Below are 68,334 nucleotides of genomic sequence, written 5' to 3' on the forward strand. Positions count from 1 at the left end.
GCTACTTCCGTCGTGTATTCACGGTTGCCTCCGTACAACGACCAATGCACACTCTCCGACAAATGTTCACTTAGATCAAGCCCCTCTTGTACTAACTCCCTTTTCATCTCCCTCGCTGCATCCACATCATCACTACCGCAATGTCTCTTTGATGGGCCTACCTCCCCTAAATCATTTCCAAGCAAAGGTCTCTTCTTATTTTCTTCCCCCTCCAAGTCTTCTCGTACCAACTCAGTCTTACTTGCACCCCCTCCACGACGAGAAGAATATGTCACAAAATTCTTCTCAATGTAATGATAAGAAGGAGATTTGTTTAGATCCAAATTTTCTACGGTACGTACCAACTTTGATGCAAACACCTCTAGAGATCTAAACTGAGACTCTTTTACCAAATCAAAATAAACTTCCCATTCCAACTGACCTATTACATTTAATATATACTTATGCCCTTGACCAACATCGTATCTCCCATAAAAACAAATCTCCACATTATCCTCGGTCCATCCAAGAACTTCTTTCACTCGTGACCTTAGTTCATCTAGAGTTGGGTGGGTGGGAAATAAAATGGTCTTCAATGACATATCCTCAAACTCAACATGTGCACCAACATAAGGTTCCACCATTCTACCACCGTAGTAAACACGAACAATTCTATCCATCTACACCAAAAAATCAAATGTAAATTTGCAACATAAATTAAATCTTCATTCCTAAACGTAGTCCAAACCGACGTATTATAACCAATGCATAACTTAATTTATCCCAAAGCTACTACTCCAAAAAAAAATATTTAATCTACCGACAACTATCAACAAGTTTACTAGTGCATTACACATCTAAATATTACAAATACTCCGTCATACAACCCAACCTAGTTCTAATTAACTATAATCAATTTCTATAATGCAACTAAAATTTTCTCCCCTTCATATAATTAATGGTTAAAAGTTTAACCTATAGGCTCTAGCATCAAGTCCATCAAATTAAAATTACTTTCATGCCTCAACCATAATTTTTCATCCATCCATCCAACCAAACAATCCAAATATTAACATTACCACATATATGGTTAAAAAAATCATGACACCAATGAGTACATTGCAAACATGTAGCATTACAACAAGTAAATCCTAAGAACAAATGCTAAAAATCACAAATTTGGGCAAAAAAGGGATTCTAGGGTTACCCTTCGATCTACAAATTCAACCAATAAAAACGAAAAAAAAGAGGGGGGAATGGAGGAGTCTACCTTTCTCTTCGATTTCCACAAAAAATCCCGCGAAAAACAAGTTCAAATGGAGTGGATTTGAGGTGGGGAGGTGAGGGGGAGAGAGTGGGGAAGAACTGCTGCTGCTCAGCTCGGGCTGATGCTTGGGCGAAAATGGGAGTGGGGAGAAGAAAGGTGGTGGGGCCCACGGGGTTTAGGGGGGCGGCCCACAGAGAAGGGGCGCGCCAGCCATGCTGGCGCCGTGGTATGAGGGGCGGCGCCAGTGTGGCTGGCGCCCCACTTCTGCCCAGTCAGCTCCTCCACGCCAGCCCTAGGGCCACGGTGGCACGGGCACGGCGCCAGTATGGCTGGCGCTGCCATGTTGGGGTACGGCGCCAGTAACTCTGGCGCCCCAAAAAGGACCATTTTAGGTTTAAGTTTTTCCAGGGGTCTATTTGTAAAATAAGTTTTCAAAAAGGACCAAAATGTAAAAAATTCAGGTTTGAAAAAGAGGTTGTGAACTAAATAAGAGCAAACTTTTAATTTTTGCATGAAACTCAACAGAGCCTAGATCTTGAGGTGATTTTTGGATGCCGCGTCATGGGTGAAACGCGGGATAGATTGATGATGACGCGGGAGATGCCAAGGCTGCGATGATGGTCGCTTCTGTTCTGGTAGCAATAACTTGGCTGCTAGTGCTACACTGTTACTACTATCCTCGGCTCGAAAGTGTCGCCTCCCTAAGTTCATTCTTGATCCGGTAGCATAAACGACTGTTTGTCCCCTTGCTTTTTACCATCTCCGTTTTGTAATCTATAACGTCGTCAATTTTTTACATTATTTATCATTAGTCTTATTTAAAAAAAATTAAGTAAATATGTTTTCTTTTATCGTGGTCTGAGTTATCACTAAATAAACTTTAAGCATTACTTATATTTTTAAGATTTGCACAAAATCATTGAATGAAAACAAAAATCAAATATTATAACAAAAGTCAATGACACAATATATTAAAAAACAGTGAGAGTACTACTCAAGGGCTCCTTTTGCATGAAACAAAGATATATGGATAGAAAAAAAAAACAAAGGATTAAAATGTTGAATCTTTTAAGAAATAAAACCACAAAAAATAATCAAAACATGTGTTTGGATGGCTCATAAGAAAAAAAAACAAAATTTTTTAGGTTATATATCAGTTAGATTGAGTGAGCAAAGAGAGTTGCATTGGAATTCTCTAAGGAAATAAAACCATGATATTAGAGCTCATGTTCAAATTCATATTAAAATGAGGTGCGGGACGGGAATGCATTCAAAGGAAATCTGCAACTCAAAATCCTACAAACCAAACAACCTCAATAGAAAAACCTAGGATAAATCCTTCATTTTGACGCCCCAAATAGCTTATGAAATGTTATGAATATAAAGTGGAAATCAGGCTGAACAACCTCTTTTTAGAGTTTTCAATACTGTTGAGGTATGGTAATGAAACCGCTCGTTATTTTGACTAAGTTTGAAAAAAATAAACAAAAGTTGAACTTTGTTGGGGTTTGTTGAAATGGGCATCTTATTTAATGTTGCTTGAAAAATATGAGTCATTTTTTTCTTAAAATATTTGTATTCCATTATCAACCTTTTTCCCAATAAATCATTTGTTACTATTTTGAATGTTGGTTATGATTTTCTTCTAATTACCCTCGCAACATATAAATTCTAAACTAAAATTACTTAAAACCGTGAAATCTTGAATTATAGGAAAATATTGTGCCACAATAATAGAGTTGACTCCTATGAACTAATATTTTTACTATATGTGTTTTTATTGGAATACTTAGCAAATCTTCGTTTTGGACATCTATACTTTAAGAAATCCACATAGTTTTTTGAGAAGAGTTGTTGAAATTTAACCAAAAAAATTTGAAATATAATATTTTGTATGATTTCTTTATAAAAATCACATATTCCAATTACATTGTTCCTGCAGAAGTGTTTTTTTATTTCTGCAATTTATATCGGCCTTTGGATTCAACAAAATTTGTTTTAAGTTTGGCCCAATTTTTATTCAAATTCCAGTTTTCCTTTCCATTTCGTATGGAATATTGGAGATTTATGTTATATCAATCATCCTTGAAATGCTTTTGATCTCTAAAATTTTGGAAGAAAACAAAATTGTGTTGAATGTACAACTCAGTATAGGCTAAAGACGTCCTAACCCTACCACCAAAATTGAGCCAAAAATATTATATGGATTGTGTTTTACTTCCTCTGTTCTCTGTTTTGCACATCAACACAGTCTCCAATATACGTGTTCCATCATTATTTTTTTAGCTATATATTTTTTAAAAAATAAAAATATAACTGTATAAAAGCATTTTTCATAAAAAAATTTATCAATATTATTTTTCCACAAGCATAATATTTTTTTATTAATTAAGATTTTGATATTTGACTGCACGCTTTCTAGGATGACACATATATGAGAACGGAGGTAGTAACATTCTGTTAATACTATTTTTTCCATATCAAACCCTATTTTTTATTTGCTAATGATTTAATATTCCGAGGTTTAGCTGCATCTATTTGAGAACTGAGGTAGTAATAAATTAAAACCAAACCGGAATCTCCTATCACATATTCATATTTCTGAAGTGGCGTATGGTATATACCACAAATTTAAGTGATCGCTAATGGCACCACATAGCTGTTTCACTACCATAATCCCTTCTTGAAACACACGTGGTTCCTACGACCCATCATGATGCCGAATGTCCATAATTGTATTTTAAATTTGTTGGCTATGAAAATTAGACTCCTGATAAGGAACACGCTACGATGTAAAAAAATGAGATCATTCTAAGATTTTTTTCCCCTCTAATTATTAGAGACTTCACGTATTGTATTAGATGCTATGATCATTTTACGATTGCTTATTTATAAAAGCATGATGATCCATGCATATAGGTTATAGTTTCTCCCACACATTTAGAGGTAAAATAATTATGTTCATAAAAAACTTATTAGATGTCTAACCGCAAGTGACAAAAATAAGGTTTGGCATTTGATTTCAATGAGATTTTTTAGATTTCCTTTTAAGTCGGTTGAGGCCTCAAGATGATAGGTGGGTCCAACATGTAATAACTTTTTTAGCATTGAAAATAGTCAATATGAATGAATCATAAATTATTAATTTGCTTAAAATATACAATGGTTTAAGCCGATCATATATTGGGTATATAATTTATAATCATTTAAACTTGTTTATAAAACCCATGAAGAACAATTTGTGTGTGAGACATCAATATGGAACATGCAGAAATTCTTTTACCATAAATGAAAGTGCAGTAAATACCTTTTAACTGCAGTAGAAAAAAAAAAGCAGGGAAGAAAAGGAGCATGCGTGCGTACATGCGGGAGCCCATGGAAAGGATTTCGGATTTTTTTGTTAGATCAATCCATCTATTAGAAACTTTGTTACCAAATACTCCCTCCATCTACTTTTGATAGTCATATTTCTAAATCTGAAAAATTTATAGGCATATTTCAATTCAACAATCTATCATCTTAATGACTTTCTCGGATTTAATGCATGATTCTTTATTCTTCCACACAAGATTGGCTACATAGGTATTGAGAAATGTAAATATTAATGAATCGCTTGTTTACGAGGAATGACTAGTAGCATGTTTAGATAGATGATAAGTAGAATTACTTATCCTTGGTCTATGTGCTAAGATGAAAAATGACAATCAAAAGTAGATGGAGGGAGTATCTTTTAATTACCGCAGGAAAAAAAAAGCTGGAGAATAAAAGCGGCGTCGTATGTCGAATGTGTATGTGTGGGGTCTCGGAGGGGATTTCGGCATTTCTTTTGTTTAGGGAATTTTTTTAGATCTAATGGTAGAGATCAATCTGTTTTGTCCACAGATATATGCGCTGCAGATGTGGGTCATCGCCTACTTTTGTTGCGCCACGTGGCAGCTTAGGAGCAATTATAGGAATCTCACGTGGCGGCTTGAGAGCGTTTATAGGAAGCTTATTAGACTTTTAGTATATAATAGATAGATTATTCACCCTACTTATTGTTGATATCAACTAGTAGTGGTAACTAACTATATTCTGTATCGAAAACCCACGCTCTCATGTGCTGTTTGACTTCCATTTATGAACGTGGCTACATCGTGTGTGGTAGCGCGTTAGTCCAAACGCGCGACTCCACCTCTTTCTATAAATAGAACTGTACTCCTTACGTGCGTGTCAATACGAAAACATCACACGTAGCCTCCTGTGAGTCTTTCAAAAAGGACACCACGCATGCATTTTAACCTTTTTAATAACTTATATATTTTAAATCACATATTGTTTTTATCTATTTGCATTATTATACTCCACTTAAAATATGTGACAAAACGAGATCCATATTAAATATATTCAAACATTTTATCAATTTAAAAGTATATTATTTCATGTTAGGAAGTAACTTCCATCTTATACATAATTAATTCTCATTAGTTACTCTATCAATGTTATTTACAATCTATCAAAGGTTTTATCTTATTTTCTCATACTACATGAAAAACAAAAGTGAAAGTGAAAAAGCAATCAGTGCTTAAAACAGATGCATAGAAAGTTACTTCTGAACCATGTAAAAGTTATTTCCAATCAACATTGAAGTTACTTTTAAAAATTGTTAAACTTACTTGTGCTGATCTGTGCTGATTAAATTTAATTTCTGGATAGAGTCATATTTTTATCCCTATCACAAATTTACTTCTAATGTTGTGACAAAGTTATTTTATTTTTATTTTAAGTTACTTTTATAATATATGTAAATTACTTTTAGACTTTATTGAATTTACTTTTACATGTCTAAGAAGTAATTTAGGGAAATCTAAAAGTAATATAGATATATTATAAAAGTAATTTGTAATTTTTCATCAAAATTTAATCATGTGAGATCTTGTTATAAATATTTAATTGTTACGAATACAATGGTGTAATTGGATCGTAGATCGGATAAGTAGTTTAAGAGAAAATTTTATTTGAAGTATAGGTGGTTCTTATTTACTTGATGGTCTGATAGTATATTTTTAGTAGAGTAATGGCTCAGTAGGCCTCGCTGATTAGTTAACGTGGAGCGGCGCCGGATAGACGCCACGTCGCCACGTGTGCGGGATGGACGGATGCCTCAGCGTCGCATGATAGCGCTATCGCGAGAGGCATCTCTAATTAGATTTTACGTCTATTTACAATAAATTAAAAGCGGCCAAGATCTATATATACTCGCTCTTTGCATGTGTAAATCATAGCATATCGGATTCGCCCTAGCTAGTGGAACAGTGTACATGTACAGCGTCATGCAAAAGAGATGATATGTAGGGGCACTTTAGCATCGATCTACTACGTGCTACTACTCCTACTACAACTTTGAATCGGGTTCTTGGGCGTCTCTCTCCAGGAAAAACCACAGCTTAAAAAACGAGCAACGTAGGAATGAAGAAGCATATGCATCCGGCCTCCTGTTAATTAACAAGTTAATCAAGAAGGGGCGAAGAGAGTCTAAAGAAATCATGTGTTTAATTAATTAAGAACTCATATGTTTGATTAATCTCACTAGGCGAATTGCTTTCCATAAAGGCCATACGGAACAACGTCCCCTGTTTTCGCAAGGCAATGTTAATCTCATATCGAGTCTTCCTTATTACGACGTCGACGGGATTAAAAGAAACAACTGTCCCGTTTGGTAGGATTCCAAACTAAAACTTCTAACTACAAACTCTAACTCCAGTAAGAGTTAGCTGCTGTTGGAGTTAGAAACTCGTTAAAAGTGTTTGACTAACTTTCAGCTCTAGATCCGAAAGAAAATGAAAAAAAAAAAGAAACCAAGCCACCGTTGGCCCCAGCCGCGCGTCATCTCCGTGGCGCCGCGCGCTGCTGGCCACGCGTGCCGCCCGTCGCCGCCCGTCGCCATCCATCTTTGTCCCGGCCGCGCCGGCCGTCGTTGTCCTGGCCGTCGTTGTCCCGGCCATCCGCCACCCATTATCGTCCGTCATCGCCCGTCGTCGTCCCGCCGCGGCCGCCCGCCGTCGTCCCGTCCCGCCACGCGCCGCACATCGTCATCCCGGCCGTGGCCGCCCGTCATCGTCATCGTCATCGTCCCGCCGCCGCCGCCGCTGCCACTGTAAATCGGGATTGGGAGGAAGATGGGGGAGGAGAGAGAACGGGAGGAAAGGAAGATGGGGGTAGTTGAGTGGCATTTTCATGTAAATACACTAAAAAATTAGAGAGTAGTGGGTCTTTTGAGGTGGAGTGGAGCTGTGGAGTAGCGAAAACCCAGCTCCACTCCCGTAGTTCTTTTTCTAGGAGTAGCTCCGTCAACTCCACTTCAAAAAATGGAGAATCTAGACCGTTTGGCACAGCTCTGGCTCTAGATAAGTTGGAGTTAAGAGCTAGAGCTGCATTAAACGGGGAACATATATATGAAGTCAAACTGTCAAAGGCTAAATTAATGTTCTTTCTCGAAACACGATAGTTTGTGTTGATTTGCGGAATAAACGAACTTCCCGCAAAATTATTGAGTTGCCAGAAAAGAGCCAAAACCATCCTACCTGGCGGAATTATGCCCAGGGTTCAACTTACCGTCGGTAACTGCGCGGTTACCGCGGTTACCGGGCTTACCGCGGGGGTACGGTAATATAAATACCGCGGTAACCTCCTTAAATTCAAATAAATTTAAAAAATAATTTGAATTTTTGAAAAATTTTACACGGTTTTGTACGGTTTTTCTCGATTACCGCGGTTACCGCGCGGTAACCATGCTTACCGCCGGGGCGCGGTAACCCCGGCCCCGACGGTTTGGGAAACCCTGATTCTGCCACTAAGGTGGCCACGTAGTTTCGTTTATTTGGTACGGCTTGTAACAACAAAAATATATGAGGATTTTATCCATGTATGTGTTCTTATCGATGAAGAAGCAAATACTGCGATATAAAATAAGATAAAGAAATTACAAAATCAATTTTAAATTTTAATTTTAGCTTATACTACCTCCGTCCCATTATAAGTGCAGCCATGGTTTTCCGTGTCTAACTTTGACCGTCCGTCTTATTTAAAAAAATTTAAAAACATAAGTCACGAGTAAAGTACTATTCATGTTTTATCATCTCATAACAACGAAAATACTAACTATAAATTAATTTCAAATAAGACGAATGATTAAAGTTGGATGCGGAAACTTATGGTTGCATTTATAATGGGACGGAGGGAGTACTAAGCCTAACGATGAGACTAAAGATGTCGTCCTTGGAAACCCAGCCTGAGGGCCTGACATGCAAGAGCTGGATGATGGGCTGGGCCGGCTCGTCTAACTGGCAACACTTGTCGCACAAAAAGCCCATGGAATAATTGCCAGTTTGCCACCCATGTCCCTACAAATTTTGACAATTTAACTCTTTGCGAGAACTAATTTTACAAATAAACCGTGGTAAAAAATTATTTAAAAAATAACTCTTTTGTTCAGCGCCAAATCATATGGCATTGAACTTAGACACCTCAGCGTCAAATAGCACGGCGATGAATACACGTTGGCACGCCGACTCAGCCTCCCATCCGCGGTGGCACGGCATTCAGCACCAATTGACGTGACATCGATGTGTCTAAATTCAGCGTCATATGATTTGGCACTAAACAAAAGGATCATTTTTAAAATAATTTTTGATCACGGTTTATTTGTAAAATTAATTTTTACAAAAGGTCAAATTGTCCAAATTTGTGCCCATATCCCGCTGAGGAGGTCTTGAGGCGGAAACCGTCCGATACCGATCCGAACGTTCAGAGCAGCTCGGAACTCTTCTCAACTCCGAGAGGAGCGCACAAGTTTTCCATTCCGAGGGCAAAATACCGTGAGCTAATCACCATTCTCTAGTTAGGTTGCAGGCGTGTCCCGCGCGCCGCACCGCGCCGCACCTCGCAACGTAAACACAAGAGCTACATCTTCGCGGCAAGAATCGCCACGTACTTGGACGACTCGCGCGCGCCATGGCGGATCGCTGCCACCGCCACCACTTCGGCCTGGTCGCTCTCCTCCTCGTCGCCGCGGGCGTCGCCGAGGCGCAGGCCCCGCAGCCGCCGTGGGAGGAGAACGCGGTGGAGGCGCGGTGCGAGCTCGACACGGTCGCCACCCAGCTGGCGCTCCACTGCCTGCCCGCCGCCGACGCGGACGACGGCGGCGGCGGCGGCGGCGGCGGCGCGCCACCCAACGAGCAGTGCTGCAAGACGGTGGGCTACGCGGTCCACCTCGACGCGGGCTTCCGCTGCCTCTGCGCCGCCGCGGCCGAGCCGCAGCTCGTCATCGGCGGTGGGCTCAACTCCACCCGCCTCCTCGCGCTCTACGCCTCCTGCGGCGGCCGCCGCCCCGTCGACTCCCGCCTCGCCACCGCCTGCGGAGGTTTGCGCCTTCCACCTCGATCCATTGGTCCTCTCTCTCTCTCTCTCTCTCCTGATTCTTCTCGTGTTGCTTGGCCAGTGATGGCGGAGACGGGGGACATGTCGGAGGCGGCGTGCGACCCGGTGAACCTCGCCGACCAGGTGACGCGGTACTGCCGGACCGACGCCCCCACCGCGGAGTGCTGCGAGCCGGTGGTGGCATCCGTCGACCTCGCCGGCGGCGATCCCAGCTGCCTCTGCCGCGTGCTGGCCGACCCGCAGCTCGCCGCCGCGGGGGCTAACAACGCCACCGCGCTCCTCGCCATGTACACCGCCTGCGGGGGCCTCCGCGCCGTGGGCCCCGACATCGCCGACGGCTGCATCCACCCTCGGACACCGTCCACGCCACCGGCTCCGGTGATCATCTCCGCCGGTAGGTCGTCGCCGTGAGCGAGCCCATGCGAGCGGCGGCAGACATGATCGGTACTAGTAGTATTAGTAGCTAGGTGTGGTGTGCTTCCATGATCGAAGTGCATGCAATTCGTTGCTTAATTGATTAATTTGTCGAGTGCTATAGGAAATGATGTTGGATGGATTGAACTCTGGTTTTTAATATATGGCACCATTATTTTTTTTATAAACATTTAACTATTTATGTTATTTAAAATTTTAAAATACTTAAGTCGTGCTTAAGAAACATTTAATTATAAATTAAGTAACAATGAAATAAATGATAATTTTATATATATATATATATATATATATATATATATATATTTAAATAATACAAATAGTTAAACGTATTTTAAAAACTCAACAGCATCGTATGCTCATATATTAAAAAACAGATGTAGTAGTTTAAAAAAGAGTAGTTCTAAAAAAGAAAATTGGGAATGATGGCAAGACGGTGACGATCAACATGCTCATCTCTAAAATTCAAATAAACAATTTATATTGTGTATTGAAATTAATGGTTTTTTTCCCAGTGCATACGAAAATTAAACATATGGCATATCACACTTTAATAACACTCTAAAACGTGGAAATGTTTTCAGTAATATCAAGTCTCAATGGCATTTGGCGGTCAGGATGCTGTGTCTCTGTATCTTGAGGCAATCCTTGGTCATCCCCTCTTCTCACCCTTATATCACATGAGATTGAAGTCTAGCATGCGAAAAATGAGGGAGGCGAGTTGGGAACTCGCTGAAAAGAACACAACCTTATTGAGGGAGGTTAGTTGCTTACTGAATATTGATGGTTGTTACTTACCCAGGAAGGAGGATTTGTTGGCGTTCCTCTATCTTACCGCATGTCAACACTAGCGAGTGGGCTAGTTTAACATCAAGAGAACGTGAAATCCTTTGCAAATTGATCCAACAACATGGCTTAAGTTATTAAACAATGTGGACAAGGAGAAACTTGGTTATTAAATAATTTAAAAAAATATGAGCATGTCAAGAATTAAATAGAGAACCTTGAGATTGAAATCTTGCCACTGCACTATCAAATACTACATCTCAACTCAAGTTATTGAATAATGGTGAAATATCAATCATAAAAAACAGCAACACTATTAAGTACATGCCCATTAAGAAAAGTCAAACATAGATAATCATAGATAAGAATGTGTAAGCACATTATCACACGCAAAACAGTGAATGGATTTGCTAGAAAACTTTCACAAGTTTTTTTTTTCCTCCAAAACTTTCAGATTTTTATCATCGGATTACCTTGAGATTTCTACACGAAGGAAAAAAATTGCTAAGAAAGAAATTTTCACACATTCACGCGTAAGATCCCAATGCTAACTAATCAAACCATAGTTGAATGCAAATTCTGTATAGGTTATACCGTAGTTATAATGTACTTTTAATGTAGTTATAATGCAATTACAATGTAGTTATAATATAATTATATTTCAGTTGTACTATAGTTTGAGACAACAAACTTGTGGCAATTTTTTAGATACACACAACAGTGAGTTTTGATATATGAAGCCATCTCTTCACCGAGATGGTGGATTTGTAGTTGTATTTCAGATCTTTATGTCTATGTTTATAAACACACATGATTTGTGGATTTTCTAAAACTAGGCTCATGCTCTAGGGTGGTCGTTCTATAGAGATACAATATGTTTGTATGTTTATAGACACATGTATATAAAACACTACGGAGTACCTATCAAACATAATAGTACTCGTGGTCAAAGTATATTTGACTTCGAAAGTATTAGTCTGTCCAACGACAAAATATATTTGGTCAAAGAAAATACCAATATTTATAGGACGAGTAGATAATTTCTTTTACATACTGACTAGTAGTACCTCCGTCCCAAAAATAAATACAGCCGTGGTTATCCGTGTCCAACGTTTAACTGTCCGTCTTATTTGAAAAATTTATAAATAAATTTAAAAACTAGTCACACATAAAATACTATTTTAGAACAATAAAAATACTAATCGTAAAAAATTTTTAAATAAGACGAACGGTCAAACGTTTAACATAAACAGTGCAAAACTACACTTATTTTGGGACGGAGGGAGTAATATACTGCGACTAATATGCTTATAAGGGTACAACGTTAAAAAAAGTTTTTGGAAATTGATTGTGGTACAAGCACTGCATTATACTACTCCCTTCGTCCCAAAATAAGCACAGTCATAAGTTTCCATTGTCCGTCTTATTTAAAATTATTTTATGATTAGTATTTTTTATTGCTATTAGATTATAAAATATGAATAGTACTTTATGCGTGACTTATGTTTTCTTTAGGTTTTTCAAAGAAAAAATTAAATAAGACGAATGATTAAAGTTGGACACGAAAACTCATAGGCTCATGGCTGCATTTATTTTTGAATAGAGGGAGTAATAAGTAAGGGCACATTTCGATCTGTTGTTTTATCTTTCTTTTTTGTTTTTTCTTTTTTTTTGCAATCTCCCTCGTGGTCGTCTGCGGACGGCCTGAACGACTTTTCCCCCCGTCTACCCTCCGACCCACCGCGCGGCGTGGCAGGCAGATTCCAAATTCCAACCCCAAATCGACCCAATCTCCGGCGCCCCGATCACCGGGAGATCCGGGAAAGCACCCAGAACAACCGGAGTTGCCGCCGGCGCAAAGAGGAGGAGGAGGCGGCGGCGTCGGCGGCCGTGGCGAAGTCGTCGGCGTCGGCGGCGGCCGCGGCGGCTGGGGTATCTGCGATGATAACCCGGTCGAAGCTGGTTGAGCAGCTGCGCGACTACCAGATCCGATCCCAACACAAGTAAAAAATCCCCCCTCGCCTCACTCTCCATTCTCTGCAAACTCAACCGTAATTAGGACTCCCAGTTTTATTCTGTGGCAATTGGCATAATCAGATCTCGGGCTCCCCCGGTAGGCTTTGTCTCTAAGCTAGGGTTTGGTTCGAAGTCGCACTGGGCTAAGTTAGTGTTCTTGATTGGTAGTAATGCGATTTGCTCCCTAGTTGTAACCTGGTGGACGATATGGCTGCTTGTTTTTTTATGCGAGCAAGCATTGCTGTTTTATAAATTTGGATTCAATAACATTAGTAGTACAGAAGGAAGTTTGCAGCAGTTGCTAAATCATCAAGTCTACTCTAGTGGATCTTCCTTAAGACATTGATGTGCTCTTTTCCTCTGGATTTGGTTTGTGGTTGTGGGAGTGAAAATAATTTGTTAGTGAAGTTCTAGTTCTTTACCATCCTTGTTCAAGGTACCAGGGGTATTGATAATTCTAACTTGCGAAGTTGTGAGGCGCCATTGTTTGGCATCTCAGATACCAAATTTTGGTACCTTTCGAAGGACCACGTGCTAATGTGTTTTCACCGAGCGTGTTTCCAAGTTTCTTTACTTGGTTCTGATGAGTGATGGTCAGTGTTCCGCAGTGATAAGGTTCTGAGAATGTGCCGTGTGCTCTGCTAAATTTGCTTGCTGTTTCTTGAATACGAACCCCAAAATTTGCTAGCAGACCACTTTATCTTGTTATAAATGGATTCAAGCCCCAAAATTTGCTAGCAGACCACTTTATCTTGTTATAAATGGTTTCAAGTCAGAAGCTAATAGTTCTCTCGATGTATCATGAAATCGTGCAAAACAAAATATTATCTTGTATTCATCCAAAATGATTTCCTCCGTGTGAGTCGCTCCTCGGTCAAACACAACTGCACTACCACCTCAATGAACTGAAAATGGCTCTGCTTCTCTGTTCTGCAGGCGTGACATAATTGGAGCAGTCTCATGGGGCTTGCTGTGTTGCTTTCTGATAATATCATCGTACATGACGTTGTACTTCAGGCACTTCTGGCTGTCCGCTGTTATTATCTCACTCGGTATTCTTCTTCCTGCTGGCCTTTACATTTTGAGGCAGAGAAAGCTTGCTAAGAAAAGAGAGAGAAGATTATTGCTGCCCCTCTCCATGTAAGAGTGTTGGTTGGTTCCCTGATTTTCTGGTTAATTCTAGCCATGTAGAATCCACATTCTTGGCTTGCTACACACTCTTCATTCATGTTACTCTGCCTCAATATACATCTCATTCTTTAGTCTCTACTGAAGTGCTAGAAGATATATCATCATTTTTTTCTGAGCTCAATGTTGTGCGAGTATATAATCTCCAATGCTTGGTGGGTATAGTACCATCCGTCTCTGCTACAGTCTTTTTTTTCTTCTTCTTGGGGTTTTATATGCTTGCAGGGTGAGACGTGTTTGCCTTGGGCATCACACTTTTGTAACTGATACTGATTGTTTTGATACTGAATTTGTAAGCCATATCCACCCTAGTTACTTGTACTCCAATCTGTTTCTGGACTAGAATGTGTGCATGGAATGATCAGTCCCTCTTTTTCATCCAGCTGATATTGTTTTGACAATTTTGCTGAACGCCATGCTTTCTTCTTATTCTTGAAATACAAGTGTAGCTGCAGTTCTTGAACATATTATTGCTGCGTGATGCTAATCCAGGCATCTACTGGCCTTCTTAAGAACGGCTACCTTTTGCCAGTACAGAGACTTATTCATGGAAACCTAAGAAATTCAGATTGTCAGAAGAGGCAGTTTATTTTGGACGTGCCTACATTGCTATCATGCCATCATGGACGTGCCGATCATGGAAACCTACAAAATGGTTTTACTGTTAGTGCTGTGAATGAATGTAGGCACGTCCATGATCGGAACATTGCAAGTCCCATTGAGTATTCAGCAGTAGTCTGGTTAAATCGTTTTATTTATTAAATAAAATCATTTTTCGTTGTCAGAAAATCAGAAATCTACGCTACTTAAAATATTAGTAGTGGTGGTGTTTATTTTGCCACACCACCCCTACCACTGATGTTATGTTTGGGCCTCACAATCTATACTATTACATCACCCTCTAATGAGTACTCTTCCATTTCACTGTTGGCTCTTCATAAATTTTGCGAGAGATAATCCATGAAATGCCATTGATAAGCGTTTAAGTACTAGAAATGCTATCGACAAGTGTGAGTTCCAAGAAATGTCATCGTACAAACGATTTTGTCCCAAAAATGCCATCGCCGTTAGGGTTCCGTTCATTTCGTGCCGTTAAGTTCTATAGGATGAACAGTGTATTTAACGGCACGGAATAGATGGAACCCTAACGGCGATGGTATTTTTGGGACAAAATCATTTGTACGATGGCATTTCTTGGAACTCACACTTGCCGATGGCAATTCTGGAACTTAGATGCTTGTCAATGGCATTTCATGGATTAATTATAGCAATACTACTTCTTTACCACTTAAAATGTTAGTAGTGGTGGTGTCCGTTCTGCCACATCACCTCTACCATTGATGTTTGGGCCTAAAAATCTGTACTATTACACTATCCTCCAACGAGTGTTCTCCCGTTTCACTACTGGCAATCCGCAATCTTCGAAACCACCTACTTATTTAATAACAGGAATCATAAGAGTACTACTAGCACTAAATATATGTTTAATTGAATTAATAAGCTAGAAACTCAATTTGTTTTTCGTTGCAACGCACAGGCTCTTGGCTAGTATCTAGAAATGTAGGGAAGAAACTAAGTTTACAGTGGGCTGTGATGAAAGTGCTTTTAGGCCATTCACAGTACAAGATATTACTACGAGTAATCTCATAGTGCTATTAGGATAAATACACGGGTTCTCAAATTATTTTTCCCCACAGTGCAAAGTAGCTCTAGACGTGTTTCAGTTTTGCATATCAAGCCTTGCTATTTCCTATTTTAGCTCATATTTTGTAATTTGCAGGCAATCCAATATTTTACACCAAACACCCTAAAAATTAGAAAAAAAAACATTCACCCATCCATCCTCCTAGTCATCCCCGTCACGCTCTCCCCCACCGCTCGTCGCGCAACTCTTCCTCCAGCGTTGGCGCTAGTCTCCCTCTACCTTCCGCAGGGCGCCAGTCTCCCTCTACCTTCCGCCGGCGCCACACCTATCCAACTCCTTGATGTGGCGCTGTTGTCTACCCCCTCTCCTCCCACCTCGTGCAAATTTGGCACGTAGTTTGCCGGATCGGGCCTCGGACAGTAGTGGTGTTAGCTCAATGATGGCGGCAAGGGCAGCTCGATGATGGCGGCAGCAACATCTCGAAGTTGACGGCGGTGGCCACTCCGTGCCACTGAGCTAACCGGATTTGGCCTCCAGAGGAGGCGACGACAACTCGACGACGATGGCAGCGGGATCTCCCTTCACTCGCTTCGTCTACTTTGTTAGATTTGGTTGAAGCTTTGACGACATCGGCAAAGGAAGTTCAAGAGGGGACCTTCCTATTGAAAAAAATCTGATAATTTCTGACATGGTTCGCATGTCCAAGTGAAGGCTCGCGCTCCTCACTAGGGCATAACCCATGCCAACGTGGCTTAGAATCTCCAAGGTGGCGAGATAAGGCCAAACGCCACCTCACTGCACTGTGACCGCTTCATATTCCCTTATATGCTTGGACTTTTTTTAATTATTAAATCACCAAATTGAATCATTATTTACTATAAATTATGATAGTAAACAAAATTAAACCGATGGAAGGAAATGAGTCGACTAGCCAGGAAAAAACATGTCTACATCATAATTATTATCTCCATTTCTACTGATTGCATTGTCACCATGGCAAAATACATACCCTCTTTAATTTGTTCCAAATATAGCAAACTAGTACAAGATGTGATACATGCTAATACTACGAATCATGATAAGAGCTTTATATTGCTAACTTGCTATATTTTAGAATGGATGGAGTAACCATTTCTTGTCTCTCATCGCATCAGTGCCAAATCCTTATGGCATTGTGTAAAACAATGAATTGGTCTTGTGAAATCAACGTTTCCAGAACATATTATAAGCAAAACAAGATATACATTACTTAGAAAAAGAAATAATAATTTATATATATAAACAAAACATGGCGCTCCTAAAAATTACCCATTAGAAAGGGGGAAAACAAGATTTATCGTCGCAAATCAGATTATACTCCTAAAATGCTGATAGTATTAAAAGAAATAAACGGAACTAAATTAAGATAGCTTACAAGAAACATAAAGAAGAAACGGAACTAGATTAAGACAGCTTGAACGGTTATTTGATAGTAGCAAACAATTTTTATATTAAAAAAAGAGAACGGCTTGATCAGAACTCCAAAGTGAGCAGGCATTTTTGTTTCGCAGCTCAATCATCTTGCAAACACAAATGCTATCTTCGCCAGATCACCATGAATCCATCATCCATTTGACATATTATCCTGTATATATATTGCAGCAGAGTGATCAATGTGTCTTCCAGAATAATTTGTTCTTCTCAAGCACCATCACATCCAGCACGGTGTATATGGAAGAGACACACCGGTGAAACTTTTGTTGGATAAAATTTCCTCGCAGCTGCTGACCAGAGGTAACTTGCCCAAGATCTCCATCTTTGAGGTCTTCAAATGGTAGGCTAGTCCAGTCTGCAGCGCTTCACATAAGAAAACAATCTCCTTGTACGGATGGAATCCGAGAACATCGATGTTCCCATGGTATCCATGATAGAACATTGGGATCGGCGGTTGTGGAAAATTACCAAATCCGAGGGCATTATTATCAACGTTTCCATGGTATCCCTGGAAGATCGTTGCTGGGAGCCTGTACTCAGGAACATTACCGCGATGATCGCTGTCATCGTCGCCGTCGGAGCTCCATTCGAAATCGATCTCTTCGTCATGTTCCTTGCGAAATGTAGTACTGTCCTTCTTGTCAAGATCTTGCAAGAGCATCCATCGGCGGCGAGTTTGCCGGGGAAACACGGAATCGAGGTTGTTTTCGTGCTTCGGCACCCACTCCATTTCGTCGCACGATTCGTTGAGAACCCAAACCTGAAGCGAGCGTGGCTTTGTTATCAATGCAAGGTACACGCCCTTCTCTGACCTCCCTAGACAGAAATGCGAGTGGCCATTCGACCTAACCGTTGGCATTTTAATCACTTGGTACTTATCATCTGACAAGGAAAACCTGCAGAATCAAATAATCGAAAGAAAATATGATATCAACAAATCACCCATAACTTGAGTAATAACATTTTTGTTTCACTAATATAGTAGAGGATGTAATATACTGCTCTCTCCATCCCAAAATATAACAACTTTTAGCCATCACGATTTATTCCAAAATTTAACAACTTCTCCACCAACATTCTTTTTCTAACCAATCACAACCCTTCACCATTCACTTCTACTTACTTTTTTAATAATCGTGTCTAACTCTAAAACTTCTTATATTCTGGGACGAAGAGAGTACCTCATTTTTCAAAATGTATAACGCTGTTAACTTTTTATACCGCGTTTGACCATTTGACTTATTCAAAAATTTAGTATAAATATCTAAAAGTATAAGTTAAGATTACTTTTTCTTAATAAAAAAGCAGGTCATAACAAAATAAACAATACTCCCTCCATATACTTTTGATAGACATATTTCATCTTGACACACAGACCAAGGATAAGTAATTCTATTTATCATTCATTTAAACATGTTATTAGTCATTCCTCGTAAATAAGCGATTCATTAATATTTACATTTCTCAATGCCCATGTAGCCAATCATGTGTGGAAGAATGGTGAGTCACGCATTAAATTCGAGAAAATCATTAAGAGGATAGGTTGTTGGATTGAAATATGCCTATCAAAAATAAATTTTTCATATTTGAAAATATGATTATCAAAAATAGATGGAGAGAGTATTTATCTATATATATCTTTTAATAAAAAGAATGATGAAGCATTATGCGAAAAGTCAATAAATTTTAAAACGAAGGGAGAGCATGTAATAAATGGTTTACCTCATGATAAAATATGTTTTGTAATGCACGTAGAGTGCTCCTTGCCAGTAGACGGCTTTGCACTTGTGACCTGAAAAATCCATCCGCATGTCGGCGATCGTCGTCCTCGCGGCTTCCCCTTGCCGATGGAAGGTCCTCTCCTCCCACCGCCCGGTGCTCGACGAGTACACGTCTAGGGTTTGCAGCGATGGCGGCCACTCGGAGAACTCGTCCAGGAGGACGCGTTCCTCGCCCGACGACGACGACGTGCCGGAGCCCGGCGGCGGGAGGCAGCAGCTGCACGCGCTGCATCTGCGGCGGAAGCAGGTGACGGAGAGGACCTCGTAGCGGGAGGAGGCGGCGGGGTCGTAGGCGAGGAAGTCGGCGGGGAAGGTGCTGGCGCCCATCCGCGGCGGGCGGCGCGGGGGCAGCGGGGGCGAGCACCACCGCGTGGCCGGGTTGACGGCGACGATGGCCGGGCGGTGGGTGTCGGGGTCGGGGTCGCCGCCGAGGAGGAGGAGGCCGTTGCAGTGGTCGTGGATCTCGTGGCGGCCGGGTGGTGGTACGGGTATATCGCCGCCGGCGGTGACGGCGGGCAGGAAGTGGAGGCTGCCGGAGATGGAGGAGGGGCGGCGGGCGAAGAACCTCGGGACGTGGCGGGAGGCGGAGGCGGTGGACTGGTGGCCGATGTAGATCCCGGCGAGCGAGCGCGGGAGGAGGCCCCCGCACAGCTGGCGGCGGCGGGCGTCGATGGCGGCGCGCCACGCCTTGGAGACGCCGCGGGACGCCGCGAGCGAGCGCGGGTCGAGGCGGACGAATACCTCCGCGAGCACGTCTTCGGGGAGCGCCGCCAACGCCGCCGCCGCCATCGCCTCCGCACTCGTCGATCGATCTCGATCGGTGGAGTCGATCTTGATGGGACGCCGTATTTGTTGCCGAAGGGTTCGACGGGATCGAGGCGTGGCGATCTTGATCGACTCATCGGTGCCGTCGGTTTAGGAAAAGGGTAGTAGGGTGCTTAGGAAAAGGGGAAAAAAAGGCTCGGTGGGGAGGAATTTTTATTATTTTTTAACTTTATATAATTGTTAATTTGAAAAATAGACCATCTTCAAATTTATTTCTAAATCTGAACTTCTTTATCACGTCATCCCGCCTAAAGTAATTGGCGTGGCAAGACAACGCTGACCCGCCATATCGCGAAATAACGTTGCCATGACAAAGTGGCGTGGTAAAATAATACTGGTATGATAATAGTCAGTGTGGCCTGGCAACGTTATTTTGCTATGTCAATTTTTTTAGCATGGCTAAAAGGTTTAGATTTAAAAAATAAGTTTCGGTATGATTTATTTTTAAAATTAAAAATTAAAAAGAAATTCTTTTTTTAAAAAAATCGATGGGCGCTGTCTTCGGATGCTTGGGTGCAGTCCAATAATCTGAAGAAAAACAATCTTGTATTTTTAGATTCTCGTTAGTTGTTCCTTGGAATTTTAAGTTTAATTTCCAAACAAGACATTAATCTAGTAGGAAAGGATTATTGATTACCCAATAATAAAATTTCTTTGGCATTGCACATGAAGTGCTCCTCACCAGTACACACCATATTGGAATATTGGATGATCGAACCAAAATTATCCGGCCTTAGGCTGGAGATTGTTTCCTGCAGCCTCTCCTTCTCGGAGGAAAGATCTCCCACTTCCAAGTTCTTGATGAGAAACGTGTAGGACGAGCTGCGACGGTGGCCATACAGAATCATCCGGATCGATCTCCGTTACGTTTGGCTGTCTGTTTCATGAACCGATTTTTTGGTTCTCTCTTGGGCATATGAACGGGGATTAATATGAACACCTCGAAGTGGTGGGACACGGCATGATCGAATAGGGATACCAGCGGACTAACCCGCAAACCCGCTTATAGATAAAATTAGTGAGCAACCCGCGGGTTGACTCGCAGGTTATCTACTAATGGGTTTATCGGTTGACTCACTTGCATTTTTACGACGCGGAAAGCCGAGCCATAACATGAAAATCCACGGGTTATTTTTTATTTAACATATAAGTAGGTCCACGGATCAGTCCGTGTTCATCCCTAGGGTCAAACACGGCGTACTTGTGTTCGATGTCTTCTTTCGCGGCCGCTGCCCACCGGCGTGGTCGGTGTGTAGTAAGAGGAGGCCGTCGCAATGGTCTTGGACGGACCAGTACCACTACCAGACGTCTTGTGTTGGGAGGGCAAGTAGTCGAGCTTGCCGTTGATCAGTGGAGGAGGGCGGGAGAAGATCTCCGGTTGTCTGTGGCAGTAGAAGTTGATGAAGATGCCGGCGAGCGAGAGAGTGGGAGGAGGTCCGTGCGAAGCAGGTGGCGTACAGGCCAGGCCTTGCGGACGCGGCGGGATACCGCGAGCCAGCACGTCGTCGGGGAGCGCTGTCGTCATGTCGTCGTCCGATTCCGACGGCTCTATCACCTCCTTCGGGTTGCTTTGCTTTGTTTGCTGCTCGCTCGTGCTTGTGCTCGCCGCCGCGGAGATCGAAGTGAAATTCAGGTAAATCACCTCCTTCTGGCAATCAAGGAGGGCTGTCTGTTGGCCTTCTGATGGACTCTCCTTCCTTTTTCTTTGGAGACAGATTGCCTGGAGGCGTTGAACATGGTTCAGGCGAAGGAGAGAAATCTATCGAAACTAGCCTTCCTAGTCAGGGAGGTGCGTGACCTCCTGTCCGGAAATAGGGAATTTCTGCTCAGGAAGACTAACCGAGACCAAAATCTTGCTGCTCATGTCTTAGCAAATAAAGCTCGGTGTGAAGTCATATCAAAAGTTTGGGTTGGTTCTGAGTGTGATGCTTTATCACAAATTGCAATGAATGATTATATTCATGAGTAATTGATTCCCTTTCCCCGCAAAAAAAAAAGAAGGTAAATCCCCGCTTGAATTTGAATCGGAGGCGGAGATGGAGCCTGACCCGCAACAGGCCAAGATCCGTCAGGGCCCATCTATCAAAGCCAGGTGGCGGCCCAGCCTCCTCCAAGCACTTTGCGGTGTTGGGCTGGGCTGGACTGGGTGTGGATTGGGCTTCTAGCCCAACACCCGGGTGGGGTGGACGTGGACCCCACGTGTCAGGCCACTACCTCTCTCGTCCGTCTTCCTTCCCCTCGCGTCTCCCTTCTCCTCCTCCCGCATCCGGCATCCCCCCCTCTCGCCGCCGCGTTCTCGTCGTCGCAGGTGGCCGCCGCCTCGCTGCTTCCCCCCACCCCCCCTCCCCCGCCCGCCCGCGGCGCTGGACCTGTTCCGACTACTAGCGAGGGCCATCGCGTCCTCCTCGACCCTCCACTGCCCCTAGTTTTGGCCGCTCGGTCCTCCGGTCCCCCCAGAGTCGTCTCCGGTGATTCCCCGAGTTCAAGTGGCAGCCGCGGCGGCGGCGGCTGTATCGACTTCGTCCACGAGCACTTCGCAAGGTGATTGGATCGAACTCGCGTTTTGCTTCTCTTTGTGAAATTGCTGCTCCACATCGTCGGCTACATCGTTGGGTTACTTGGGTTCATCCGGGAACCCACGAAGTCGATCTGTGCCGCCACCGACCGGAGCAGCCTCGATCTGCGCCGTCCGCCGCCGTGACTTGGCCAGGCTCGATCCGCGCTGCTGCTGCCGCCACCGTTGGTTGTTAGGGATTGATCTGCTCCGAACAAGCTATTAGTACTGATAGCTTAACATAAGCTTATGATTTACTTTTGTGGTGATTGAAATCGAATAGTTGATGGGCTGTCCAGTGGCTTAAGAGGATTTGAAGATGTCCCTATGTCCTTCATGAATCATGACTAGCCATGATATGATTATCATAAATATACTTTCACATGTGAGGTCCTTATCTTGGAAGGTAAATTTTATCGTGTGAAGTTCTTGCTGTTTGCAGGTGGGAGAGGTTTCTTCGTACTTGTAAACATGTTGGAGAAGATCGGATTGCCGCCAAAGCCATCTATGCGAGGGGCTAGCTGGGTGGTGGACGCAACCCACTGCCAGGGTTGCTCTGTTCAATTCTCCTTGTTCACTAGGAAGGTATTCGATTATCTTCTTTTTTTCGCCTTGCAATGAAGATATGAAAGCGAAACACATCATACTCCTCTAGCGTAACCTTGTAGACGAGGATATGGTTCTGCTCAAAATTTGCTGATGGTGCTGCACTTGTTCCATTGTCATATCATGACCTCAATTGCACTTCATGGATATATTATCCTTTTCTGGATCACTCTTTTTCCTTAATTTCCTTTACCTGAAAAAAATACTAGGTACAATGGCACAAAACTATGTTAACCATAACCATATGTTGGTTGTTACTAGCTTTGATGTTTTCTGTCCTACCACATAAATTTTGTTGTCCTAGTTGGATGAAGACCTTATATTCTGTAATCCTATTGGCCGTACTGGTTAACTTTTGTGGACCTGGACTTTGCCATCATATATCTGAATGTATTCTTATGTTATTCTTAATCTTCCATTGGTACACGCATCCAGTTTCTTGTACTCTTATGTTTGCAGCAGGATCTTCTTAATTTCCTTTTCTTTTAATATGTAGCATCATTGCCAAAGATGTGGAGGTTTGTTCTGCAGCAACTGTACCCAGCAGAGGATGGTTTTACGTGGACAGGGTGATTCACCTGTTCGAATTTGTGATCCTTGCAAAAAGCTTGAAGAAGCAGCACGTTACGAGCTGAGATATGGACACAAAAACAGAGCTTCAAAAGGTGAATATCTTTTGCCTATTTTTTTCTGTAAGTTATATCTTCTGATGCAAGAAATTATGATTTGGTTGATGAATTGGCACTTCTAATCTGCTTGCTATATAAATGAATGCGTTTTTAAACAAATAATCAATTTGAAGTATTTGATTTGTGGTTAAATAAAATGTGATTGTCAGCATGGAAATGGGACACAACTGCTTTTGAATTTGCAATGTTTCCATTACAGAGCACAGTTTGGAGCTTGTGTGGAAACTTTACTTTAGCTGCAGGAATGAACTTTGCAACATCCCTTTTCCCCCTTTGTGAATTTTGGCCATGCTTTATGTCAAGATCAGAAAAGACGATAGACATTATGTATTATGGTGCTTCCTGCTTCTTACTGATAAAGAATTAAGCACTTTGACAAGATGTGTTCAATCAAATGGGGTCTATCTTATCCTTAGCTACAACTTGAAATTTCAAGTGCTGGAGTTTCTAACTAGTTTTGGTCCTTGTTCTAAAAAGTATTATTTACTGTAGATTATAGTTTATACATATTTGAATTTTTAACATATCCATGCAGTGATTTGTTTATTATTTCGAATATTTCAAATGTAAAATTTCAATGCCAAGATCTGTAGAAGCAAACATCTATAGCAGAAAAAAAACTCCCAGTTGTGCATATGTAATACTAATCTATGACTAATAATGCATAATTGAATGCCAAAGTACTTGCTGGTCTCACCAAGCTGTGAACACAATAGAATGGCTTATTCATTTGTTCATGGGAGTTATTTAAATTCTTTGTACATTGTTTTTCAGCTAACGCAAAAGCAGCTTCTAACCCAGAGGATGACGTTCTTAGTGAAATTCTTGGAGGGGATGGAGTGCAGACCAAGTTTTCTCGCAGGGAGTCCCTGGATCCTGAGCTTCCTGGCGCCTCTAGTTCTAGTTCCAGTTCCAGAAGAACTTCTGGTGCTTTCAGTATGGATGGTAATGGAGGTGAGAGCCTCTCTATTGAAGCACAAAATTATGAACTCAACAACACTGGATCAATTTTTACCCCAGAGGAATTGCGCCAGCAAGCAGTAGAAGAGAAAAAAAAGTACAAAACTCTGAAGTCAGAAGGTAAACCTGAGGAAGCACTTCGGGCTTTCAAGCATGGTAAAGAGCTTGAAAGGCAAGCCGCCGCACTGGAATTAGAATTGAGAAAGAACAGGAGAATGGCTACAAAAGCTCCCAGTGTAAGTGCTGTGGTTAGTACCAAGAATCTGGAGGGTTCTGATGAGGCTGAATCGAAAAAGTCTTTGCCTGGGAAAAGGGTTAGGAAAGAAAAGAATGATCTTGCCTCTGAACTTAAAGATTTAGGCTGGTCAGATGCAGATCTTCATGATGAAACAAGAACAACTGCTATGAGTGTGGAAGGAGAGTTGTCACAGATTCTTAGAGAGGTAGCACCAAAATCATCAGAGGGCAACAAAACCAGTAGTATAGACAAGTCTCAGGTTAATGCTCTGAAAAGACAGGCCCTGTTGCTGAAAAGAGAAGGTAAACTTGCTGAAGCAAAGGAAGAGCTGAAGAAGGCTAAAATTTTGGAAAGACAACTAGAAGAGCAGGAGATTCTGGGTGAAGCAGACGAGTCTGATGATGATTTGGCTGCACTTATTCATAACATGGACGATGGCAATCAGGATGACATTCTTTTGGACAATCCAAGATTCCCTGATTTTAATTTTGAAAAACTACTGGGCACCTCTGATGATATTCTCATCGATGGCAACTTTGATATTACAGATGATGACATGAATGACCCAGATATGACTGCTGCACTAAAATCATTTGGCTGGAGTGAAGAGGACGAGATACAAATGGAAGGTCATGGTCCTGTTTCTTCTTTGAATCAAGAGGCATTAAAGGAGCAAGTGCTTGCTCTTAAAAGAGAGGCTGTTGCACAGAAGAAGGCTGGTAATGTTACAGAGGCCATGTCATTGCTTAGGAAGGCAAAGCTCCTCGAGAAGGATTTGGAAACTGAACAATCAGAATCAAAAGTTCCTTCCCCACAAGGACACAGGAGCGCACACACTGAAGATATCACAGTCGCAGAGATGAATACCCGGCCTGTGTCAGCACCAAAATCTAAGCTTGCAATTCAGAGAGAACTGCTGGCCTTGAAAAAGAAGGCACTAGCGTTGAGAAGGGAAGGAAAGGTGGATGAGGCTGAGGAAGAGTTAAAGAAAGGCAGTGTTCTTGAGAAGCAACTTGAAGACCTTGAAAATTCTTCTGCGAGACCTGTGGTCAAGGAAAATAGGAACTTTGGGTCAACTCCCCCATATAAGGTTGAACCTCCAACTCTGGATCTTGCTGATGAAGGGTATGAACCTGAGGTAACTGACAATGACATGCAGGATCCAGCATTGTTATCTGTGTTGAAAAATATGGGATGGGAAGATGAGGATGCTGACATTGCGAGCAGAGTTAATATGCCATCAAATAGTTCACGTATAGTTTCTCAAAAACCAACAAAGAGCAAGGGTCAGATTCAGAAGGAATTACTTGCTATAAAAAGGAAAGCTCTTGCATTCAGACGGGAAGGAAAGAACACAGAAGCTGAGGAGGAACTTGAGAAGGCAAAGGTCTTGGAGCAGCAACTGTCAGAGATGGAAGAGTCAGTTAACTTGACTGCTAGTCAACAAAGTGCAAGGTCTGCTGGACAAATTAGGGAAAATAAGTCTGGTGCTCTACTTGATCCTGCCTCCAGTCCTGATACTAGTGCACACCTGCCTAAACTAAGAAATGCAACGGAGGGAGTTATTTCGTTGCCAGTGCATGCTGCTGAACTTGCTGCATCTCTGGATGCTCAAGCTAGTTCCCAAAGCATACCACTGACCGAACTAATCATTCCTAAACCAGATCATGCATCAAAAGTTCATTCTGAAGGAACACGTTCAACCTTATCCCGGCCATCCTTTACTGATCCGCTGGTAACAGCAGAAAGATTGCATTCACCTTCTGATGTACATGATCATAAAGAACCTCAGATTCCACACGGACATGACACTCTCAAAGATGAAATCTTACATCATAAGAGAAAAGCAGTTGCTTTTAAGAGGGAAGGTAAAATGGCAGAAGCTAGAGAAGAATTGAAACAGGCAAAACTCTTAGAAAAGCGTCTTGAAGTCTCTCAAGAGAACAGTGCAAATGGTAGGGATGAATCAATGAAACCCGTTGTGCAAGAGACCAACTTGATCCAACAATCTGCCAGTGCCAAGAGCCGTACTGATGACATTTCCTCTGCCCCTCCAGCACAAGAAATAAAGCCAGTTCAGCCTCCGAAAGCATTGTCTAGTCGAGACCGTCTCAAAATCCAACGTGAATCCCTTGCTCACAAACGCAATGCACTCAAGTTGCGGAGAGAAGGAAAGACCGCAGAAGCAGATGCGGAATTCGAGTTGGCTAAGTCATTAGAGAGCCAACTGGAAGAATCAGAAAGCCAGGTTTCTGGAGGCAAGTCGTCTGACGCAAACGATGCAGCTGTGGAGGATCTTCTTGATCCGCAGATCATGTCTGCCTTAAAATCGATTGGCTGGAGTGATGCTGATCTGTCTGCACAATCTTCTAATGCACAGCCTTCGAAGAAAGCGGAGGCAAAGCCAACTGTGGCAGCTACAACCAAGCCTCAGAGTGAGAAGACCCAGCTTGAGGAACAGATCAAGGCTGAGAAACTGAAGGCTCTAAACTTGAAGCGTGAAGGGAAACAGACAGAGGCTTTGGAGGCCCTCCGATCAGCAAAGCGGCTGGAGAAGAAGTTGGCATCACTTACCTAATACGTTGTCCAAAAACTCGTCTTCATAAGCGTTTGATAACTTCTGAAGACTGTGATGTCCCAGTTAGAAAAGCACAATCGGCAGAGGAAGAGAGGGGGAGAGATGGAAACAGAGATGCTTATGACTTGTGAGCCTTGAGGGGACACAATTTCAAGGTCATTTTCTGTATGTAAAATAAATGCTGATGACCAATGATTCTTTTCACGGATAGGAGTGCGGAGTGCAGTGATACGTGCATTCATCCATTGTACGTAAGAAATATTGTATCTTCTGAACATTATTTTAGTTCACCTGACAGTGGATTTCATTTGCATGCGGTATCTTGAATTCTTCATGTCCCATACTTCAACCTGCCGATTCTGTCTGAGATCAACGCATGCTCAGGAGGATAGTACTATAGTTTTGAGTAATTTGTCTGTAAGTTACTGTATTTGTTTGTACTATTAATGGAGCATCGCATTTCTGTGGCGACGTGACAGGATCACAGGATAATTAACAAAGCTGTCAGAGGTTCTATTTCGAGGCATTTTGCAATCTGATTATTTCTCGCTTGTTCATATTGTCCTTTTTACAGTTAAAGGTCTACTTACTGTTGATTGTGATGATCGCGGGATGGCTCTTGGGCTCTTGGCGAGTAGTATATTACTCGCTTTGGGTCGATAAGCTTTTTACAATGTTAAGCATTTTACTATGTAATAAAAAGTTCCTTCGCCATATGTGTCTCATTTCCATATTGATGTTAACTTAGGGGTTTACTGGTAATAAAAAAACGTTACCATCTTCGCCATATTCTATAGCACAATACATCAATATGGAAATGACACACATATGAACCTTCTTTTATATAAGAATTTTGCCGCAGATGGTTAGATATATAAACTCGTCCAAGTTGTCTCTCTTAGGCATTTAAATGGTGAACATTAGAAGTTTTTAGGTTACCTAAAACTGAAAAGTATAAGTAACCTCATTTGTCCTCCCTTTTATCTATGAAAGAAGAGAAGTTTACGTAGCTACAGAATGAGGAGAATAATAAGAGTGGTAAATGGAGGAAAAAAATGGTCGAAAGAAGCAGGGGCGGAGCTAGAATGAAATGTAGAGGGTGCCACTTTCTTAATTTACTTTGCTTTACATCGAGTTTAAACTGATATGGGTGTTTAAGTTTGTATTGAGAAGATGCACACATGATGAAAATAGGTAAGATACAGCTAAAAAGTTTTCTTCACCGGGTTCCTGGGTACCCCTGAGATACTCTACCTCTGCCCCTGGAAAGAAGGTAAAAAGAAAATGTCGAAAATCACAAGATTTCAGTCACCTAAATACTGTATCCACTTGCTTTATTCTTCTTGATCCCTCGGCTCTATGTTTGCCTAGCTGCCTACTGCTCGTCTCACTCGCTGCCGGATGAATTCGTTTCTTGCGCAGAGATATCAGGAGATATACGGGGTTTATCGGATGGAATAAGTTGCCGGCCTAGTAGGGTGGTACTGGCCAGCAGAGTAGTTTTAGCTGTAGCTGGCTGAGCTCGTTAGGTTAATTCTAAAAGGAAGGAATCGAGGGAGAATAATTGCACATAAGATTTTATTTGGTTTGGAGGTCGGGGATGGGAGGAGGAATGATACCACATCACAACGGTGTAAAATAAACCCCATCCTATTTCTTCCTCTCGAGGATTAATCAAATAAGTTCTAAAGGAATTTAAGATTTGACGAGTATATAAAGTGATGATAAATTAACCACAAATATTTATGAAGAAATACTGCAAAAATAGAGCGAGAGTTGATCGCTAAATATGATTCTATTAGCTCCGTGCAATCAGGGATTCGACAAAGTTATAGACTAAAAGAAGGCTCAAACATTATAAATATATGTCAAGCGTTTCACGAACAGTAACAAATTTAATTTATCACGGCTTCCAAATTGAATTGAGCTTACAATCCAATTCTGGTTGGGGAAACTCTTCGATCCAGCAAGGTGTATATGGAAAAGATAATTCCACATCGAGGTGTTCATTAGGTAAACCGTGCAAACTCACTGGGTGCAATTTACCCAACTCTTCGAATTTCGAACTGCTTAGATGATAAGCGTACCCTCTGTCCATTGATTCGATAAAGAGAATTTCCTTGTAGGGACGAAACCCAAGGATCAGAGCGTATTCATCGTATCTCCTTTTGACAGTATCTTCGGCTGCGTCGTTGACGATATCATCATCGTCGGAATTCCATTCAAAATTTTCTCTCGCTAGCGTCAGTGGCTTTCTTCCCTTGGGGAAAAGCCAAGTACTACACTCGTAGTTAATATGGTGCAGAATCCAATGCCCATCAAGCTTATGGCTTGTTGCCAAGCTGGGGCCGAGGTCAGTTTGATGCATCAAGACCCACTTCATGTCACCGCATGGTTCATCGAGAAGCCAAACTAGAAGCCTGTCTTTGCTGAGTGACGCAAAGTACACGCCCTGTTTTGATTTTCCTAGATAACGGCTCGAAAATTCCCTCGCTTCCGCATCCACCGGCCGATGAATAATTCGATACTTGTTGTCTAACAAGGATAATCTGTAAACCGAAATTCATTGGTACACGGTACAACAAAGAACACAAATATATAATTAGAGTAATTTTTTTCACAAAACTGCAATTATTCGGTCAAAACTATCACTTTGCTACAACTTTAATTAGTCGGGGATTTCATAAAACTGCAACTTTATCTTATAGTATATGACATATGTGGCTAACCATTTGTGTATGACAGGTGTGCTCAAACTAGTCAGATAAATAATTAATGTTGTATAGCTTTCTAATAAAAAAAATATACTACTATGTTAGTATTGTTGTAGTTCTCCGAAAAGCTTGGCTAAAGTTCAAAGTGACAGGTTTGATGAAACAGTTGTAGTTTTTTGAAATTTACTTATATAATTGCTACAGTATAATAGAGCAAAGGGATGAATCACCTCATAACGAAATTACTTTGGCAACGGACGTAAAGCGTTCCTCGCCAGTAGGCAGCGTAATGCGTGCCCCGCACCGATGCTACGTCGGCCATGGCTCCTGCGGCCTCTCCTTCTCGGACGAACGGCCTCTCCTCCCACTCCCTTGTTCTTGACGAGAAGACGTTCAGGACGAGCGGCGATGGCGGCCACGCGGAATTCTGAGGTGGTTGTTTCTTGGATCGATCCTTATCGAACGGCAAGAGATGGGGGATTATCAGCACCTCGAAGTGGGGCGACAAGGTGGGATCAAACACGAGGTGCTCTTCTGGGTAGGTTTTTACTTCTTCTTGTTCTTCTATGAGAGGAGGTGGTGGTGGGTATGGCGTTAGATCCATCCACGCCTTCGTGGCTGGGTTCACGACGCAGCCGCTCTCGAGGAGGAGGAGGCCGTCGCAGTGATCCAGCGCCATTTGCCACTCTCCTTCCGAGGGCAGGAAGTCGAGCTTGCCGGTGATCAGATGGCGATGGCATGTCGTCGTCGTCGTGGTGGTGGTGGTGGGGCGGGAGAAGTACTCCGAGTAGTCGTGGCAGGAGAAGTTGAGGAAGAACCCGGCGAGCGAGAGCGGGAGGAGGTCCGCGCGTAGTAGGCCGCCGCCGTCGATGGCGTCGCGCCACGCCTTGCAGACGCAGCGGCACGCCGCGAGCCAGCGCGGCGCCAGGCGGCGGAGGACCTCCCCGAGCACGCCGCCGTGCAGCTGCAGCGCCGCCGCCGCCGCCGCCGCCGTCGTGCCCTCCGTTCCCTTCGCCGCCCTTTTGCTTCCCGCTCTCTCGCTCGCCATCGCAGCGATCGCTCCGACGACGGCGATGGCAGCGGCGGCGGCGAAGCGTGAGATTCAGATCGCCGCGTATCGATCCATGTGCGTTTTAAACCCCAAGCACGTTTCGTGGGCCGGAGACATGTCGTATTGGGCCCATGGGCCTTAATGCGGCCCAGGCTCGTCCGAGCTTAGAAACCCTCGCCGTGTTGGTTTCCGCTTCTGCTTCTCCCCGCAAATCTCCGATGGCCGCCGCCGCCGCCGCGCCGCTCCGCAGGCTGCTCCTCCGCCTCGGCAAGCCGCCGCCGCTGCCCATTCCGCTGCTGCCCCATATCACGACGCAAACCGCACAGGCCGCCGGGGACCCCGCCGCGCCTCCTTGCCCAGGCGCGATCCCGAGCCAAGCCCCGGCGAGGAATCTCCGTGACGTCATCTCCTCCTTCCACCCCGGGCTCCAGATTTACCCGTCCCTCGATCCGAGATTCGGGGAGGTGGAGGAGGGCGTGGACGGCGAGGGGGGTGGCGCGGAGGTGTGGGCGGACAGCGTGAAGAAGAAGCGGAAGCGCAAGATGAACAAGCACAAGCTCCGCAAGCTACGGAAGCGCCTCCGCCGCCAGACATAGAGCGGGCCGCCGCCGCCGCCGCCGCACGGTGAACACCCTCCTCCGCCTCCGCCTCCGCCTCCGCTTCGATTGCGAGTAGCTTCTCACCATTTCGTGCGTTACTGTGCTTGCTTGCTGCCATGACTCTAGCGGAAATGGGGGTGGATTGCTCCGTGTATTGAATTGTTAGACACTTTTCTGTAGCTCATTTTGATTCAGTCTTACTATTTCGTTATTATTATTAGATGAAAATGCTGTATCATTATGGTATTAAGTTATGTCTAGGTCTTTGGTCTAGATTTTCAGGCTCTAGTGCTTTGTTGATGTATGCTGTCACATTACTATGGCAGAAATGTAGATGAATAAGTTTGAAACATCGGGCGGGGTCTCATAATCTCATTTGGTTTTTGTTGTTCCTCAGTTCTAATTGAATAAGTGTTGCAATGGTGCATGCCCATAGTGTCATCTGTGTGGTGGGCTGGTGGTGCTAGAATTGTATTTTGCATACGGGGTAACATTAAGAATTGTTTAGCACAGACATCTTTCAAATTTTATCCTCTAATCTTCCATCCCCTGGCTTCAGTTAATAGTTTTCCCAGATGAAACATTGTGAACTTTAGAAAGAACATCAATTCACTATTGTGCTGCATCACTGGGCTAAATGTTTTCATTTTCATCAGCTAAAATTATGCATCTGTTTTCATATTGTGTTTTGAGGACTCCAAATTAGTAAAAGCTCCATTTCAAATTCCCTGGGCATAGTCTTTTTTTTTTCTTCAAGGATTTTACCATTTTTAACAAGATAGAGTTGCAATATGTAATTATTAGATGGTAGACTGCTGCAAGTATAAACCCTGTTATATCCATTTGTAATAGAAGCTCTTGCACAACATAAAGATACTTTTACCATGTTCTGTGCACTAATTCACAGTTCTGTTTATTTTAGTGGGCCCAAGGATTTTACTTGCAAGCAAGCACTCGACACCGCTCCCTCACTGGATACAAGCTGATTATTTCTAGCAGTTTTTATTTGATTATGGGAGGGGCTGGTTTAATACCAGCCTGTGATTGTTGGCACGGGGTATCCATCTAGGAACCCTGTCAAGACTAAATGAAAATGAGCACCAGGAAGCAGTGGTTTATGCATGAATTTCTGTCTAATAAAACTTTTAATGATTAACTCTGGTGGTAATTTGCCCTTCTCTTTTGTTCTTTTCCTATAATGATGCTACTATAACCCATATATACAGATCATGGTGTCTCTGAAAACATTCATCAATTGGTTGAGAGCTATTCAGTGTTCCTGCTCCAGCTATATGTGCAGTTACTGAATGTTAGTTTCAATTCTGTGAAACCGCACTTAAATTTCAACCATATATTCTTCTCACGGATGCATTGTGAATGTGTGTGGCATATAAATGGCATCTCTTGGCTAGTTTCTTTGAAATCGTGTATGTCACGTCCGATCTTCTATATGCTGCAACATTTAGTTCTGTTCAGTGTACATGTTGTGGTTTTCAGATATGGGATTAAAATTTCTTTCTAAAAGGTAAGTTAAACCCCATTCGGATAATTTGTTGAGCTACGTACTATCAGAATTTTGGTTTCTGACTGATGTCTGTTAGTGTAGGAAACTCTGTGAAAGCAACTCAACTGTATAACATACATGTGTCCATCCTCAGAACGCTATGCCTGTTTGGTACAGCTCCAACTCCTAAATTTAGCTCCAGGAGTTAAGTCTGGAGTGGAGTTGTGGAGCTGCCTAAACCCAGCTCCACAACTCTAGTACATTTTGTGAGAGAGCTCCACCTAACTTCACTCTCAGTTTTGGTAGAGCTGAAACTGTTTGGTTTAGCTCCAGCTCCAGGAGGGGTGGAGCTGAAGCTGGAGCTGTGCCAAATAGGCCCATAGAAGTCTTTCAGAAATTCAGGTTCAATAAGATCAATATCTCATCTATTGTCTCCATGTTATGGTACTAGCAGTCAGGCCTGCAAATACAACCAATCGATTTTGGCTCGCAAAATTGTAGAGCCTTTATCAATAATTGAATATAGAATCTCTCATCTATGACACCAACACCCAAGCAGCTGCTACAATCAAGGTTACATTTACACAACTCAACCAACAAACTGTTCCATTTTACAAGCTCTTCTTCCTGTTTATTCCACTTAACAAGGTCCAACAAATCTCAAGGGTTATATTCCTGTGTGCTAACGCAACTATTGGTTGCTTAATAATGCCAAGGCAGAAACTTTGCTGTGTACCTCCAGACCTGCCTAAGGTAACCAGATACAAGTCACATGTCGTCCTCTTGTTCTGGGATGCCTTCTGTAGATATGGCAGAATGTGCAGGTTGGTAGGGCAGGGAGCATTAAGAAAACTTGGATTATAATTCTCAGAAGTACCGTATCGGTCCATCCAAGCTACCAGATGCAAACTACAAATATCAAATGGCGATGGAGTGAGACACAAGATCGAGTATATTAAGGTTACTTGGTTCTTGTGAGGCACAGAGTTAAGACATTACTGCATTACCTGTTTTACAATAGGATTTGTTGATGTAGTAAATTCTTGTGTCATTCCTTCCCACACTACCTTCCCCTCATGGAGAAATAACAACCTGAAAGTTGAGTACAAGAGTCTCAGCTTAGCAATGGACAACAGAAAGCTGGAAGCCACCAGCAAAACAATGCCTGCTATTACCTGTCAACGGCTCGTTTTATTGTGCTATGCTGATGAGTGACAACCACATAAGATGCTATCTTTCCAGGCTTACCAAGAGCATCTTTCCCTGTTACATGTACGGAACGTATAAGGTCTTCAACAACGGTGGATGCAATAGGGTCAAGTCCAGCAGTAGGCTCATCGTACAAAATAACCTGTAATGGAAAAAATGTATAATATCAAGAAGACAGTCAATAGTAAGCTAAGCTGTTTGATCTCCTTTTCCTGTGAACTATTACAGCAATTTACTCGTAATGACTGAAGAGATTAGTCAGGGTATACCTCTGGCTCTATTGTTTCCTTTGTATCATCGTATATTATTGAACGAGCTAGAGCTACACGCTTTTTCATGCCACCAGACAATTCAGATGGCATTCGATCTTCAACGCCCTGCACAGACCGATGGTGATAATATATCTAAGTCTATGTTAAAATCACAAGTATGAGTAGAAAAATACCGATAATCCTTTCATCCTATGTAAGCTAATACAGAAATCTAGAATTCCTCAACAATCCAAGCTATAATTTTGCCTCTTAAATTATCTCCGACAAAAACTTTGCACAATCACATAAAAGCATTGCCTGTGATTGGCTTATCGCTAATCCAAAATTTGGGACTATTCTATGCTTAGTTTTAACTTCAACATGAAAAAAAAAATTGACTTACTTTTAGGCCTACTGCGGCCAATGTTTCTGTCACTAGTGTAGCTATTCTCTCCTCAGGCAGGCTGGAATTTTCATATCTAAAGCCAAAGGACAGAGGAAACCGAGATTAGTAAATACAAGTAGATTGACTACTCTCAATAGACTTATGGAAGGTAATTGTTCTTACAAAAGGAATCCAACATTTTCACGAACCGTGAGAGAATCAAACAAAGCTGCACTTTGAAACACCTGCATAGGCAAATACCATTTTAGAATTTTCGAGAACAGTTGGTCGATAAAATTATCATGGTATTTATTCGGCAGATTTGAAGTAATTAAAGAGTATACCAAGCCAATTCGGACACCAGATATGTCTTCATCACTAACTAGCCCATGTCTTTTTCTTCCGCAAATAATAACATCGCCCTTCTCATTATCACAGATTTAAAATAAAAATACAACAGCCATCAGCACATCAAACGGGAACCTCCTAAAAGCCTATTGTTTTAATAAAGATAATCAAGAAGATGCGATAACCTTGTCTGGAGCCAGTAGCCCAGCCATAACCTTCAAAACAGTTGACTTTCCTGTTCCCGAAGGACCAATTATTCCAACGGCTTCTCCGTGTCTAATCTACATAATAATAATTTGAACCATAACTGAACTGCAGGCTAAAAATAAATGAAACCAAAAGATTATAAAATAATCAACTAAGTAATGATTCCTAGTGACTGGATAATGGAGAGTATGATCAACGTAAGAGAACTAGTGGTTAATTTGTGGTGGTACGACTATATGAGCAAGGAAACAGAAATTCAGAATGACAACAATTCGATTTGTGCTTCCAATTTGCTTTGAATACTTGTAAAGTACATTAACTCTGGGATCAGCATTGAAGAAGATGCAGTTGAGTGGCTCCAATACTTGAAATGGGATATGTACTAGGCACCCAAGTAGTTGATTACAAATAATGCCCAAGATGTAGAAAACCAGAGAACCAATGAGAATTGGAAACTGGAAAGAATGCTTGAAAAAGAACTTACCTTGAAGCTAATGCCATTCAATACCTTCTTGTTACCGAAGGATTTGTGCACATCCCTACATTCTATAAGAATATCATGATCATCGCCAATCTGCCCATTCATACCCCAGCTCCTTGACAAGCTTGGACTCTAAAGCATGACGGAAACAAAAATACAATTTATCACCCCCAAACTCCAAGGCACCGCAATTCAAGTAAGCTATATCAGGATCAAGGCATCGTTGCAAGAGCATACCTCACGCAGATTCTCTGCATTGCCCAAGCCAGGACTCCTGGTAGCAGATACAGCACCAGCGTACACATGGCCCTTTTTTAATGGCACTCCACATAACCTGCCTAAGCAAGAACATATGCAAAATATGAATACCATATCTCATTTGATAAAACCAATCACATTGGACGCAATACTGCAGATAAATATTCACAAAGATGAACATGGCACAGGATGAACCAGCATAGTACTACACAAGAACAGCACAACAGCCACATTCTTCCCTTTTCATATGAGCAATTTAACCAGCTGCCAAACTAACCGCGCTTCGCAATTTTTTCAGCCTAATCGGGGTCAGCTATCAAAAAACGCAAAGAAATTTTTAACTACAGTGCAAAATCGCTTTCTCCCTTTCTCCTCCTCTGAACTGTTGATGAAAGCAAAGAATCTATTCACGCAGCTCGAGCAATTCAACAACAAGCCGTGATCTGCCAACACAATTGTATTCCCTACAGAATCGCAACCCCAAGGTAACGGGAGAGATGCTCCAAAACAACTTAGACAAAACATCTAAGAAACAAAAAAAAAAAGAAGAAGAAGAGATTCAGGCCATGATTTTTCTTTTACCTAAACGGAAGGGTGCAGGGCGGGCAGGGGTCTCCCGAGGAGCGGAGGAGGCGGAGGCCGGCGGCGTGGGCATGCGGGTGGCGGAGAGCCGCCGGGATGGACGGCGACGCCATGGTCTGAATCGAGCTCTGCGGCGGCGGCGCCACGCGCGTGGGCGAGGAAGAAGAAAGGGAAACCCGATGGAATCCTCCTCCTCCTCTCTCTCCTCTCTTCCCCCACGTGGCAACCTGACATGTGGGCCCCACCGATCCGCGGCTCGCGCGGGGAGAGGATCTGGGCCGTCGGATCCTGATCCCGGCGGTAATTACCCAATTGCCCCTCCCCCCGCGAATCTTCTCTTCTCTTCTCTTCTCTTCTCCGGTGGCGATCTGAGTGGCCGACCGGCGGCGAGATGGCCTCCGCCGCCGTGACGCTCCCGCGGGTGATGCTGGCGGCGGCCGCGGTGCGGGCGGCGATGCTGGCGCTCGGGGAGTGGCAGGACGCGCACCTCGAGGTGCGGTACACCGACGTCGACTACCTCGTCTTCTCCGACGCCGCGGCGTCCGTCGCCGCGGGCGGGTCCCCCTTCGCCCGCGCCACCTACCGATACTCCCCGCTCCTCGCCTACCTGCTCGTCCCCAACTCTCTCCTCCACCCCACGTGGGGGAAGCTCCTCTTCTCCGCAGCAGGTGATTCCGCTGTTCACACACGCCTGCTGTCTTTGTTACTAATAGCTCACTCTTGTAGTAGCAATGGTGAAGAACATTTAATATTTGTAGCTAAATTTGTATTTTAAGGGGGTAGATTTCTGTGACCTGCGGTTCAAGTAATGTTTAGAACTTGGGGATGACTTTCTGAAAGCCAGAAGTTATCTGAGTGATCTATCTGAATTTATTCTTGTTCATTTTCAGCCAGTGGCTTCATTGCATGTAAAACTCTGCAGAATTTGGCCTAGTGAGACGAATCACATGAAGAGCTTGTTCAATTTTATGTTTTTGTTTGAAATGATAGGACAGACATTTTAGGTGCTCAGTAAGACAATAACCTTCCCCTTTTTTTTATTTGTCACAAAGACAACACTAAGGTCAATTAGGGAGAGTTTAATAATCGACATGTAAGTTCCTGATTTCGTGATGTCGGGAGAACATGAACCTATTTACATTGTCCGTAATTACCTCGTTGGATTTTTGAGATGGCCGTGCATCATGTGTTTTGCAGATTTGCTTGTTGGGTTGTTCATTGACACCATTCTGAAACTACGTGGTGTCCCTGACAGCACTCGGATCTGGTCTGTTGTAGCTTGGTTGTTCAACCCCTTCACGTTCACAATTGGCACAAGAGGAAACTGTGAGCCCATAGTCTGCGCTGTCATACTTTGGATCCTGATATGTTTGATGAATGGTGTAAGCTCTAAACCTGTTGTTTCTATCTGTTCAGTTTTGTTCTATCTTGTATTGATGTAGATAATAATCATTTAAATGCTTTAATAATGGAATCTTTTAGTTAGTTTTTTGGTCTTCTCATACAAAGCATAGGAACATAAGACATCCTGTTTTATGTCTTAGCAGTCTAAACTATTGTCTAGTGGAGCTTGTTACAAAGTCAGAAAAGCTAAATTACTACTTTATTAAGCACTTGAACAAGAATTTGTACATAATTTTCCTCTGCGTTGTAGTACTTGGATAATACTGAGCATTACTGATATTACTGTCAAATGTCTTACAGTTTGATTGTCTACTGTAGGTAGAGTATTGCAGGCATCATTCTGGTATGGTCTGATTGTGCACTTCAGAATATACCCAATCATATATGCAATTCCTTTCGTTATAGTTCTGGGCAAAAATTATGCTGGTCCTGCTGGAAGGCCTATTCTTACACAGTGGACTTCTAAGCAACATTTACAAAGCGATAAATCCAGTCCAAGTGTGGAAGGGGCAACATCATTGTTAACTAATTTATGGAATTTTCTGACAAGCCTTATAACAAGAAATACGATCCTGTTTGGATTACTTTCAGGATCTATGTTCTTTCTCTGGACTGGTGTTTTCTTCTACCTTTATGGATGGGAATTCTTAAATGAGGCACTACTTTACCATCTTTCTCGGACTGACCCGAGGCATAACTTCTCGATATATTTCTACCACATATATCTGCATCATCAGCAAGGGTTCTCAAGTATACAGAAGCTCGCTTCTTTTCTGCCACAGCTGATCGTGCAACTGGCACTCATTCTACGCTTCTCTAGGGATCTTCCGTTTTGTTTGTTTCTCCAAACAGTTGCATTTGTTGCGTTTAACAAGGTAAGATGTCTCACAGTCACGGGCATTTCTCGTTTTTAAAACCCTGGACTACTTGATATTGATTGTTAAGTTTACCATCAAACAGGTCATGACAGCACAGTACTTTGTGTGGTTCTTTTGCCTGCTACCCCTCATCCTCCCTTGGACTACCATGAAGCTGAAGTGGAAGGGTCTGGCCTGTATATTGGTGTGGATGGGGTCCCAACTGCACTGGCTGATGTGGGCGTACATGCTTGAATTCAAGGGCCAAAACGTCTTCATACCGCTCTGGGCAGCAGGTCTCATGTTCCTGGCTGCAAACATCTTTGTTATGCTCATGGTGATCAACCACCACAAGTTCACTCCGCTCTTCTCATCATCAACGGTGAAGTCTGCAAGCAAGATTGCTGCCAAGAAGGAATAGCATATACCACCCTTCTTTTTTATTACTTTACCAGCTGATGTATTTCTGGAGACATGGATACTGATTTTTCTTTTTAATGTTCTACTAGTATCTTATGCGACTTGCATCCTTGCTCTTTTTTTTTTTAACCCTGAGACCCGGCTTGGTTGGTTTTGTACTATTAACTTCTTGTCTTAGGTTGTATGGTAAGTCTGGAAAATGCAGTTGCTTCGGAGAGGGAAAACTTTTTTTTTCTACTCCCTCCGTTTTAGGTTATAAGATATTTTGATTTTGGTCAAAGTTAAACTGCTTCAAGTTTATAGAAAAAATAGTAATATTTTTGATCCAAGATAAATTTATCATAAAAATATATTTAATTATTAATTTAATAAAACTAATTTGGTAATGTAAATATTACTATATTTGTCTATAAACTTAGGCCCTGTTTGATTCAGCTTAGGATTATTATAGTCTGGATTATTAGGAGTAAACTAAAACAAACAAGTAGATTATTATAATCTATAAGCCAGATTAGTATAATCCAGTAATCTCCTCTAGAGGAGCTTTTTCTAGATTATTGAGTGGCTAAAGACCCACTACTCTTAGATGCCTCTAATAATCCAGAGAAACAAACAACTTGCAGCTTATTCTATGTCAGCTTATCATAATCTAGCTTAGAGTAATCTGATTTAATAATCTAGATTACAATAATCTTAAGCTGAAACAAACAGGGCCTTAGTCAGACTTAAAACAGTTTGACTTTGACCAAAGTCAAAACATCTTATAACTTGAAACGGAGGGAGTATTTTGGTTGGAGCTTTTTTTCTTCGGGAAACGGGGAGCTTTATTTATATTTGGTTGTGCATGGTTCCAGTAAAAAAATAGATTAGCAGCATGGTGATATGTGCTAAAATCCATGTGGTTTGTGCATCATCGACCACAATACTTAGGTTTTTATGCCACCCTATGTGGTTATCAATGCCATGGGTGGCCACAGCGGGGCCGTTGCCTTGCCAAGACCAACAACAAGGTTGAGGGTTGCTTGGGAGATTTTCTTGCTGGCGCAAGTAGATCTATCCATCACTTTGTGCCGAAGGCCGCTGATTGCTCAAGATGTGGCAGTGGCGACGAGGCTACTTGGGTGCCATGCTGCCAAGTGGCATCACCCTCATTGTCGGACGCGGCCTGTGGCTCATCACTCTCCATAGGACGGTGCTCCTCTCGCACCAATTGAAGACATATTGCCGTGGTTGTAGTGATGATGGTTGATTGTGCATAATAATTTTCTTCAACGCTAACGGCTAGGACAATAGCATTGCAACCAAAGTTGTCACCATCATGCCCGCCGCCGCCTCCAACTTAGTGCACCTCTCCATTGCCACCTTCTGCTTGGGACGCCTCACCTGCAACATGGCTACTAACTTTAGCATGTTTATCTTTAATTCCTTGATGATCTAGGAAAGAGGTGTCACCAGAGCCGAATTGTTGCTAGATGTGGCCGGCGATGACAATCCAATCTAAGTATCCATCCAGCAGTAGTCATTATAGCTGGCGCAACCATAGAAAGCTTTCTGAGCATACTCTATATGTTGGAATTAATGGATGGGCCTTAGCCCACTCGAAGATTAATTCTTTGGAAAATCATAAAAGCCCACTTCATGGGATGACATGCATGTGGAGTTTAGTACTACCTTACTTATTCTAGGAGAGGGGGACCTTCTTAAAAGGGAGGATGCCCTCCTAGCCACTTGAAGCGTGTGTGGTGGAGAGAAGAGGGGGAATACAAGTGCGCGCTTGCTGGCCTGGCAGGGCAGGGCAGGCGGCGCGTGCACGACGTACGCGTCGAATGGTCCGCAAAATTGGCTCCTCATCCTTGTGCAGATGCAGCCTCCTTTTGCAGTTTTGTTTTGCTGTAGGAAATTCGGATTTGTGTCGAATGGTCCGCAAAATTGGCTCCTCATCCTTGTGCAGATGTAGCCTCCTTTTGCAGTTTTGTTTTGCTCAAGGAAATTCGGATTTGTTTTGTTTTGGAAACATTCTGAAAAATCTGATGCGTGAAAACGGCGTGGAGTCCGGATAAGTTACGCGTGACTTATCCGGTTCGGTTACGCGGAGTGGAGATCGTGTGGGTGCGCTGATCAAGCAACCTATCTCTATATAAACCGAGCCGCCGCCTTCACGCAACACACGCGAAATCAATCTAGGGTTTGCCTCCTACTTTGTGCTGCGCCGTCGCTCGTAGACTACTCTATCCCGCTCACCGGCGTGCACCGGCGATCGGGAAAGCAGGTCTCCGGAACCTTTGCCTTTGACGTCCTGCATCGGGAGAAAGTGGCAAGAAGGTTTTTGGGAAGCGCTTTGCGCGACTGCTCCCAGTTCGTCCGCGACGGTTCGCCTTCCTCTCCGCTCACGTGCTGTGTGCCTTCGTTGATGCCCGCAACCGCGAGTAGTTCCTACCGAGCAACCGGTCTTTCCGCCACCTCGGTACGTGTTCGACATGTTGCGTATTTTTAATCTGTTCATATTTTACTACTTAGTTTACATGTGTAGATCTAATGATGCGTTCATGCTAGTTTACGTTTGCAATATCATGATTTATTTATGGAATAAATTAAATCATCATGTTTTTATAATTTCAACACTATATCTAAACAAGAGTGGAAATGAACGAAGGTATTCACATGTGTTTCCATCTAGTGCGTGTAGATCTTCTCAACTCCATATGCATCAAGCACATGATGGAATAAACCCCCCATCACTGAGTGGTGTAGATGGCTCGTCGTGACATGAAGAACTCCCTCGGAATCGTAAGTTATGTTGAATGTCTATGATGCCAAGTTATAATAACCTGAGCCATAACGGGGTAAACACTGCTAAGAGGATAGCTAGGCGGTGTTGGTTGCTAGGGAATGGATTTAGACTTTAGGTTGGAGAGGAGCATTAGAGGAGAGATTAGATTAATCTTGATTTATTGTTTAACTTAAAACATGATATATAGATGGTCCAACTTAACACTTAAGGGATTAACCTAATCTTGTTTCTAACTCTAACCAATGCTACGGTATTTAGCATGCTATAGTACCTCGAGGCACTATGCAATTGCCTAGTTATTTGGTATTGGGGTGTCCACGGCCTTGTCCTTGTCCCCTTGCCACTTGGCCTAATGCCTATTACAACACTCACACAATGACACATTCACACGAAAAACATTGTATTTTCAATTTTTTTATACGAAAAGTTCAGATGACAATATAGCTTCCTAAAACCTAGACATTGTGCATCATATATGGTGAGATATAACAAAGCAGCAAACTCCTAAAGCTGCAAGATCTCGACGCAAAATTAATTTGCAGAAACATGAACCAGGAAGTATGTATATTAGAAAGCACGTGCCACAATTTTTAACCATCCACATTGATGGGTTCAACAAGAGCACCGCACACAGGGGGGAGGGGTGTCAGCGACGGTGCATGATCATGCTCATGGGGACAAATTGGCAAGGGAGGTGTCGATCAATCTCTTGGGAGGGTGGTGGCGACCATTCTCTCGACGGCGTAAGAGAATGCACACGAGGTAAAGGGAGTTTCGTGACATCAGTTTTAGTGGAGCCCACACGAAACAAATATTAACTATGTAATAAAATATAGCAATTTAGTATTGTATTAGACATCATTTAGACGTGTCTAATCCAACATTTTGGAACGGAGGGAGTATTTTCGAAGCCATGATACACACCACTAAGCTAAGTGCCTATATGTATTTGCCATGTCAACCTGCTGTGGACCCCACAAGTCAGATTTGCGTAGAAACAGTGAGAGGTTTGAATTAGTAAACTGGTCTTACATCCTTATTAAAAACAATGAAAACATAACGAAGCACACGACCGCGTGGCCTAATGGATAAGGCGCTCGCCTCCGGAGCGGGAGATTGTGGGTTCGAGTCCCATCGTGGTCGGGTTGTTTTTAATTTTTATCTATTTTTCCTGGATAGTGTATTAGTGTTTCCATTGTTTTTATTCTTTATCCACTACTCGTTCCGTACTAAAATATAAGTATTTTTAAAATAGTAACAAGTCAAACATTTTTAACTTTAACTATCAATAACAAAAAAAAATAAATAAAAAAGTTCAATCCGTTGTTTTTACATTAAACAAACTATCATATGGAGATGAAAAAGAGAGATGCAGATCAGATTCGCCAACTCGTGCGAATGAACGCCCTGCTGTGATTAAAATGGGAACAAAAATGATAGAGATCAAAATGAACAGAAAAATGCAGCTGTACATAGACATAAAAATGAACTCGAAAATACAACTGTGCACCAGACCATATACGGGTGTTCATATTTATGGTTAACTATTTTTTTAGTGAAAGACAAATTACCTGCTGATAGTGAAGTGTCTTTAAAATATATCTGTCAGTTTTTGAAGCTGCTCATAAGAATACTTATGACGTGCTGTTTATAAGGACAAGTGTATGTACATATACATACACTTATGAGCACACATTCATATGTGTTTTGAAGAAAAAAGAGAGTAAAAAATGAAATACATAAAAATGAACGAAAAATAGGTGCCAAAATGAACGGAAAAAATACCGCTGTGCTGTGAAAATGACAGAGATAAAAGTGAAAAAAGTACCAAAATGCACAAATAAAATAGCACTGTGCTGTGAAGAAAGATGAGACAAATGAGTGAAAAACACACACACAAAAAAAATCAAAATTGAACGTAAAACATGATCAATGTGCTGTGATCATGTATGGATAAAAAGTAAAACCGGATCAAAAATTAATGTTGAATTCAAAATGCACAAATTTTGCCAAAAAAAAATTACCGCTGTGCTGTGAAAATGATAGAGATAAAAGTGAAACAAAGGTACCAAAATGCACAAATAAAAAGCACTGTGCTGTGAAAAAAAGATGAGATAAATGAGTGAAAAACACACCAAAAAGAATCAAAATTGAACGTAAAACATGATCAATGTGCTGTGATCATGTATGGATAAAAAGTAAAACCGGATCAAAAATTAATGTTGAATTTAAAAGGTAAGAACTTTCCAAAAAATTCGCGCCAGGTAGGGGTCGAACCTACGGCCTTCTGCTTAGGAAACAGACGCTCTATCCACTGAGCTACAGGCGCTTAGTGTTATCAATTATTAAAGCAACTATATTATCAAAAATAATTCTGATGCTGCTGCTACTGCCTACAAAAATCAACTCGGGGTCGCTAAGAAAAACATGAATTGGCCCATATTATTTCATTCACATAAAGCTAGGGTTCTCTATTTTTAATTAGGTGTTGAGAAATTGATATTTTTATATATAACCGCCTACAATATATTATTTTGTATTTTATTTTTTATCTATTTATGATGTACAAACATATTAATCATATATTGGATCTGGGAAATTTTTTTGCTTTCACCATGCCAATTTTTTCACGCATTTAATCACTAAGAATAAGCATTTAAAACTATTTTATTTGAATGAAAAATTGATTAACGATGGTATCTAGCCAGTTGTCAATAATCTCCTTTGCAATCAAAATTTTGAATCCAAACATTAGTTGAGTAAATTACAGTAAAGACCTTTAACCTGTTGTTTACCGATTCAGTGGATAACATGTATTCCCAACATTAATCCAGAGTGCAAACAAACAGTGGAAATGATGTGAACCATAATATTTTTTTATTACGTGTCTAATTAATTGACTTACTAAGCCATGAAAAAAAAATGAAGCATAAAAACATACTTACAACTTTCATATCTATGTTGTTCTCGGTTTAAAAAGCGATGTTAGAAAATAGACAACTTCAAAATCAGGCAAAAAGATAAGTTTTAAAATTTAAATTTTATTTTAGGCTTATAGCTTATAAGCTAACAAGCAAATGTTGTTACGTAAAAAAACTGGAAAAAAATATAATCTGTAAGAAACTCCGTTGCAACGAACGGACCCTTAGCTAGTAGGTGCCAACGTTTAAAAAGATCTAGTGTTTGCTTATCTGCAACACATATAAAAACAGTCTAGTAAGTGCTTTTCTGCGGTGTATTCATATAATTAACTTCTTGATGATGTGTCATGTTTACATGGGATTTAAAATAGTTTAGAATAGTACTCCTTTCATCTATTTGTGATAGTCATTTTTAAATCTGAAAAATTTATTTTTAATAGGCATATTTCAATCCAACAACCTATCCTCTTAATGACTTTCTCGGATTTAATGCGTGACTCTTCATTCTTTCACACAGGATTGGTGAGCATTGAGAAATGTAAATATTAATGAATCGCTTGTTTACGAGGAATAATTAGTAGTATGTTTAAATGGATGATAAGTAGAATTACTTACCCTTAGTCTGTGTACTAAGATGACATATGACTATCAAAAGTAGATGGAGTAATTGCCAGTGACTGAAGATGTGGCATGCTTGTATAGGATTTTAAATGGGCTATAATAATAGTAATTGCTAGTGAGTGATGATGTGGCATGCTTGTATGTTTAATTGCTAGTGAGTGAAGATGTGGCATGCTTGTATGGGATTTTAAATGGGCTAGAATAGTAATCGCTAGTGGGTGATGATGTGGTATGCTTACATGTTAAGCTTTAGCTTCTAATAATTGTTAGTAGGTATCAATAGATTGTTTAATTTAACTGGCCATGGAAAGAATGGTATTGGCATCAATGGCATGACCGTTTCTATAAAACCCTTCTTATTGATCAATGCATGATATCTTTAATTAAATCCCCTTTCCCTTTTTCTCTTCTAAGGTGATGTTTGGAACCAGATACTTAACTTTAGTCTATATATTTAGACACTAATTTAGAGTATTAAATATAGACTACTTAAAAAACTAATTACATAAATGAAAGCTAATTTGCGAGATAAATTTTTTAAGCCTAATTAATCTATAATTAGAGAATTTTTACTGTAGCATCATATAGGCTTATCATGGATTAATTAGGCTTAATAGATTCGTCTCGCGAATTAGTCCGAGATTATGGATGAGTTTTATTGATAGTCTACGTTTAATATTTATAATTAGTGTCCAAACATCCGATGTAATAGGGACTTAAAAGTTTTAGTCCCATCTAAACAGGGTCTAAGTCCTTCTAAATCTGTTACTCATATAACTGTCTAACTGAGATAAAGTTTAAGGTTGTCATATCATATCATCGTCACGTTATATATATGATCCCTGCACTTCTCTTTTTATAGAATGGACGAGACTCTTTTTTCTGTATATGTAGCGGTCTTGTACTCTTGTTAGTACCATTTTGCGTCCCATTTTGACGAGACGACTGGCGTGCCATTTTGCGTCCTGGTTCATTGCAGTCTAATTTTGTGACAAACAAACAAGGAACAAATAGGTCCCATGGTCTAGCGGTTAGGACATTGGACTCTGAATCCAGTAACCCGAGTTCAAATCTCGGTGGGACCTTAATTTTCTCGGTTTTATTTTCTGCCTGAGCTTATTGTCCTCCTCCTGATTTTTTGTTGTTGTCTATTTTCTCTGCCGGAAAAATGTATCAAACTCGTCGATTCTACTCGTTTGAGAGCTGTGTGATATTGTCCTTCTCCTGAAGTTTCTTTTTTTTACTCTCTCTGTTATGAAAATTTTCATGCTAGAATGATTTACGTTGTGAAATGGAGAGAGTACTCGTTTGTGCTTATTTATCCTTCCCCTGATTTTTTTCCACACCAAAACATATATTGTGATAATTGAGTATGCTACGCGTCTGACGTACTACGAGTTTACTCCCTCCGTCCCAAAAAAAAAACAAACCCTGAGTTTTCATGTCCAATGTTTGATCATATTATTTGGAAAAATTATGAAAAAAATTAAAAAGACAAGTCACGCATAAAGTATTAATCATATTTTATCATATAACAACAATAAAAATACTAATTATAAAAATTTTTCATATAAGACGGATAGTCAAACGTTGGACACAAAAATCTAGGATTTATTTTTTTTTATAGAGGGAGTACGAGGTAAAAATCGTCCTCAGCGCCTTCAGAAAAAAAAAAAGGACAAAAATCCTCAGCGCCAACCGACTCCGCTCCACAGACCACAGCCGCCCAAGTGTGCGAGGACAGCGGCGGCGGCGGCGGCGGCTAGGTTTTTGCTGCACCCGACGCCACCGCCCACCAGCGAGTGTGGTGGGCCGCGGCGGCCCATAAAAGAAATATCTAGGCGGCCCATGTAGCGCCAGAAAATATCTTCTCCCCCGCCTCGGGATCCTTATCCTCCGCCTCGCGCGGGGTGCCGTCCGATCAGATCAGGACGGCCGCGTGGGGCTATAAAAGGAGGGGGGGTAGGGCAAGCAGTGCCTCCTCGTGCTCTCTTTGAGGTGGGTTGGCTTCTCCTCCCCCTCTTTACCTTTTCCTCCTCCTCGGTTCGGTTCCGTGGTTCGTCTAGGGTTTAGTGGGTTGAGATGGCGGCGCCGGATGTCGAGTACCGCTGCTTCGTCGGCGGCCTCGCCTGGGCCACCGACGACCGCTCCCTCGAGGCCGCCTTCTCCACCTACGGCGAGATCCTCGACTCCAAGGTTCGCCCTCGCTCTCCTACGCCGTGTTTTGTGATGGGTTTTTTTTGGGTGGTTTCTCGTGTTGGCTGGATCTGTGTTGAATTTGTTTGGGTTTTTTTGTTGGTTTGCTCGGATCTGTGATCCTGGGCGGTTTTGCTCGTGCTGTTCTGATCTCGTTGGTGCCAGATCTGTGTGGAGGGGTTGATTTGGTGGTTTTTTTGGGTGGATCTGATGGGGATTTGTGTGTTTTTGTTTTGGTTGTTTGCAGATCATCAACGACAGGGAGACGGGGAGGTCACGTGGGTTTGGCTTCGTCACCTTCTCCTCCGAGCAGTCGATGCGCGACGCCATCGAGGGCATGAACGGCAAGGAGCTCGACGGCCGCAACATCACCGTCAACGAGGCCCAGTCCCGCCGCTCCGGCGGCGGCGGCGGAGGCGGGGGCTACGGCGGCGGCGGTGGCGGCTACGGCGGCGGTCGTGGAGGCGGCGGCTACGGAGGAGGTGGCGGCGGCGGCTACGGGCGCCGTGAGGGCGGCTACGGTGGCGGCGGCGGCTACGGCGGCGGCCGTGGCGGCGGCGGCGGCTACGGTGGCAGCCGTGGCGGCGGCTACGGCGGCGACTCCGGCGGGAACTGGAGGAACTGATTGGTGGGGCCCATCGTGGCCAGTTATCCTTAGCTATCCGTGTCAGAATCATCTTATCATCGAGTCGAGTCGTTATCGTGTCCAGTGGCTCTCTCGAGTCGAGAAGCCCTCTATCCATCCATCCAGTGTTAGGTGTTCTTCGTCCGTGATGTTACCATGAATTGAGTTCGCTTTGGTTATGGTGTTTGAACTGCTTGTTGCTATCTATCGGAATGAAATGAAATAGAAAACAAGGGAGAAAAAAAAGAGTTCGAAAGTTTTGTTCGCATACCATATATTTCCTTCCGGTGCGCACTGTTTATTCCTCGCTCAGCAGCAAGATTGTTTGATCGATATTGCAGCAAGCAATTACACAATAAATATATTGCTACACTGGTACTTCAAACTACACTGGTGGTCGGTGATTTTCAATAGCATGAACCTTAATTGAACATCTGTGTAGCTTACATCTCCTTCGAAAGCTGCAATGCTTGAGAACTTGAAAAGAAATTCTCGTGATGGCAGAAGCTATTCACTGTCCTTCGCTGCATTTACAGTCCATACAGACACAGCATTTCCATTTTGCACAAGATAGAGAACAACAATCAGCCTTTTAGGTCAATCCCAAGTGTGCATCTTACTGATTGTCGAATATGTGCTAAGAACCTGCAAGAGTGAGGATTTTTATCATTGATGGAGCTTTGTTTCTGTAATCCAAGATTTGGGAAACAGTTTATCCATGTTAGGGAAATGATTTATGCAAACAATATTTTGGAGCAAAAGTTAGATAGTAGTATATGTCTGCCGACGACCTCAACCCAAAATATTGTTTTGAGGAACTCTTGGATTACAGAACAAAATACTGATTCCAAAATGATTTATGCAAACAATATTTTGGAGCAAAAATTTTGTTTCTCCAAGAATTCAGAGAAACAATCATACTTTTTTAACACAACCATCACATTGGAGATTTCAAAACAGCAGAGATGATAGGATCTACTCTTTCCATGTCTTCATCCAAACTTAATTAAGCTTATAATTGTCCTTTTATCAATTTGCGAAGAAAGAATGAATGTTGATAAGCAGTCAATGCAAATGTCAATTATATGAATAATATCTAAAGTTTAGCATGCCAACTAAAGCTTGTAATATGCCAGTATGTTTAAATGAGAGATTGAAAATGTAGGGGAGTATAGTCGATATAGACTTTCAGTAAGGCAAGAAGAAATGCAATGTCATTATGTTCCAGGATAAAAGGGTCAACAGAAAGACATCATCATGATCTCAAGCCTTTGCCCGCTTCATTAGGAAAATACTCAACAGAGTGTAGAATCTTTTGAGCTTAATGACCAAAAATCTGCATGACCACATGGTAAGGTAAGTAAATTCTTTTCTACTTTCAGTTTGGAGATTTAGTTGTTCACACACCTCCAAATTAAGAACCAAGATGCATTGATTCATTCTGAAGGACTGAAAAATGGAAGAAAAGGAAATGATGGAGAAGAAAGAGGAGAGCTCGTGCCATTTGGATCTGTTCAGTTTCGCCCTTAGCAGTGTCGATCCAAATTCAGAGATCCAAAAATGATTTGTGAAAAAAGGTACAACTTTGGTGTGATTGAAGCAGCCGATGACAGAACCATAAGAGCAAGATGTACACTAATGGTGGTATGATCAGGATTACCTTTGGCCAAGCTGTTCCAAGAGTTGTAATTTAGGATACAACAGAAGTGCTTAATGCATTTGGCCAGACAAACAACTATCAGCAAACGACGAAAATCATACAGTATCATCACTAAACACTGAAGGCGAATCAGGGGAAATTAGGAGAATAGCATACCTCTCTCTTTTTTACACTCGTTATAATCGTTCAAACTGCTGCTGGCCCTTGCTTTTGTCTTGGTTGGCTTCCAAACCTGCAGAGCCAACATGAAGTTCATCAGAGATTAACCACACATGCATGGAACTCTCCAAAAAAGTATGATGACTGTGAAGGGGGTCGAGGAGATGAGGGTCGTTAAGTGAAGATTAGGACGGATGGATTCGCTTGAGGGAGGTGGTATACTGGGGAAGCAGTCGGAATCGGCGATCCTGGCGACGCTGGGGTACGGCCGGGACGTCGCCGCCGGCCGCCGCAGCCGCCGCCGCCGAGGACACTGGGTGGGCGGAGTCATGGCCACATTCACCGTCGCCACCATGATGTCATCTTTTTTCCTCCTCTTGGACGCCTGGTCCAGTATCACGAACAGGTAGATCGAGCCGTCACAAACCCGACGCAGACATCGCTAACTCCAGACCTCCTCAGTCTTCACCCTCTTCCCCACCTCCAGCCAGGGTTCACTTTCTCGTTTTCGGCCTTTGTATCGGGCAATGCCGATATGACGAAATAATTTTGGTCCGAAATTTCTAAAATTTAAAACAAAATCTAATCAAATTTGAACAAATGTTACCAAAATTCATGAAAAATTAAAATAAATTAAAAATTTCAGCTGAAATAATATCGTATTGGAGGGGTCCGAAATGACCCGAATTTCCGAAATTTTGATCATTCCGAAATTTCCAAAATAATTTAGGAAATTTCAGTCCGAAATGTGAAACCCTGCCTCCAGCTTCTCGCCGCTTGCAGCCGCCCTCCATCGCCAACGGGGGAGAGGGACGATGCACGACGGGGCCGAGCCATCCTCTTCAACACTTCAAACCATGACCGGGTAGAACAGCCGCAGAAACTCACACCATGGCTTAAGCTCTGATAAAGAGAGCAGATCTGAAGAAGGAATTGGAGGAGAGTGAAAGGGATTTGGACATGATGGTCAGTGTAAGTGGTGCACATTTTCTCATGATCTTTTTCTCTTGATTTACTCTATAGTTCTGGCTTATGGATGATATTTATACCTTATTTAATCTACCGATCAGTCTTGCATCATAGTAAATTATATAGCGAGTGAATTGACAGCCTGCTAATTTGTTCCATGCTGCACCCTGCATTTTTTTTCTCAGCTCATCCATTGTCTGATTGTTTACATGGAAGGCTTACTCTGTTTTGGTTGAAAAAGTTTAGTTGGGAGAATCTGTCTTTTCTTTGTATGATATAAAAGTAACATACTCTTTGGACGTGCTTTTTCTGCATTTCTTTTTTGCCTTACACACGTCCAGATGCAATCTAACCAATAGACAAAGAGAGAGAAGGACGGCGGCCGGCGCCGGTGGGGAGAAGGGCTGCGGATGGCGACCAACAGGGATAAGGGCATGACCAGCGGGAAGGAGCTAGGCGACAAAGACCTCATGTCCCTTCGAGCGGCGACGGTGGATCCGCCCATCGCCTTTCTCCCCTCTCCCTCCCGGCATCCTTCCTCTCTCCCCGAGCTTCCTGGCTTGCCGGTGAGCGCACGTAGAGAGAGAAGGACGGCGGTCAATGACCGGTGGGGAGAAGGGTGGCGGACGGCGGCCATGGGGGAGAAGAGCGACGACGACCTCATGTTCCCTCTCCCTCCCTACATCCTTCTGCCTCCTCCCCTTTCCCTCCTGGCATCCTTCCTCCCTTCTCGAGTTCCCTGGCCTACCGGCGAGCGCGCGCAAGAGAGAGATGGCCGGTGGTTGGCGGCCGGCGGCCGACGGGGAGAAGGGTGGCGGGAAGCGGCCATCGGGGAGAAGGGCGGCGACCTTGTCTCCCTTCAAGTAACGGCGGTGGAGCCGCCTGCCGCTCTTTTCCATCTCCGCCGCCGTCGTCACCGCTGGCCACATCTAGTGCCCATCCGCCCCCCTCTCCGGCTCTCCGGGCTCCCACCGTTGATGCCCTCCCCTTTTCCCACGTCGCCGCCGCCAAACCTCCCCGTGACCTCATGGCACCTAGAGAAAGAAGAGGGGAGATGGGGAGAGAGGAGGGGGGGGGGGGGGGAGGTTGAGAATGACATGTGGGGCCCATGTGGGCCACATCATTTTAATTATTTTTTTAACTGACATGTGGGATCATAGTTGTATTATTTTCCAAATCAAATTACCACGTCAATGCCACATCAGATGAAGACCGAGTCCATTTAGCCATGTCAGCTAAAACCGCCGTCCAAACTGCCATGGGACCTATATTGCACTGATTTTGACAGTTGAGGGACCCGTTGTATCTAGTTTTCTGGTTGAAGGACGAAAATCAGACTCGTTCATAAGTTAAGGGACCTCAGATGAACTTTATCCATTCAGTCTTGGGGAGTAGAGGATTATCGGAGTATATGGGCCTGTGAGGTCACGTGCTCTGGTGGGCTTTTTTCTTTTTCAAAATGGGCCTGCGTAAGGTTTATTGATTTCATTTCGGCCTTTTACTTTATGCCCAACCCAAAACTTTGTATGGGTTTCTTTTAGATATAAGTTCAGTTCAGGTCCCTTAGTTTGTCTATGAGTTCGATTTTCATCTTTGAACCCAAAAAATAGATATGATGGGCCCCTCAACTATTAAAACCGGTGCAACATTAGTCTGAAGGCAATATAGAGGGTTGTTTTGTCCTATGTGGCACTTGGACTATGGTCAGCCTACATGGAGCGCCACATAAGCGGTCAACTCTGGTCAAACGCACTTTAGACCAACTATGGTTCACTAAAACAAGATCATCCATCTTAATACGTAATTGATAAGTTTACGGACCTATATGATACATATGCTCAAGTTTAAGTATCGACCATGTATTTTACTCTTAAAATTATTTCCATAATCATGCACCAGTTAGGAAAAGCTTCAACAAGCAAGCAAGCCGAACATATATGCGCCGTAATTTGGACAGGGGAGTCAAATCAACCACATCACCATGCATATTTCTACATATACACTGGTCATTTTTTTTGGGTACATCGGAAATCATTTTCACCGGATTTAGCCCAGACAACCAGTATCCCAATGAGTGATTAATTACTTGTATTATACTCATTGTTGCCTTGTTGGCTCTTTGAGGTCAGAAAGGGACAATTGAAAGGCCTCGATTGAACAAACGTTAGGACATGATGCGCTTCTATATAAATTCAAGGAACAAAAAAGCAAGCTAATTAAGGTTTTGTGTCCGGCATAATTAATCCATTAAGTATAGTGAGATCTGAGGTGAGGAGAGGATTAATTAAGACAAAATCTAGCCAAACTTGTGTGAATCTCCCTCTAATCCATATGCATGATCCCCCCCCCTCTTGCTTTGCAAATACTGTGAGCTTAATTAATTCCATGTCTCTCTCTAATTCTGCTTTTGATGTTGCAAGTTGCAAGAAGCTTCACCTCTCCTAGGGTTTATACAAGCAGCGGCATGGACGACTCGAGCCTCTTCTTGCAGTGGGCGGTGAGCACGCTGCAGCACCAGCACCCGGCGGCCGTCGCAGTCGTGGCCGACGACGACGCCACGTTCTTCTCGTTCCAGGAGCTCTGCGACGCCGAGGAGGTGGTTGTTGTCCCGGTCCAGGAAGAAGTGATCACGGAAGCGCATGGTGGTGGAGCCAGCAGCTGCAGGAGCACCGGGAACGTCGGCGGCGGCGGCGGAATCGGCCTCGCCGTGGCCGTGGATGAGCACGGAGGCTGGTCAAGGTCCCCGAATCCGGGGGCCAGGCCGCCGTCTGGTGGATGCGGTAGCAATAATCTGCCCCTGATGAGCTGGGACTTCAGCGCCGCCTCGGTGGCGGTGCAGGTGCAGCCGAACGGCGGCGGCGGCGGCGGCGCGCCGGAGATGGCGTACGGGTCACCGCCGGCGGCCGGGGGATCCACCACCAGGAAGACCTCGGCGCCCACGGCGGCGGCGTACGCGCAGCTGGAGCACGTCGTCGCGGAGCGGAAGCGGCGGGAGAAGATCAACCAGCGGTTCATGGAGCTCTCCGCCGTCATCCCCAAGCTCAAGAAGGTATAAAAAATCTCACCAATTCCTCAACATGAAATGCTCCGATCGAATTTGCTTTCGTCTCGTGATCGATTTGATGATCAGATGGACAAGGCGACGATCCTCTCCGACGCGGTGAGCTACATCAGGGAGCTGCAAGAGAAGCTCAAGGCGCTAGAGGAGCAGGCTGCTGCCAGGGTCACCGAGGCAGCAATGGCGACACCGTCGCCGGCGAGGGCGATGAACCACCTTCCAGTTCCGCCGGAGATCGAGGTGCGGTGCTCGCCGACGAACAACGTTGTGATGGTGAGGATCCATTGCGAGAACGGCGAGGGGGTGATCGTGAGGATCCTCGCCGAGGTCGAGGAGATCCACCTCAGAATCATCAACGCCAATGTCATGCCATTTCTGGATCAGGGCGCCACGATGATCATAACGATCGCTGCAAAGGCAAGTTCTTCATTATTATATTAATTACGAGTAATTAATATATATTACTTGTGAGTAATATTTTATGTTATCTGTACACTATCTCGTGTGTCTTTCCAAAAACAGATTAGTGAATGCTTTAATCGGTCACATCCGTCACGCACAACGTCACTGCTGATGATGCTCTTATATGGTACCATATGGTATATTATGCATCTCATGTGAGTCATGTTGTTTTTGGCATTTGTTTTGGGTTTTGGTTAACAACACTCAAGAGATCAATGGAATATCTAGCTGTTAGATTCGCACCACGGTTCATGCATCACTAGCCTCTAGCATCATTAATAGGTGTACAGATAATCTTATCTGTAACATAAAGTATTAGTACTAGCTAAGTAGCTATATATATCGATAGATCTGTAATCATGGTGATATTTAGAAATCAATCGGTCTGAGGTTAAAGTTCAAGATTTAGAGCAAGATCGATTCGAGAAGGCGCCATTGCAACAATATGGCTATTAGAAATGAGAGAAATAGCGTTATCCAAGATGAGAGAGAGGGAGATAGCGCTGAGCTGAGCTTAATTAGGAGAGGTGGCATGGTGACCTTTTTTTTTTTCGGACACGGATGTGTAATTCAATCAATGGCAAGATGAATTTGTGTTTTTTGAGATGTTGGAGCACATTTTAGCCATTATGGACTCCTTGTGGAATGCAACAGTTTGCCATGAATTTCACTGAAATTTTTGCATAAGTTTCACAATAAATAGTGCATTTTGCTCAGGACTATTTTTTTTTTTAGAAAAAAACTCACATTCTAAAGAAGCCAAAAGATAGGTGCGGACTTGCTGCATCTTCCATATATAACATCTTATTGAAATGTGTAGAGCTATATTACTTTTTTGTAAGTTAATTCCTTGCGGAAGAACATTGTCAAGTGTCAACAACTCAACATATACTGTTTCCGTTTTTCTTGAAGAGACATACTGCTTGCATTTATTGTCTTATGTGTATATTATCATCTTAAAAGTGTTTACACCACTTATTTGGAACAAATGGTTGATAAATTAAGGAATTTTGTAGGACTTTTCCTATTTGATCCTATGGAACAAAGCTAGTATCAGGGTTAGTTTTTAGAATCTTATGAAATTCCCAGCCCAGTTATATAATTTATCAATACGTAGGAATCTTAGAGGGAAGTGTGAGATCCAACCTCATGGAATTTACTTTGGTCTGTATTTTCCTATACTTTCTTTTTGTCTATTTCTACATTTTTTTTTCTATGCTTTGCAATCCCTTTTTTGTGCACATGGCCACATGTATTCATGCTAAATCCCAACATTTTCCCTATATATTATTGTGTTAATTCCTACATTACAAAGGAGAAATCTTTGAAAGAGCTGGAGCAATTTCACCTAAATTCTTACATTCCAAAGAGTTGGGTCCTAGCTTTTAAGGTTGAGAGTAAATTAATGGAGTTCTAACATTTCTACTCTTTTATGAGTAATTTATTGATGAGTTCAATATTGTAAATCTTATTTCTATTTGACATACCACTAGCTATAGGTAGGAGAGGAAATATCTACTGTGGAAAAATCGTGTGCTAAAACAAAAACAATCATACATATATATAATTCAAAACTTACCCCTTTTTTAAAAAGAAAACTTTGTACTTAGTTCTCTGAAATGAAATTGCTCAGAATAAATCATTCTTTTCATATAATCATTCTTTCTCATATATAAACTCCATAAATATTTTAGGTAGAGGAAGGCTTCACAGTCAAGGCAGAGGAGATTGTAGGCAGGCTTAACTCAGCTTTATACAAACAAGACGTCAGCACTGCTATTGAGGAAAACAGAAACTAAAATTCGTACTCCCTCCGATTTAAGATGTAAGTTGTTTTAGCTTTCTCAACTTCCCCAAAATGCAAGTCATTTTAAACTTCTTTGCATTTTTCATCTTAATTTCCTTTTGATTATTCATCCTTGTGAAAAAAATGACTATTCTTTCCCAATAATGCAGTATACGTATGAAGAGCAACGAAGTCATTTGAACTATATATCGCACAAGTTTAAAATGACTTGAACTTGAAATCAGATGGAGAACGCTATATATGTACATCTACATCAGGGGTTAATTAATATATACTACCTTCGTTTCAGGTTAAAAAACTTTATAACATTACTCACATTCATATATATATTAATGAATCTAGGCACACATGTATATCTAGATTCATTAACATATATATATATGAATGTGGGCAATGCTAGAAAGTCTTATAATATGAAACGGAGTTAGAACGTATGTATAGACTTCCTATACGCGGTATACATATGCACGTGAAAATACACATATGCTTGGATACAATGGAGCTTGTACTTGGACGGTCATGGTATATATATGTGATGGGTCGTCTTTGGAACGGATGCATCCCAGTTGCACGTACATATATTCATAAAAGATTGCAAATTTGCGGCATGAGAATCGGTACGATCGGTCGACATGCAAATTTTAACTTGGCCAGCTTAATTGGGCATCATCAACTCACATATTTGGTGTGCAAATAATACAATTGTTAGTTAATTATTGCATCTTACTAGTACCATGCAAAAAGAAAAATGATGACATATTGATTGATGTGCTACATCTCTTGCAAGTTGCAATGTGCTCGCATCCATCGGGATCGACTTAATTTCCTGCAATAAATAAAGATCAAATTGTGTTAATCAAATCCTTAATTTGCTGATGTATTGACATGCAGATCTTTACTTTGATTATATAATCGACAACTCCAGGTGGCCGGGGTACTAACGTACTATAGGAAAAAATAATTTTAGGAAAAATTACAAATTACCCCGTAAATCATTGGGTGAGTATGAATTGTTGGAAATTTGGTCATAATTCGGCATATTTTAATCCAAAATATTAAGACAATAAACATGACATTTGCAATATGAGTAGATCTAGTGACAGTGCTAGATGTATACAACTTGAGTATGCTTAATATGAAATAAGCATCAACATTTACATAGTAACGCAATGCTGCCATTGCGAAGAGTATTAACAAAGAAACATCTAATAGAATCGGGAGAATGAAAGTATACCCCGAGAACGTCCCACCGCTGGATTTTGAGGCAGTATTGCCTCCGTTGATGTCGTTCATCTTCTTCTCTCCAATCTCCGTTGACATCTTGGTGAAGGTGCCGATACAGTAGCAGTAGCCGCGAAGAACAAGAGCAGTCGCGCTTTAAGCGCTACCCAAAAACTTGATCGCCCACCTACCCGTGCAAGTTCTCAAGCGGACGGAGTTCTGGAGGGACCTGCTCGTCCCGTACACCTGTGTGCGCAGGTGAACAGAACCGAGGAAGGATTCTGCAGCTCAGGAACAGAGGAGGAGGAACTCGAAGTGCAAGAGTCGTGAAGAACTTCGTTCGTCCTTCTGATCGCTACGGAGTATATATATGCGAGCGCGAAAGTAACGTTCGGAGTCATCAACCGCGGTGTTTAATTTCGTAACCGACGTGCTCGTTAATACGGAATCAATTCACGGCGTTTAATTCCGTATCCGACGGAATCAATTCACGACGTTTAATTCCGTAACCGACGGAATCAATTCACGACGTTTAATTCCGTAACCGACGTGTTTATTGATACGAAATCAATTCTCCGTGTTTATTACCGTCCGTTACAAAACGAGAGAGTGCAGCAGCAGCTGTTGTCTGCCTCGCCTCGCCTCGCCCCGCCTGGTTGTTCGCGCACCATCTCAACCGGTCAACAGAGACTCTCCACTAGCTCCGTATTTAAGTTGAGACCTCTTCACTTAGATTTCCAAGGTGGTATTATTACCCATAGCACTTAATGTGGGCAAATGGAATTTATTAGGATTTAATTGGGCCTAGCCCATTAATCTAACAATCCCCACCAAATTTCATGGCTCACAGGAAATGTTCTCGATTCTGATCTTGTTTGTTATACCAGTGTTTCGGTGGAGACTGTTAAGTTGAACTTCCACCTAGGAAAAGAGCTACACCAGATCACAACTGAACAATGGACTATGCCTTGAATTGTCAGTCTTGTGCGATTCAGGTTTCACTCAAACCCTTAACTGGTACTAGGCTGCCGTTTGCATCCCCTCTGTTTAGAGTGTATAAGTCATACTCCTGACCTTTTCATGAGTATCTAGAGATCACCCAGATCTCATAGACTGTGACTAGCAGTCGGACTCATATAGGTGTGTTCCCTCTAAGATGTTCTGTAGGCCAACATCTCTGCTTTATGAAAAGCCACTCGGATCACATTAAGGTGTATACCATCCTACCATACAGATTAGAAGAGAAGTGCATCATGAAGATAAGCCCATTTTAGGGTCTCTTCTCTCAGTTACACAATAGTTTGTTTCACCATCCAAATTCATGGGATCTCCGATCACAATGGATAGGTTTCCACCATTGTGCAACTCTAAGTGGGTCTCAAGCCCATCTCCCTCGATGCACAGTCTATCACATTACGTGGTAGCCCCTTGGTAAACTGATCTGCCAGATTTTTAGCCGTCTGGACATAGTCCAATGCTATCACTCTGGAGTTTTTCTGCTTTCTGACAGACTTCAGTCTTCTTTTGACATGCCTGGATGACTTCATGTTGTCCCTCGAACTGTTCACTTTAATAATCACTGTTTGATTATCACAGTTCATCATGATTGCTGGTACTAGTTTTTCAACCACCGGCAAGTCCATAAGGAGCTCACGAAGTCATTCGGCCTCAACTGTGGTAGTATCTAAAGCTGTGAGCTCTGCTTCCATTGTTGACCTCGTTAAGATGGTCTGCTTGCAAGACTTCCAGGAAACAGCGCCACCTCCAAGTGTGAACACATACCCACTTGTGGCCTTTATCTCATCAGCATCAGATATCCAGTTTGAATCACTATAGCCCTCCAGCACTTTTGGGTACCCGGCGTTGTGAATTCCATAGCTCATTGTCCCTTTTAGATAGTGCATTACTCTTTCAAGAGCATGCCAATGATCATCTCCCGGATTTGAAACAAACCGGCTCAACTTGCTCACAGCAAATGAGATGTCAGGCCTCGTTGCACTAGCTAAGTACATCAATGAACCAATGATCTGGGAGTATCTCAATTGATCCCTTACTATTCTTCGGTTTTTCCTTAATAGCACACTAGGATCATAAGGAGTAGGAGCTGCCTTGTAGTCACTATAACCAAAGCGACTCAAGACCTTGTTCACATAGTGAGATTGCACAAGTGTAATCCCACCCTCATCTCCTCTCAGTAGTTTAATGTTAAGAATAACATCAGCCACTCCCAAATCCTTCATTTCAAAGCTTTTGGACAGAAAGTCCTTGACCTCCTCAATCACATTGAGGCTGGTCCCAAAGATCAATATGTCATCGACATATAAACACAAGATCACTCCCTCTCCCCCACCATAGCGATAGTATACACATTTGTCAGCTTCGTTCACAACAAAGCCAGCAGATGTAAGTGTATTGTCAAACTTCTCATGCCATTGCTTAGGCGCTTGTTTGAGACCATACAAGGACTTCAACAGCTTGCACACCATTCCCTCCTGACCTTCTAGTACATACCCATCTGGTTGATCCATATAGATCTCCTCCTCCAACTCTCCATTGAGGAAAGCTGTCTTAACATCCATCTGATGGACGAGTAGACCATGAGAGGCTGCCAGAGCGAGTAGTACTCGAATCGTGGTCAAGCGTGCAACCGGTGAATAAGTGTCGAAAAAATCCTCGTCTTCTTTTTGGGTATAACCCTTGGCCACAAGCCTTGCCTTGTACTTTTCAATTGTACCATCAGGCCTAAGTTTTTTCTTGAAAACCCATTTGCATCCTACAGGCTTGCACCCATATGGACGCTCGACGACTTCCCAAGTACCATTAGACGTAATTGAGTCCATCTCACTGCGTACCGCTTCCTTCCAATAGTCAGCGTCAGGAGATGAATATGCCTCTTCAATGGTTCTTGGAGTATCATCCACAAGATATACAATGTAGTCATCTCCAAAAGACTTTGCAGTCCTTTGTCTCTTACTCTTTCGAGTTGCTACAATGTTATCCTCCTCAGGATTTTCCTCAAGCGTTTGATCAATGTGTTCTATCGGCACAAAGTGCTCAGGGGATAAAATAGGTTCTTGACTAGAAGTGCTAGGTGCATTTTTCATAGGAAATTCATTCTCAAAAAATGTGGCATCTCTAGACTCAGTAATTGTATCAACACGCATGTCGGGTACTCCAGAATTAACTATTAAAAACCTATATCCCATACTGTGGATAGCATAACCAAGGAACACACAATCTACGGTCTTTGGTCCTAGTTTACGCTTTTTGGCTATAGGTATATTTACCTTGGCCAAACAGCCCCATGTGCGCAGGTGAGAGAGATTTAATTTCTTCCTTTCCCATTCCTCGAATGGTGTTACTTCCTTATGCTTAGTAGGAATTATATTCAGGACATGACACGCAGTCAATATTGCCTCACCCCACCATCTCAGTTAGAGTGCGGTTCTTTCTTTCGGCTACCCCGTTTGACTGGGGTGAATAGGGAGGCGTCCTCTCATGAATAATTCCATACTCTTCGCAGAAAGAAGTAAACTCATTGGAAAAATACTCTCCACCCCTATCAAACCTTAACCGTTTGATTTTCCTTTCCAGTTGGTTTTCTACCTCAGCCTTATAGATCTTAAAGTAATGTAATGCTTCATCCTTTGTTTTCAATAGGTACACATAGCAGAATCTAGTGCAATCATCTATCAGTGTCATGAAATATTTCTTTCCCTCTTTAGTCAACACGCCGTTCATTTCGCACAGATCGGAATGAATAAGTTCTAGTGGTGCCAAATTCCTCGCCTCAGATGCCTTGTGAGGCTTGCGAGGTTGTTTCGATTGAACACAAGTATGGCACTTAGAGCCTTTGACTAAAGTGAATTTTGGAATTAAACTCATGTCGGCTAAGCGTGTCATACAACCAAAATTCACATGACAAAGTCGCGAATATCACACATTGGACTCATCATCATCATCGCTTACATGGTTCACAACTTTATTACACATATCATCTAAGGAAAAGCGAAACAAACCTCCATTGTCATAACCTTTTCCAATAAACGTTCCATATTTAGATACGACACATTTATTGGATTCAAACACAAGTCTAAAACCATCTCTAAACAGTAGAGAGGGGACATGCTACACGTTCTTTAGCTGCACGATCTTTCCTGAAGTAAACTTCAGATCGACCGTACCAACACCATGAACAGCCGCAAGCGATCCGTTTCCCATCAACAAAGAGGAACCTCTCCCGACTTGATAAGAAGAAAATAGGAAAATGTCCGCACACACATGAATATTAGCACCAGTATCAACTCACCAATCAGGTGAGTGATAGACAGAGAGAACTGTAGGTAAAAATTTACCATACCCCAATGTTCCTCCGCCCTCACTAATAACCATGTTTGCAGACTTCTTGTCCTTGCGCTCAGGACAATCCTTGGCCCAATGCCCAGGTTTGCCACACACAAAGCAATCTCCTTTTTCCTTTCCCTTGCTTTTCTTCTTAAAATTGGTTGTAGCCTTTGGGTTTTACGTCAGGTTTGACTTTCTTGTTGTTGTTCTTCTGCACCAAATTGGCGCTAGAACCTCCCTCAATCTTTTTGCCCCAGTTGTCCTTTGCCCTCGCCTTCTCCTCAATACCCAAAGAGCCAATGAGATCAGTAACACTGAACTCTTGCCTCTTGTGTTTTAGAGAAGTAGCAAAGTCCGACCAAGAAGGTGGCAATTTGGCAATAATGCCTCCAACTACAAACTTGTCCGGCAACTCGCAGTTGTTGTTCTCAAGTTCCTTTACCAGCATCTGAATCTCATGAGCCTGTTCCACTATAGAACGGTCATCGACCATCTTGTAGTCATAGAACTGCTCCATGACATACAGCTCGCTGCCGGCGTCGAAAACCCCGAACTTGGCCTCAAGAGCACCCCACATGTCCATCCCTGAAGGTATGTGCATATACACATCTACAATATTATCGGAGAGCACACTGATCAATGCTCCACGGAACAAGCAATCCGTAGCCTCGAACTTAGCCTCCTCCTCAGGAGAGAGAGGCGGTTCACTCGGTTTGCCCCGTGAGACAAAGAAACAATGCATCACCGTCAACCAAAAAAGTGCACGTGCTTTCCATCTTTTATAATTTGAACCATCGAAAGCATGTGGTTTTAGTGATGCAGCAAAGCCAACTACCGAAAAAGACCTATCAAGTTTTTGGATTGTTGGAAATTTGGTCATAATTTAGCATATTTTAATCCAAAATATTAATACAATAAACATGACATTTGCAATATGAGTAGATCTAGTGACAGTGCTAGATGTATACAACTTGAGTATGCTTAATATAAAATAAGCATCAATATTTACATAGTAACGCAATGTTTCCATTGCGAAGAGTATTAACAAAGAAACATCTAATAGAATCAGGAGAATGAAAGTATACCCCGAGAACGTCCCACCGCTGGATTTTGAGGCAGTATTGCCTCCGTTGATGTCGTTCATCTTCTTGTCTCCAATCTCCATTGACATCTTGGTGAAGGTGCCGATGTAGTAGCAGTAGCCGCGAAGAACAAGAGCAGTCGCGCTTGAAGTGCTACCCAAAAACTTGATCGCCCACCTACCCGTGCAAGTTCTCAAGCGGACGGAGTTCCGGAGGCACCTGCTCATCCCGTGCACCTGTGCGCGCAGGTGAACAGAACCGGGGAAGGATTCTGCAGCTCAGGAACAGAGGAGGAGGAACTCGAAGTGCAAGAGTCGTGAAGAACTTCGTTCGTCCTTCTGATCGCTGCGGAGTATATATATGCGAGCACGAGAGTAACGTTCGGAGTCATCAACCGCGGTATTTAATTTCGTAACCGACGTGCTCGTTAATACGGAATCAATTCACGGCGTTTAATTCCGTAACCGACGGAATCAATTCATGACGTTTAATTCCGTAACCGACAGAATCAATTCACGATGTTTAATTCCGTAACCGACGTGTTTATTGATACGAAATCAATTCTCCGTGTTTATTACCGTCCGTTACAAAACGAGAGAGTGCAGCAGCAGCTGCTGTCTGCCTCGCCTCGCCTCGCCCCTCCTGGTTGTCCGCGCACCATCTCAATCGGTCAAGAGAGACTCTCCACTAGCTCCATATTTAAGTTGAGACCTCTTCACTTAGATTTCCAAGGTGGTATTTTTACCCATAGCACTTAATGTGGGCCAATGGAATTTATTAGGATTTAATTGGGCCTAGCCCATTAATCTAACACGAATTACCCCCCTAAACACGAAAACCGGATGTTTTTTACACTCGACTATCGATACCGGATGAACCTCCCCCCCGCGCGAACAGTTTTGCAAGCGGTTTGAGTTTACGTGGCAGTCCAACCAGCAATTCATTTTTTTAAATCGGTGGGTCCCACTTGTCAGTCTCCCACCCTCTCTTTTCCCCTCACCTGTCTATCTCTCTCCAAAATCACTCTCTTCTCCCTCCCTCACCTCGGCGGGAAGACGGCAGGTGGAGTGGGCGGTGAAGGGGACGGCGGCGGGTGGAACTCGGGGCGGCAATAGGAGGGGGCAGCGGAGGGTGGAGCTCGGGGAGCTTGGGGCCGAGGGGGCTGCAGAGCTCGGGGCAGCGGAGGACGGAGCTCGAGGCGGTGGAGGGGGCGCCCGCAGCTGCTGACACTCGGGACGACGGCGGGCGGAGCTTGGGGCCGAGGGGGTGGCACGAGGAGGGGGCGCCGGAGCTCGGGGCGACGGGAGGCTAGGACGGCGGAGGGCAGAGCTCGGGGAACTTGGGGCCGAGAGGGCTACGGAGCTCGGGGCGGCGGAGGACGGAACTCGAGGCGGCGGAGGGGGCGTTCGCAGCCACCGGTGTTCGGGATGAAGGCGAGCGGAGCTTGGGGCCGGGGGGCGGCACGAGGAGAGGGTGCCGGAGCTCGGGGCTGTGGGAGGAGGGGACGGCGGAGGGCGGAGCTCAGGGCGGCGGAGGGGTGCCCATAGCCGTCGGCGCGCGGCTCGTCGAGGCAGCGGACGGGACGCCCGCAGCTAGCGATGCTCGGGGAGGTGGAGGGGCGGTAGAGCGAGCTGAGGATGGCGGCGGGCGGAGCTCGGGCTATGGAGGAGGCGCCCGCAGCCACCGCCGCGCAGCTCGTCGAGGCGATGGAGGGGGCGTCCGCCGCGACGCTGCCGTGCCTCAGCGCCCTAGCCCGTCGCCCTCTCCTCTGCGCTCCGGAGCCGACGGGCAAGGAATCCCTCCCACCGGGGGCACCTCCTCGCTGCTGCTGCGGCCACGATGGCTGCTCTCATCCATGGTCGTCGAGGACAGGAAAAGGGGAGGTGGAGGAAAAGACGGCATCAGAAAAAGGGGCAGTGCCGCCGCTGGGGAGAGGAGGAGGAGAGGAGTGACAGTGAGGGGAGAGGGAGGAGGAGGAGGAGGGGCGGCGCTACCGGTATAGGAGGAGGAGGGGGAGTGGCGGTACGGGAGAGGGAGGAGGAGGAGGGGCAGCGCCGTCGGGAGAGTAGTAGTGCGTCTGCGTGTGAGTGCGAGATGCGGAGGAGAGAGAGGAGGAGAGAGAGAGAGAGAAATGTTGTAGCGATTGTGCGATTGAACGGTGTTGAGTGGATAAGAGCAGGCACAATAGCAGATTATAAACCAGCTACAAACACACATCGAGAAGATAAAAAATGAGAGAGAAGAGCAGTAGGCTACAGATTTATAATTAGCTGCAGCACGGACTCTAAGACACAATGTGTGTATGACAGTTGGGACCATGTATTAATAGTGTACATATATTTATAGGTAACTATTATATGAATTGGGTATTAAGTTGACTATAGATGATTTGGAGCTAGTAATTGGCTATACTATTAAATTTGCTCTAAGGATCGATGCCTGCCAGCCCTCTCTTTGGCCGGCTTGGTTTTTTTATATATGTACCAGTTTTTTAAAATATTATAGGTATTGGTTTTTAATTAACTGGTACCTATAATATATTATATGTGCCGGTTCTTTTAAAAACAAGTACCTATTGTATTAGTACCAGTTTTTTCTCTAAAATCGGCACCGATAGTGCTCAAAGGTGTGTTGGTTCTATTTTTTTTCATCGCACGAAGATGGGAAAGGATCCAATGAATTGGCAATTATAAATGAGTGTCAAATTATTATGGCAAATAAAGTTCATATAATTCGATTGAACATAGAGCACGATCGAATTATTGCTATAGCTACTTTTCTTTCCAAAAAGAAGTTCATCGAATTGTATTATTGCATACTTTTTCATCACACTAAAAGGCGCTCAATGATCTGAATCTGAACTCGATAGTTTAATTAGTTTATTAGTGGTGAAGAGACAAGATTTATTTGACTGCGATCATTTCCTAACCTCTCATAATATAATAAGACCTGTGAGCCAAAATTGCGTTGTCCTTTGCATTGGACGCAGTTGCTAACAACAGACACCCTTCTTTTCAGACGTTTTCTGCTGACAGGAACGGCTCAAATAATTGTTACCTAAAGTTAATAAAGATAATGGGGTTCGTATATATATGGTTTTGCAGATGTGTGCCTTGCGGCTACATTGGATTCGTCAAGCTGTCCTTTAATTTTAAAAGTACAGGGGAGATCGAGTTCCAAATGACGTATTAACTAATTAAATAATGCAATGAGTACCATAGAATTCCACAAGCTTTCTAGGAGTATGTACTACTAGTATGCAATGTATGGGATCGATATAGTACTTCTTTTTATGAAAAGAAATTGCATCCATATATATGTCGGCAATCTCTCCTTTTTAGGTTAAAATCTACTGTGCTGCACAAAGTTACCTAGATTTCATGCAGACCTGCCATTATATACTTTTAGGGCCCTTTGAATCACATGGTAGAAAAAACGGAGGAATAGAAAAAACACAGAATTTTGACAGGAATTGAAGTGTGAAACAGAGGATTGAAAAACACAGGAAAAACATAGGAATGGTCGTTTGATTGGAGCGCAGGAAAAACGCAGGAATCGGATGAGAGAGATAGACTCAAAGGAAATTTTCCAAGAGGTTGGAGCTCTTGCTAAATTTCCTCCAAAATCCACATGCAATGTGGCATTCCATAGGAATTTCATAGGATTTGAAAAGCTTCAATCCTTTGAATTAAAGGGTCAAATAGGAAAATTTTCTATAGGATTTGAATCCTATGAAATTCCTATATAAATCATTTGATTCAAAGGGGCCCTGAGTCTTTATCTCTCCTCTAATTCCTGCGTTTTTCCTGTGGTCCAATCAAACGGCTATTCCTGTGTTTTTCCTGTGTTTTGCAATCCTCTGTTTTACACTTATATTCATATCAAAATCCTACATTTTTCCTATTACTACGTTTTCTCATTCCTGCGATTCAAATGGCCATAAAACCGGTCTGCTGCATGTGCAGTTCAATGCATGACAGACAATATATGTGTGTGTGCAGCGCAGATCGGGCACCACTGTCCTAGTGTCTGATATGTACTTGAACGTGGAATAATGTACAGTTGTTACAACTTAATTTTAACGCATATTCAACTGGCATTTGCATGCTCGGTTTGTGGAAAAGCTTAGGTAAGCTAGAGAAGAGACCAGAGGAATCGACATATATATATGCATCCACGGGCTAACCGATAAGAATGTTAATTTCAGTAATAGTATAATTTGGAATGAAAAAAAAATCCTGAATATAGGCATGTTAATAATTGATACCAAATAAACACTCAATTTCAGTAGTATAGCTTAGAATATTTGATATAACTGATGCAAGGCAGCAAGCTGGGTTAGACTACAGGAAACAATCGCTTCAACAAAATATGTCATTAATTAGTGTTGGTTCGTAAAAGTAAGGTTATCGAATCGGCACCAATCTTGATGAGGTGTTGTTGGGGGAGGGGGACGTCATTAGTGCCGGTTTAAGAACTAGCACTGATGTGCCCACACGAGTCAAAAAATAAAAAGGGATGCTTCCCTCCTCCAAGAATCGGCTCAGCCGGCCTTTGGAGGTCCATAACGGTAATCAATTTCCATCACCATCCAAGAACAGATAAAAGAAAATCTAATAAGTCACCCGATCAATTTTCATCCCAAGAATATATCAAGAACACAGTATTGATCCTCATTCCAAGAACAAATAACACTAGAACCAATTGGATTGA

The 68,334-nt window shown here is 42.8% G+C and overlaps 9 protein-coding genes, 1 long non-coding RNA gene and 3 other non-coding genes across 14 annotated transcripts; 8 read left to right on the top strand and 5 right to left on the bottom strand.

The window, feature by feature from the left end:
- Window positions 1–12,672: 12,672 nt before the first annotated feature.
- Window positions 12,673–14,413, top strand: LOC127765829 (uncharacterized). The gene is made up of 2 exons (XM_052290787.1): window positions 12,673–12,885; window positions 13,835–14,413. Exons 1-2 carry the CDS (start codon window positions 12,824–12,826, stop codon window positions 14,040–14,042), a joined length of 270 nt encoding a protein of 89 aa, XP_052146747.1. The 5' UTR covers window positions 12,673–12,823; the 3' UTR covers window positions 14,043–14,413.
- A 2,702-nt stretch (window positions 14,414–17,115) lies between these two features.
- On the bottom strand, window positions 17,116–19,774 carry LOC127768472 (uncharacterized). The gene is made up of 2 exons (XM_052294054.1): window positions 18,927–19,774; window positions 17,116–18,100 (listed from the first exon to the last, which is right to left on the bottom strand). Exons 1-2 carry the CDS (start codon window positions 19,772–19,774, stop codon window positions 17,422–17,424), a joined length of 1,527 nt encoding a protein of 508 aa, XP_052150014.1. The 3' UTR covers window positions 17,116–17,421.
- A 2,368-nt stretch (window positions 19,775–22,142) lies between these two features.
- On the top strand, window positions 22,143–27,763 carry LOC127766849 (uncharacterized). The gene is made up of 4 exons (XM_052292010.1): window positions 22,143–22,351; window positions 22,807–22,949; window positions 23,467–23,635; window positions 24,434–27,763. Exons 2-4 carry the CDS (start codon window positions 22,836–22,838, stop codon window positions 27,433–27,435), a joined length of 3,285 nt encoding a protein of 1,094 aa, XP_052147970.1. The 5' UTR covers window positions 22,143–22,351; window positions 22,807–22,835; the 3' UTR covers window positions 27,436–27,763.
- A 1,575-nt stretch (window positions 27,764–29,338) lies between these two features.
- LOC127765080 (uncharacterized) lies at window positions 29,339–31,197 on the bottom strand. The gene is made up of 2 exons (XM_052289883.1): window positions 30,380–31,197; window positions 29,339–29,984 (listed from the first exon to the last, which is right to left on the bottom strand). The coding sequence occupies exons 1-2, from the start codon at window positions 31,195–31,197 to the stop codon at window positions 29,339–29,341; spliced, it is 1,464 nt and encodes a 487-aa protein (XP_052145843.1).
- Window positions 31,198–31,383: 186 nt separating this feature from the next.
- On the top strand, window positions 31,384–32,975 carry LOC127766619 (uncharacterized). Of its 2 annotated transcripts, none has more exons than XR_008016253.1 (2): window positions 31,384–31,889; window positions 32,722–32,975. XR_008016253.1 is itself a non-coding variant. In XM_052291716.1 (2 exons), the coding sequence occupies exon 1, from the start codon at window positions 31,419–31,421 to the stop codon at window positions 31,794–31,796; it is 378 nt and encodes a 125-aa protein (XP_052147676.1). In that variant the 5' UTR covers window positions 31,384–31,418; the 3' UTR covers window positions 31,797–31,824; window positions 32,722–32,975. The 2 variants fall into 2 exon arrangements, 1 of the variants encoding a protein (XP_052147676.1); XM_052291716.1 differs by having other exon boundaries at window positions 31,384–31,824.
- Window positions 32,976–33,706: 731 nt separating this feature from the next.
- LOC127766618 (protein TRIGALACTOSYLDIACYLGLYCEROL 3, chloroplastic) lies at window positions 33,707–37,232 on the bottom strand. Its single transcript, XM_052291715.1, has 11 exons — window positions 37,025–37,232; window positions 36,422–36,518; window positions 36,188–36,316; window positions 35,682–35,777; window positions 35,493–35,570; window positions 35,332–35,393; window positions 35,167–35,242; window positions 34,782–34,889; window positions 34,479–34,654; window positions 34,311–34,395; window positions 33,707–34,212 (listed from the first exon to the last, which is right to left on the bottom strand). The coding sequence occupies exons 1-11, from the start codon at window positions 37,135–37,137 to the stop codon at window positions 34,171–34,173; spliced, it is 1,062 nt and encodes a 353-aa protein (XP_052147675.1). The 5' UTR covers window positions 37,138–37,232; the 3' UTR covers window positions 33,707–34,170.
- A 105-nt stretch (window positions 37,233–37,337) lies between these two features.
- LOC127766617 (GPI mannosyltransferase 1) lies at window positions 37,338–39,812 on the top strand. Its single transcript, XM_052291713.1, has 4 exons — window positions 37,338–37,692; window positions 38,222–38,404; window positions 38,747–39,303; window positions 39,389–39,812. The coding sequence occupies exons 1-4, from the start codon at window positions 37,416–37,418 to the stop codon at window positions 39,704–39,706; spliced, it is 1,335 nt and encodes a 444-aa protein (XP_052147673.1). The 5' UTR covers window positions 37,338–37,415; the 3' UTR covers window positions 39,707–39,812.
- Window positions 39,813–43,566: 3,754 nt separating this feature from the next.
- Window positions 43,567–43,639, top strand: TRNAR-CCG (transfer RNA arginine (anticodon CCG)). Its single transcript has one exon. It is a non-coding gene; the product is annotated as a tRNA-Arg (tRNA).
- A 1,113-nt stretch (window positions 43,640–44,752) lies between these two features.
- TRNAR-CCU (transfer RNA arginine (anticodon CCU)) lies at window positions 44,753–44,825 on the bottom strand. The gene has a single exon. It is a non-coding gene; the product is annotated as a tRNA-Arg (tRNA).
- A 2,226-nt stretch (window positions 44,826–47,051) lies between these two features.
- TRNAQ-CUG (transfer RNA glutamine (anticodon CUG)) lies at window positions 47,052–47,123 on the top strand. Its single transcript has one exon. It is a non-coding gene; the product is annotated as a tRNA-Gln (tRNA).
- An 878-nt stretch (window positions 47,124–48,001) lies between these two features.
- LOC127767309 (glycine-rich RNA-binding protein 2-like) lies at window positions 48,002–49,127 on the top strand. The gene is made up of 2 exons (XM_052292598.1): window positions 48,002–48,234; window positions 48,482–49,127. Exons 1-2 carry the CDS (start codon window positions 48,121–48,123, stop codon window positions 48,857–48,859), a joined length of 492 nt encoding a protein of 163 aa, XP_052148558.1. The 5' UTR covers window positions 48,002–48,120; the 3' UTR covers window positions 48,860–49,127.
- Window positions 48,979–51,039, bottom strand: LOC127767310 (uncharacterized). The gene is made up of 3 exons (XR_008016360.1): window positions 50,901–51,039; window positions 50,676–50,751; window positions 48,979–49,504 (listed from the first exon to the last, which is right to left on the bottom strand). It is a non-coding gene; the product is annotated as an uncharacterized LOC127767310 (long non-coding RNA).
- Window positions 51,040–53,952: 2,913 nt separating this feature from the next.
- On the top strand, window positions 53,953–57,433 carry LOC127767308 (transcription factor bHLH18-like). The gene is made up of 5 exons (XM_052292597.1): window positions 53,953–54,093; window positions 54,244–54,696; window positions 54,778–55,126; window positions 56,866–56,992; window positions 57,124–57,433. The coding sequence occupies exons 1-4, from the start codon at window positions 54,058–54,060 to the stop codon at window positions 56,964–56,966; spliced, it is 939 nt and encodes a 312-aa protein (XP_052148557.1). The 5' UTR covers window positions 53,953–54,057; the 3' UTR covers window positions 56,967–56,992; window positions 57,124–57,433.
- Window positions 57,434–68,334: the final 10,901 nt, after the last annotated feature.

Source organism: Oryza glaberrima, chromosome 3 (assembly GCF_000147395.1).
Source record: "Oryza glaberrima chromosome 3, OglaRS2, whole genome shotgun sequence".
In the NCBI taxonomy this organism is placed as follows: Eukaryota; Viridiplantae; Streptophyta; class Magnoliopsida; order Poales; family Poaceae; genus Oryza; species Oryza glaberrima.

Excerpts from the sequence above, each read along its gene's own strand:
- LOC127765829 (XM_052290787.1), top strand. The coding sequence starts at position 12,824 with ATGATAACCCGGTCGAAGCTGGTTGAGCAGCTGCGCGACTACCAGATC. Across the intron at positions 12,886-13,834 it reads CAGATCCGATCCCAACACAA|GCGTGACATAATTGGAGCAG; the intron begins GTAAAAAATCCC and ends TCTGTTCTGCAG.
- LOC127767308 (XM_052292597.1), top strand. The coding sequence starts at position 54,058 with ATGTTGCAAGTTGCAAGAAGCTTCACCTCTCCTAGG. Across the intron at positions 54,094-54,243 it reads GAAGCTTCACCTCTCCTAGG|GTGGTTGTTGTCCCGGTCCA; the intron begins GTTTATACAAGC and ends GACGCCGAGGAG. Across the intron at positions 55,127-56,865 it reads AACGATCGCTGCAAAGGCAA|AGGAAGGCTTCACAGTCAAG; the intron begins GTTCTTCATTAT and ends TATTTTAGGTAG.
- LOC127766849 (XM_052292010.1), top strand. The coding sequence starts at position 22,836 with ATGTTGGAGAAGATCGGATTGCCGCCAAAGCCATCTATGCGAGGGGCT. Across the intron at positions 22,950-23,466 it reads TCTCCTTGTTCACTAGGAAG|CATCATTGCCAAAGATGTGG; the intron begins GTATTCGATTAT and ends TTTAATATGTAG. Across the intron at positions 23,636-24,433 it reads CAAAAACAGAGCTTCAAAAG|CTAACGCAAAAGCAGCTTCT; the intron begins GTGAATATCTTT and ends ATTGTTTTTCAG.
- LOC127765080 (XM_052289883.1), bottom strand. The coding sequence starts at position 31,197 with ATGGCGAGCGAGAGAGCGGGAAGCAAAAGGGCGGCGAAGGGAACGGAG. Across the intron at positions 29,985-30,379 it reads CAAAGTAATTTCGTTATGAG|ATTATCCTTGTTAGACAACA; the intron begins GTGATTCATCCC and ends TTCGGTTTACAG.
- LOC127767309 (XM_052292598.1), top strand. The coding sequence starts at position 48,121 with ATGGCGGCGCCGGATGTCGAGTACCGCTGCTTCGTCGGCGGCCTCGCC. Across the intron at positions 48,235-48,481 it reads GCGAGATCCTCGACTCCAAG|ATCATCAACGACAGGGAGAC; the intron begins GTTCGCCCTCGC and ends GGTTGTTTGCAG.
- LOC127766617 (XM_052291713.1), top strand. The coding sequence starts at position 37,416 with ATGGCCTCCGCCGCCGTGACGCTCCCGCGGGTGATGCTGGCGGCGGCC. Across the intron at positions 38,405-38,746 it reads CCTGATATGTTTGATGAATG|GTAGAGTATTGCAGGCATCA; the intron begins GTGTAAGCTCTA and ends TGTCTACTGTAG. Across the intron at positions 39,304-39,388 it reads CATTTGTTGCGTTTAACAAG|GTCATGACAGCACAGTACTT; the intron begins GTAAGATGTCTC and ends ACCATCAAACAG.
- LOC127766618 (XM_052291715.1), bottom strand. The coding sequence starts at position 37,137 with ATGGCGTCGCCGTCCATCCCGGCGGCTCTCCGCCACCCGCATGCCCAC. Across the intron at positions 35,778-36,187 it reads TGAATGGCATTAGCTTCAAG|ATTAGACACGGAGAAGCCGT; the intron begins GTAAGTTCTTTT and ends ATTATTATGTAG. Across the intron at positions 34,213-34,310 it reads CAAATCCTATTGTAAAACAG|TTTGCATCTGGTAGCTTGGA; the intron begins GTAATGCAGTAA and ends TGATATTTGTAG.
- LOC127768472 (XM_052294054.1), bottom strand. The coding sequence starts at position 19,774 with ATGGCGGCGGCGGCGTTGGCGGCGCTCCCCGAAGACGTGCTCGCGGAG. Across the intron at positions 18,101-18,926 it reads AAAACATATTTTATCATGAG|GTTTTCCTTGTCAGATGATA; the intron begins GTAAACCATTTA and ends TTGATTCTGCAG.
- LOC127766619 (XM_052291716.1), top strand. The coding sequence starts at position 31,419 with ATGGCCGCCGCCGCCGCCGCGCCGCTCCGCAGGCTGCTCCTCCGCCTC.